Source organism: Vidua macroura, chromosome 11, assembly GCF_024509145.1.
Source record: "Vidua macroura isolate BioBank_ID:100142 chromosome 11, ASM2450914v1, whole genome shotgun sequence".
Taxonomy (NCBI): domain Eukaryota; kingdom Metazoa; phylum Chordata; class Aves; order Passeriformes; family Viduidae; genus Vidua; species Vidua macroura.
In genome coordinates, this window is record NC_071581.1 from 4,839,494 (window position 1) to 4,910,756 (window position 71,263).

At 45.5% G+C, this 71,263-nt stretch overlaps 1 protein-coding gene across 1 annotated transcript; it reads right to left on the reverse strand.

Annotated features, from left to right (window-relative positions):
• Positions 1 to 20,892: 20,892 nt before the first annotated feature.
• On the reverse strand, positions 20,893 to 48,858 carry LOC128813011 (hydrocephalus-inducing protein homolog). The gene is made up of 30 exons (XM_053987754.1): positions 48,347 to 48,858; positions 47,485 to 47,601; positions 46,264 to 46,389; positions 45,892 to 46,011; positions 45,624 to 45,758; positions 45,223 to 45,422; positions 43,274 to 43,398; positions 42,773 to 42,974; positions 42,504 to 42,613; positions 42,163 to 42,380; positions 41,706 to 41,805; positions 41,092 to 41,210; positions 39,832 to 40,055; positions 38,885 to 38,952; positions 37,865 to 38,100; positions 37,021 to 37,121; positions 36,504 to 36,639; positions 35,891 to 36,055; positions 33,509 to 33,661; positions 31,388 to 31,626; positions 30,776 to 31,031; positions 29,661 to 29,798; positions 29,350 to 29,493; positions 28,551 to 28,864; positions 28,261 to 28,369; positions 26,061 to 26,270; positions 24,704 to 24,841; positions 22,350 to 22,527; positions 21,673 to 21,851; positions 20,893 to 21,078 (listed from the first exon to the last, which is right to left on the reverse strand). Exons 2-30 carry the CDS (start codon positions 47,554 to 47,556, stop codon positions 21,076 to 21,078), a joined length of 4,518 nt encoding a protein of 1,505 aa, XP_053843729.1. The 5' UTR covers positions 47,557 to 47,601; positions 48,347 to 48,858; the 3' UTR covers positions 20,893 to 21,075.
• Between the last annotated feature and the right edge of the window lie 22,405 nt (positions 48,859 to 71,263).

Genomic DNA, 71,263 nt, shown 5'->3' on the forward strand with positions numbered 1-71,263 from the left:
TGCCAGGCTGCTCCCAGCCCCAGTGTCCAGCCTGGCCTTGGGCACTGCCAGGGATCCAGGGGCAGCCCCAGCTGCTCTGGGCACCCTGGGCCAGGGCCTGCCCACCCTCACAGGGAACAATTCCTCATTGCCAAGATCCCATCTAAATGTAGTTTGAGGCCATCACTCCTGGTCCTGGCACTGCAGTTCCTGAGGAATTGTCCCTCTCTGGTTTCCCTGCAGCCCCTTCAGACCCTGGAAGGTGCTGTGAGGTCTCTACACAACTTCTCCTCTCCAGGCTGAGCTGTCCCAGCTCTCTCACCAACCCCAGCAGAAGGCCACTACATAAAGTAGCATGAAAAAGTGAGTCATTTGCCTTTTTCTCCTAATGAGATGAATCATGAGGAAAAAGCCAGGTTAATGTTCCAAGGAGCTTAATTAGAATCAGGTGAGAGCTTGAAAAGGCAACTAAGGTGCTTTCAGGCAGTGCTTATGGGAAAAGGCTTAATTAAGAAGACTGATGGCCTTTTACTTAAGTCTCTTCAAGAGTGTAGAGAGTCTTGTTTAACTCCTCCAGATCCAGCAGCAAACCAGATTTGAAATGGCAGCATTTTTCTTACTAAGTAAAACAAAACTGCATCTTTGTGGCTGCAGTGGGCTGTGCTGCAGTCTCCTTTCTCTGGGGCACTAACAGGAGTGCAGTGTCATGAGGGGCACAGTACAGTTAAATAGGAATTAAATAAAAAGTTTACTGGTAATTGAAGCATTCATAAAATTGCAAATATTTCAGTACAACAGCAGTGCAAACAATCGAGTGGTAGATTACAGAAGTATTTTATAGCTAAGACTGATGTGATTTTTTTTTATTTGCTCTCAACACGCAAATCTCACACGGAATTCATTTAGTCATCCTAAAATCCACACAAGCTTTAAATTTATCACTTTAGTCAAGGGGTTTTTTCCTTCCTTTTTTTTTTTTACCCTGCAAGAACAATAAGGTACATGAGGTATTTTAGCTGCAGGGTGCATATTTGGAGAAAGTGCTTCCTGCAGAGTTCCTCTGCCTTTCTTGTAAATTAGCTGCAGAAACCCCGGGCATGTTACAGTATGACATTTAGTTTTCTAATCTGTTTAATGCCATGGTTTGCACATGATGTGTTCTGATGTGCTTTTATGTTTTTGATAGTAAAAAAACACATTAGAGTTGCAGTAGGGATTCTTTCCACAGACAATATAACTTGTAACAAATATAAATATACAATTTTTACAATATAAATTGTAACAAATTGCATATTTCAGAAGAATTATAACAAAAGGCCTAACCTTTTATTATGTTCATTATACTAGAAATACAGACCACATCTGATTTCTCTGTTTCTTGGCATAATTTACAAGAACCATGCTGGACACATATCAATGCTGCACCCATATCAGTTCCATTCATGCATATTTCAGTAACTTCAGACTGATAAAATCCCAAACCTAGCATTTGGCTGGGCTCAAGTAGTCACTTGACATACTTTGTAATCAATGATTACATGCATTTGTGTACCTGTGAGTTTATACACAAACACACGTTGCAACTCTTCTTTTCCAGGGTGGAAGAATTGTCTTGTTATTTCAGCTGTACTGAGATACAAGCTAATCATCATCTTTCTGAAGTTATTCATGCCAAAGAGTTTGTAAAAGGAAAATAATGACTTGTTGTACTCATTCAAGCCTTCACGCTGCTCTTAGTCCAGTTTGGTTGAAGCTGCACCAGCTTTGCATAACCAGTATGTCAGAATAGTGCTAAAGGTTATTTTTCCAAAGGAAATAGGCATTTTTCCTGCCAAGATTGTTATCTTCTTTCCCCTTACTTAGCAGAATTTCAAAATATAAATATATGTAATGGGAAAGAGTCTGGGGTTAAGAGGGGGAGCAAGATAGGAGAACAGAAAGATTTGAAATTATTCAGTACAAAAGCTTAAGGCTTTTTCTTTTAATGTGACCTTGACCTTCTCTCTTCTCTCCCTCCCCCCCACTTTTGGTTTCAATCTATTTCTGTAATCACAGCCTTGAATCTAATCTCTTCAACTTTAGTGAGTCCTGTAAGCACAAGGAAAAAAATAATCCAGATGAATGTGCAGGAGGATCCAATCCCAGCAATTTGTAGGGCAAATGAGCTACAAGGGTACTGTCATCATCTAATGAGTTATTCACTGAAGAATACTCAGCTGAAAGTTCTACTTTTGTGTTCCTATCCAGAACAAAAGATTTCAGATGGTTATCCCAGTTCCCAAAATTTCCATGCACAACAAACCACCATCATCTTGACAGCTACTAATTTCTCTGCACAACAGTTGCACCTAATTGCATGTTCACCAATAGATGATGAAGAGCTCTACCTAAATTCCAAGGTTTGTTTGTCTACTTGAGGCTCTGTAAATTAAAATGTTCTGCGTGAGGTGGATGGGTTTTTTCAAAAAGCTGCAGGAAGCTACAGATATGCGCTGTTCATTTTTATATCCTGTGTTGAGCAAAATAGACAGTGGGAAGAGACTCCTACAGATCAGTGTTAGAAAAACCTCTGATTTCTAAGGGAAGAATGCTGAGGAAGAATTGTTTTCCTTAGCTTGCAAGAGTCTATCATGTCTGAAAGGTTTTGGCATTTGGAAAAGGTGCCTAATGACTGGAAAATTGCAAACATGCTAGGCAAGGATGAGGATGTGGGAAATACAGGCTGGGCAGACTGGAAATATAACCTAGAGAGGAATGCAAAGCCTTGAGACAGAATGAGCCCAGGTGTAGGCACGCAGTTGGTGGTGATTGGGAGTGGGGCTGGCCCAGCCTCATCCCCAGTGGGCACAGCTGTGAGAAGCAGGTGAGCAGCACTGACAGCAGTGAGCCGTGGAGTGCCCAGGTGCACTGAGCAATCCCAAAGGGAACAGTGGGCACACAGGTGCCCTGCATGAACATGAGGGGATAAAAGGTTGGGCTGAAGAAGCAGAAGGGCAGCTGCTTGCAGCCTTCTGGAGTGCCTTGGTGTTGCTCTGCATGGGCAGATGCTTGAAGCCTTCTGATGAGGTAAGGTGTTCCTGTGAATGCTTGAAGCCTTCTGGAATGCTCTGTGTATTGTGGCAGTCTCAACCGTGCCATGTGCTGAGACACCCAGGGAACTGAGCTGCTCCTGCCTGGCAAGGGGGTCACCATCCATAGAGATTAATGTGGGGTGAAGGGTCAGTAGTGAAGGCTTCCCTCTGCCAGGCACTTCATGGACAGGAGCCCTAGAGAAAAGGAGGTTGTTCTGTTCCTATCAGTTTTGGGGAACCCTCTTGAGTTCTAGTTTTGGGGTCACGTGAGTATGAGCAACCCCCAAGGTGTGGAGGGGCTGAGAGATGAAGGGAGCTGTGTTTGTGCAGCTGGGAGAAGGGGATGCTGAGAGGAAGAGACTCTCATTGCAGTATTCCAGGTCAACAGACACACAAGGGACGTGTTTATTCAATTACTTTTACTATTGTTATATGAAGTGGTTTGGGATTTATTTGTTACATAAATACTGTGTTATCTTTACAGTCTAAGCTCTATACTGATATTCTCTTTACATTGTAAGTTTAGGATTGAAACCAAAAAACTTCTAGGTTTTCTTAATGCTTTGTCTACTGCACATTCTCTCCAGCCCTGCCAATTGCTCTTCATGTGCCTGGAGTATTCAAGGTAAATTCTCTGTTGTCTTTGTAATCTACCTTCTTGAGATAAAAATAGTATCTCCTTAATATATAACTTCCACAACTGTAATTGGAGTCAGTATGGGACAATTCCAAGAGAGAAGCTTAAATTAGAAGCAGTGGACTAACTTTAGAGGTGTTAGGCAGCAGAAAGCCTGGTTTAAGGGAAAGTGCAGCCCTGGGTACATACCTGAGGTGCTGAGCCCTGCACAGACTCACTCAGGCACTGCTGGGTCGCAGAGTCCTTTCCCAGGGCCTCTGGCAGATCACCCAGGTGTCAAGAGCACCTTCACAGCATTTCCTCTGGAAGTTTCTGTATGTTCATTTGTCCTATGGTGTTTCAAAGACATGCAGAAAATGTAGCACTTGGAGAGCATTGGGGAAAGAAAAAATCTTTTTCTGATGCTGTTTTTCTGTTATGATAAAAAATTGTGTAAGCAGAATAGACAATAGAAATGGGATCAACAAAATCCAAACTGTTGGGGGAAAGCGCTGTGTGTGCAAGCTCTCCCAAAATTCCTGACAGGAAAAACAATTTCAATCCAGCAGTTCCTAGTGGGATGCACAGACCCCTTCTAATGAGCAAAGCTGCAACATGAAGAGCCCTGACACTAAAAGCAAAAAGCATCTTGAGGCAGCTAATGTTCAACTTGATTATTATTTACTGAGCTAAGTATGACTGACTGTGTAGGACAATGTGGATTAAAGCCAGAACTATGTGAAATGGTCACTTCGCAGTTTTTTTTTCCTACGTGTAAAGAGTTTTCCATAATGTTTCAGTTCCTAAATCACTACTCAGCAAAACTCTTTCTCCATCAGCCCCTCTAAATCAAGGTAAATATTGGGACAGCTCTCACTTAATGTAAAAACCCTATTCCATTGGTGCCTTTGAAATTTGTCGTGGCTGTGTCTTACCTTGGCACTGCCCTTTTCCAAGGGGTTGGCCAAAGTGCTGTTTGTGCCAGAGGCACAGCCTTATCCAGACTAATTCTGGATAACTGAAAGGTCAGAGCCACAAAGAAGCAGCAGGTGCAATTACTGCCACGATAGAAGGGTGCAGCAAATACAGAGTTTACTATTGTGTCTTGCACTGGTGTACACAGAGTCCTGGTCTTGGGAACAGAATGGAAAAGAATAATTAAGGTCTTTAATTTATCCCTGAGATGTTAAAAGAAGTCTGACAGAGTAAACATCAGTTGTGACAAAAAGAGCAGGAGTCGTGTGTTTATGGAAAAGATGGAGCTTTACAGGGAATTATTCTTTCACTGCTGGGCAGAAGTCCCGTTGATAACTCCAAGGGATATTATTATTTCCTGCCTTTTTGTCTTAGACTTGTGGGAGAAATAAACACACATTCTTTGGGTGACTGATTCTGGTAATTAGCAGAGAACCTGAGTCTGCTAATAAAGCATTAGCAGAATGTGATATTTTTTCCAGCAGTTTCATTTTTAATTCTCTATGAAGAGACATAACTGGCTGTACTAATTTAATTCAGACAGCTTTTTTTTTTTCTTTTCCTGGCCTGCCATATCACATAGGGTGTAAAAATGTGCCCAAAGAAAGTGTAATGCTGGGTTGCAGCACAAGGTTTTTCTTCAAACATAAAGTTTCAAAACCTCAGAAGTGGAAAAATTTATGCTTGTAGCATTAATATCTTTTTTTCAAAATACCCCATCACCATCTTGTTAGAGTAAAAATAATCTCCTTTACCAGCTGAATTCAGAGAATATTTCAGTTGAGGAGAAGCTTTTGAAGTTTTGCCATTGTTTCTTTTTCCATGTAATAATAAGCCTTTGGATTGTTTTTGCAAAAACAAAATTGCCAAATGGTCAGTGTTCTGCTTAAAGCCTGGTATTTGATTTGAGAAGATTTGTCTCATTTGCAAATGGTGACAGTAGGACACAACATGTCCTTTCTAAAACTTGGGCTGGTTGTGAGTAATTGCTCATCTATGGAAAGCTGAAGAATTGGATCCAGGTTTTTCCATCTGTTCCAGTGGGACATTCCTGCCTTTTGCACAGAACTTCCTCTGGGATGTTCATTCTGCATTCTGTTGACTTGGTTCACCTTCCTAAAGGATAAATCAGATTCCTTAATTTCTTTACACGTTAAGCACAATGACACTGAGAAAGTCAATTATCTCTTGTTATGTGTTTCCTTAACAGGGTTTGCTCTTGTCTCCTTGATCAGGACAGGCTGCAGCTTTGTCCTGTGTCTGGGGGTTTTGGGTTAATTTTGGCTGGCCCCCAGCTCAGCATTGCACAGATCAGCATGGGGGACACTCCCTGCTCAGGGGGTCCCAGGGCAGTGGCTCAGGATGGGACTTCTGTGACCTTTTCACTCCTGGAAAAGACCTGGAGGGGCTTGAGCTGGGGAAGGGGCTGGAGCCCCAGGAGGGGCTGAGGGAGCTGGGAAGGGGCTCAGCCTGGAGAAAAAGAGGCTCAGGGGGGCCCTTCTGGCTCTGCACAGCTCCTGCCAGGAGGGGACAGCCGGGGGGGTCGGGCTGTGCTCCCAGGGAACAGGGACAGGAGGAGAGGGAACGGCCTCAGGCTGGGCCAGGGCAGGCTCAGGGTGGACAGCAGCAGGAATTTCTGCATGGAAAGGGTGCTCAGGCCTTGGCAGGGGCTGCCCAGGGAGCTTTGGAGTGCCCATCCCTGGAGGTGTCCCAGGAAGGGCTGGAGGTGGCACTCAGTGCTCTGGGCTGGGGACAGGGTGGGCATCGGGCACAGCTGGGACTCCGTGGGCTGGGAGGGCTTTTCCAACCCCAGTGGTTCTGTGATATTAATACTGTTATAGTCAGTGCCATCTTAAAGTCTTCCTTAGAAAACAGAACATCCTTATGAGTGCTATAAGGAACCAAAGGAAAATCCAAGGAAAGATGAACTTTTAAAACAAAAACTCACAGCTTTTTGTTGTTTTTCGTTCCAAGTGTGCAGTGTTTCCTTAATATATAAAAATATGAGGAAAAGCAATTTAAAATTTTTAGCAATGTTGGTGTTTTTTTTTGTTGCCAAGGTGCATGACTGGAAAATTACTATAACAATTTATGATTTTTTCTTTCCTTCACCTCAGAGTAAGAGGGAAGAAGGAGCTGAATGAAACCTTTGAAGATTAGGTTTTTGTTGTTTAAAATTTAAAGAGCAAACAAAAAATGATTAGAACTACTCCTTGACAAATCCTGTTAAAATAAATGGTATTTGGATCTCTTAATGTTGAAGTTTTTTGTTCTAATTGGCTTACCAAAAAAAAAAAAAAAACCAAACCAAAAAAACAGTACCCCCCCCAAAAAAAACCAAAACACCTTTCCATTATAAACTTCAGAAAAAGAAAAAATTTTACCTCCACTTGTCTATAGCAACTTGGTTGATATGACAGAATAATTGGAATTAATTAGTTTAAACTGATGTAACAAACAATATATAATCCCTAATTGTGAGATAAAAGTCACTACTTGTGACACTTAATGTATCCCGGGCACCTAAAGTGGAGCTATAATGGTTCTTTTTAATGTTGCAGTGTTTTCACTATGCTGGATATGTCACTTTATAGCTTCCTTGCAGCTTTTAGACAGTAAGAGCCCCAGTGTTAATGTAGCCAGCAGCCCCTGCAGACTAGTAAAGCTCAATATGCAATTGTTGGTCTTAATGTGGCCCAAGAGAAGGTGCCTATTGAGATCTGCCCCAGCTGCAGTGCCAGCCAAAGGAAAACACTACAGTTTACAGATTTTGCATACCTGCACCTTCCAAACTTGGTACAGTGGCTTTCCTAGGTAGAAAATAACAAAATACTGCAAGTTAAAGCATTGTTTAGAAATCAGGTCACTAAAAATGGAATGTAAACCAGCTGGGAGATTGGTGCAGTCTCTGAACTCCTGCCCTGTGGGATGGATTCCACTGCCAGCAGTGTATTTGTTAATTGCTGCTGTTGTGATCCAAGAAGCTTGACACTAATATGAACATCTAAATTAAATTCCCTCTTGATGATGCAAAGGTACTTCAGGACAGCTTTCTGCATTACCTCATGGAAATTTTCCATTCCAGAGGTCTGCAGCAAATTTTCTCCTCCTGCCATTAATCTCTCTGTGCTGTCTATCCAACTAGCAATAATATTTTGCTAAGTATCAAAGTGCTTTCCAAATTAATTTCTGTCATTATTAGAACATGGTGGTTTATAAATTTGTCAGTTAGTATAGAGTAAGTCAATTTTTATTCACTTAAAAAATAGCAAGTTGAATGTTAAGATATATTTTGGATATCAATAAGTTAACTTACAGCCAGGGTTTTATTTCAGCCAAATGAGATAATATTTTCCTTTAATATTTTATTGTGAAATAAAATAGGAAAACTCACTAGGTCTCTCTGGACATTGCTTAATAAAGCACACAAGTCTGAGAGTAATGAATTACAAACATGACCCAGCTGAAGCTGCTTGGAGTCACAGCACCTACTTCTCCCTCTTGTGTTAATGTGTGTTTATTATGGTGTTTAAGGCCATGAGGTGAAGGTAAAACATCTAGAGAAGGGTCCAGATTGAATTTCTGCCAGATAGATAAGCTTTACAACCGAGAGAAATCTGCCTTTTCTATTCTACCTCTGTCTGCAGGGTGTTGAGCAGGGTCAGCTTCAGCTGACAGAAGTCGAGTTCGATGTCACTCCATGCCCGGAGAGGAAACACCTGGAGCTGGTGTCATCCAGACTTTGTAGGAACACCCTAAACTTGAGTTACAGTGTTGTATGCCTCAAGTACAAATGAGGTGTGCTGGTAGAGTTTATAAGAAATGTCTCTCAGACATTTTTGGGAGCTCCAGATGTCATGCCACATGGGCACGTGGCAATGGCTCACATTTGTTCACACAAAAGGCAGCACAAATCCAAGCTTTCATCCTGGCGTTGCTGGATTTGCCTCAAACCATTCACCAGTATGGTTTTAGATTTTAGGAAGAAAATCTTTATTTAGGAGGAAATTCCTGGCTGTGAGAGTGGTGAGAAGCTGTGGTTGCCCCTCAGCTCAGAGGAGTGAGGGGAGCACTGGGATCAGCTGTGCTCCCCCAGCGAGGGTTTTACAGCTTTTCCTCACGCAGCCTCCCTTTTCCCAGAGGTCCAATCCAAGATTAGGAGCAGCACGGCACCAGAGCTGCTTCTGGAGACAGGCAGTGAGAAGTCTCCTGGGGGAGAAGGTACTGCAGAATCCCCACACCTCGTTTAAAGCCCTGACAGCAATGGCTGTGCACTCTAATGAGGATTCAGTTGTAATTAGTATCATCTGATCAGAACATTTTTTATGTAATTGAGATTACTGGCTTCAGGTGTAGTCATTTCCAAGCTTTTATGAGACAGGCTATCACCTTGTCTGGCAGAAGGTAGTTTCCTGCTTTTCAAAGATGAAAAAATTCATTCCTTAAAAGTTAGTTTAACCTTTTAATTTCAAACTACTGCTTTTGAAGTAATGAATGCTAGGAATCTTGTGAGGACGCAGTGTCTATTGCTCAATAATAAACGCAATTAGTTTAAGATTTTTCAATTGTTAGATTAAATGTGATTTTTTTTTCCCAGAGAACTGAAGTTTGCTGCTATAAAAGACTTTCACAAAAAAAAAACCAGTATCTGGTGGGCTCCTGTACCCATCAAACTGAAGGAGTTCCTCCAACATGGCTTATGGGGGAGGAAGTACATTTTTTTTATCCTATTCTTTCTTTATTTATATACCTACTTTTCCTCTTTATGTCGGGTTTTCCATTTAGATCAGAGTAGTAGACAAGTATTTAACTACATCTTACTTGTGTTATGATTCTCAACTTTCACCATACCAAGTAAATTTATTATTTATGTAAATTATTTAAATGTGTGACTAGACTTTGTCATCATGAATCAGTGCTCATGTGAGAACTGAAATTCCTTATTTTCTGAACATCATGAGTTTTAAAATTTGCTTCCATCTCTGGCTTAGTCCCACTTCTGAGCATTCATTTAAGAGAGCACTGAAACTAGACTTAGGACAGTCTTCAGATAGGCAGGAGTGGTACTGAGAAAAAGAATTATCTTATCCATCAAATTTATGTGGGAAATTTATGTTGCTTTCCATTATTTTCACTGTCATTCCAAATGCCAAATTTTCTGTGAAATTTGGAGATTACTTTCTTGAACAAGTCACAGAGAACTCCAACATCACAAGTCAAATAAATAGGAAAATCAATTCTTATAACTGAGGAAATGCTAGGAACAAGTAATTGTAATAGCATTTTTTCTTGCAGCCTCACATCAACATATTGTACACTGACATAAAAATAGATGACAGTTATCTCTGAAATTAAAAATGGATCTGTAGATCTGCATTTCCCAAGACATTCTCATATTGTACAGTATTTGATCAGTTCTCACCCTCTTTTATAACTATTGATGGTACAACAAATTATTCAGAAATAACTGATCAGTGTTGGAATCTGTTCCCAGACTTCTTATTGTATCCATATATTATTTTCTGATTGATTGTGTTTTCTTATTTATTGTTTGAAAGCATAGATATTTATATCTCAAACTCATCAAGAAGTTCTGTAGACACAATTATTCTGTAAAACCCTGCAGTGAACTTATGTCAACAGGTTATTTTTACTGAAATGCAACTGAGTGCTTTGGTAGAGAATTTGTAGAGCACAGCTCTGTTGGAAAACATTCTGTGTCATCTTTAAAAGTATGCCCTGGTGGAGGTTTGTGCTTCTCAAAAAGTTAGTTTTGCTCTTTTTAAATAAACAAAAATTCTTTTTCTCATTGTACCACAGATGTTTTTTGTGGGCTTAATAAACTTTACCGAAGAATATCAGTAATTGCTAGATGGACCTAAATCAGCTAGTTTAAGCTTCTGCTAACTGGTCTGGGGAGCAAAATAGGCAAGATATTGGCCATTATTCCAATCACTGAGATGTGTTCAGAACAGCAGATGTCTTTTGACCAATCTGCTCTACCATGAGTTTTTGCGGTATAGAAAATATTTGCAATTTTGAGTTCTTCAGGCTGGGCTACATCAATACTGCCTCTAAATTTCTGTTACTACCCTCAAACAGTTTCCAGGCTGATGAATTTACATGCATTAAGTCCTAGTTAAAATTCTGGCTTGGTGTTCATCTTCATGTAGATTCACTTGCCTGATTTTTGATAGTCCTGCAACAGTTTAAATCCAGAATATTTATGAAAGCAACAATCACTGTTGAACAGAAAACTCTATCTATCTTAGGAAAAGTTCAGCTGGGATTTAAATTTTATTTAAAATAATATAAGTATTATTTTATAAATTTAAATTTATTATGTCAGTTTATGAGGCCAGACCAAGTGGCAAGGCCATAATGAAATTGGTCCAAAAGAAAAAAAAAAAAAATAAATAGAATAATAAAGGAAATAGGTGATGAAAGAACCACAAAGCAGAGCAGAAAAATTAGGCATGAAACAAAGTCTTTGTGATCAGAAAATATCACTACAAGTGTTATATTACCAGTCAGAGAGTGGGATAAAATTTACTTAGACATTCAGGACCTCCTGCATTGAAAATGTCAGAGTAACTAATTCTGTGCTTTACAGGAAGCTTCCTGAGGCACTGACAAGGATGTCTCTGAACAGTACAGCAGAAAGAATAGGAGCAGATGAAAAACTGGAATACAGATGGCTCTTTCTAGCAAGAGCAGAAAAATCACAGTAATCCATATTAAGATAGCATAATGCACGTGCTGCACAGGGCTGGAAAGCTCTGGGGAAATTGGATTCAACTCCTTTTTGCTTCAGTAGAGAAACAATGGTGATTCATTCTATTAATTCTAATGACAGGTGTAGGAAGTGAGATTCAGTATCTGCAGGAAGTGCCAGGAGGGTTGTTGGGTTGCCTGCTCTGTCTGGGATGGTGGATGCCAGGCACTGATCACACCTCCCAGCGGGTGCACGAGCATTTCTTCTGAGCCGGAGGCTTCAGGGGCTCTTGGAGTACAGAGAACAAACAACATTTAACCACAGGAGTACAAGGAAATACAACTTTACATGGGAATTGCAAGTATTACAGACAGACATGCCAAGCTCATGAAGTGATCAAGAAGCAAAGCATCATTACCACGGCTTATTACCAAATATTTAGAGGCAAATACATTCATTCGTACAAATTTTAAATTGGGCAGGACTGTCAGCTTTAAATGACACAATGATTTCAGAAATAGAGCAGTCAGTTGCTTACACAAGCGCTTTGGAAGACAAGGCTGAGCTTTTTAATTATCTTCAGAGACATTTTCTATTGTGCTTATTAACATTTTAATCTATACCTTGCTAAATCATCATATTAATTGGTTTAAATAATTATGAGTACATGATATTTATTTAGAGTCCACAAAAATGTTACAGTTATACCTATGATTATTTTTTAACCGTGTTGTTTTAAAAGAGGACATTAAAGATTACTTACTTGAAACTTTGAGATCCTTTTGCCACACTGTCATGCTTAGCCTCATAGAAGGTTTTCTAGCAAAAAAAAATGCAAAAGCATCATTGGTGATCTCAAGTCACCATTCACAGTTGAGGCTTGTCTTGGATAGAAACCATCTCTTTGTTCTTTTAAGTAATTCTCAGCTCTGGTTTGTGATCCTCTGGTTTTAGCTCTGTGGCAGGCAGAAGAACTTTTCTGTCACAGGGAGGAAAGATAAACCTTGCCAAGACCTTTCACTGATCTACATTGACAAGGTGATTCTACCGCTTGAACTGTGCTCAGATTGTTTTCCTAACTCAGCAGCAGAGCTCTGGCTGATTTTGCCTACCATGTCTCAGAACTTTTGGAAATGCAGCAGTGAGTGGAGCATCATAAATGTTAAAGGATATTGTTCATAAACATTTATGCATTTCCAAGTGGAGTTTAATTCAAACCAGATTGTTAATGTCATTAATGTTTTCCTTGGATTTATACTAAAGAAAATCCATTCATTTGAATATTGACCAAAACAGGCTTTTGCTGTAATTACAGCAGAGTCATGGAAAAAAAAAAATGCTTTGGGCATCATAAAAATGATTTGGGTTCAATTTTTAAAGCTAATAAGTAATTTATTAAGTCCCACGATAAAAGAATGCAGTGTGACTCTGTTGCTTATACAGCTCCCTTTGAATTGTTAATATTCTCAGTGAAGAAATTTGAGTCAGCTGGGAAGGAAGTTATGTCTACAAAAGATTCCTCACATGACAAACAAAATCCTTCAGTGAAGACCTGGAATATGTCTACAGACAGAACTCTAAAAGGCATCCTCTGCTGAATGCACTTTTCCCATCAGTATTTAGTCCATATCGGCCTGTAAGCAGCTTGAGTTGATATATTCCAATGAAGTCATTAGTCTATAGGGGTAGGAGTTATCTTTACCCGCCAAATTTGGATATTCTGCACTGAAATCCATTTGACCCAGGCTTGTAAGTGCCTCATATTTTGTATTATTTTCTGCTGTCTTAGTTACACGGTGAGAGAGAAGAGCAAAAGGACAAATAAACATGCCAAGAAAAGGAGACAAGTGCGCTATTATCCATCCTTTGACTGTTTACACTGAATAAAATGGGAATTAGTATTCCAGGCTTGTGGCTCTACCTCTTGTCTCTTAGACTTTTAAATGCAGTTGCTAATAATCCTCATGCATTCCTGCTGCTGACAGATACGCCACAATACTTTAATCAGTACTGGCTACAAGGCTAAAAAAGGTCACTAATAAAAGAAAATTCTGTAGGGGCTTCCTCTTTACAGGCAATATCAAGCCCTATGAACTTTTAATGCCTCCTCTCTCCATTTAGATAGTCATGGCTCAAAGCCCATATTAAAAATAGCAAGGAATGCTTATTCTGAAGTGTTTGAAAATATTGCAAATTGCACTTAGGATTGGCTTACTCCAAACTAATCTTATCCCTTACTGACCTCTGCAGAAACACTTCTCTTTCATTTGGCAGCTTCATTTCCCTCCTTCCCTTCTGTCTTACTACCCTGTCCTTTTATCTGTGGTTTATTTAGTCATCAGGCACTGGGGAGATGGGGCTGCTGATTTTAACTATGTAGCTGATAGGTTTGTTGAGCTCACCCAGAAGCAAATTCCTATTTCTCATTCCATTTCCATTGCAGCTTCATTTTCATCTCAATATTGTGTTCCACAGCAGCCACACAATACATTTCTTCTGAGGAAAGCAATGAATGTATTTACTCTTTTCTTTGCCTCTGAATGGGGTACTGTGGATTTATCCATCCTTTATATTCCTGTTCATTTTATTTAAAAAAAATTAAATTCATCAGGAAGCTAAAAAATGCAATAGAAATGAACATTTGGAATAAAGGTCTTGTTTTTAGCATTATTTATTTTAAAAAAGGGTAGAATACTATACAAAAAGTGCTAAAATTAATAAGCCCAGTGGAAAGCTAAGATCTTCTTACAATGAAAAATGGATAGATCTTGTACTTTTTCAGATCACCAAGCTTCTATCAGGTCTAATTCTACCCTGATAGTTGATATAATTTTCCAGACTTCATAGTGGAAATTGGATCTTATTACAGTCATGAAGGAAAAATTGAAGCTGGAGTGGTCTTGACAGAATGAGTACATTTAACTATGGAGCCCTTATTTCATTTCCAACCACACAAAGTAAAATACCCAGACACTGATCTGCACCACGGAGTTGTTTCAGTTCAGAGTCTCTGCTCACAGCACTGGGAGATGTTGGATTTTTGTTTCCAGGCTCCATCCTCATCCAGCAGTCAATGGGCTTCCCATAAATCACAAATCCCACAAATCTGTGGCAAAAGCAGTCTGGCACTGACCTGCCCATCACAGGCACTGCTGTTGAGGTGGCCTGGGAGTTTATGGATCATCAGTAGTGGCATAATCATTGTGTTCTGAACGTGAGACATTGCATGTGTGCCACAGCCATTGGCAGCACACACAGTTTTTCCCAGTGCTCTTCAACAGGAATCTCCTAATCCTGTAGTGTTGGAACCCCGGTTACTGAGAATTTGAGGCTTTCTGTGCTGACCAGGCACTGACCCCCAGGAGAACACTGCACTTGACCTGAGGCTGTCATTCCAAAATTGAATGACAGAACTGGGATTGTGGGTGAGGAGTTTGAATAGAAGTGTGTAATATCACCTGGTGGAAAACTTAGAGTTTAGAATATAGTAATAGATATAAAGCAAGATGGAGGTTTTAGGGTGCAGGCTGGTCCTTCTTCTTTACCTTCTTCTTTTTCACCTTCTTCTCCATGGGTTTGGGTGGTTTTGTGTAATTGGGTAGAAAAGTCCCCATTGTGGGCATGGGTGATTGGTTATTGTGTTAAAAGTAAAAATAATGTAGGTGTCATTTCTTAATTGGACAGTTTATCCTTAAAAGGCCTTGTGGGGAGAGAGCTGGGGCTCCATTTTTAGTTTGTTAGAGTGAAGTGCTGCAGAACTCACAGCTTGTGAGACTGTAATAGAGATAAGAACTAAGAAACATCTGAGTCCCAACCAGAAATGCCATCTCATGCATTTAACCCCGAGCCTGGCAGAAAAGAAGCAAAGAATCCATAACTGTAGCACATCATTCCTTTGTGCTCCAGACACAGGAGTCCAGTCCCTAGGGATGAGCTCTCCATGCTGGCAGAGTCCTGGCTGTATTGACCACCAGTGGGTTTTGGGAGCTCCTCCTTTGCCTGGACTGTGCTCAGCAATGTGGTTTAGGGGGCTGAGGCTCACTGATGATCTCATCTATACCCACAGCTTGCCTGGATCACCCTCCATCCTCAAGGAGAACATTCAAGGTGCCTGGGAATGGAGTTCCCAAGTGGCTCTGTGGCACAGGGACCCTCAGGAGTTGGGGGGGATCCATAAAGAGATGATTGATCTGTTTCTGCTCATGAGCTGAGGATGGAGAGGGACCCAGAGTCAGCCCAGGAGCACAGAACCAAGGAAGGGCACTCCTGCTTCCTTTTCAGGAGCCCATAGGTCTCAGGTAAGGTTTTAGACCTTGCTCTTCTTCACTCAGGCTCAGGGGCAGGGAGGATTCTGTACCCACCTGAAATGTCTGACAAAGCCTCTTCTCTTTCTGATGAGCTCTCTCTTCCCCCACGTGACACAAAGTACAGTGCAGGGGAGTGCTGCTCCACTGCAGCCTTCTTCAGACTTTCTCAGATCCTGAGCTTCCCCCTTGGCATTTCAGCCAGGGCTTTCTCAAGATGTGCCAGAGATGCTCTGGGGCTCAGGGAGCCCAGAGCACCCCGGGCTGACCATCCTGCAGGGCTGACATCCTGCCCTGGCAGCCAGAGGGACCTGTGCCTTTGTGATGCTGACAAGGAGCAAACAGTTCCAGGAGTGTCAGCAGCACAAGCTGAAAGACTAGACATTATAAAAAGAAAAAACCAACCAACCAACCAAAACCCTAAACAAAATAGCAGCAAACAATACAAATCAAGTCTTAATTTGTTATGAATTTGGGATCTGCTTCTTGCTCTTACTACATGGATCTTAATTTTCACTGCTTCAGCCACTGTGCTTTCCTATGGGCCAGAGGAAATGGATGATCACATCTAAGCAATACATCTCAAAATTCTAAAGCCAAAACAAGACTAACAAGCCACACACCAAATACTTATGTGAAGTATGTCATCAAGATGCTTTAAAGTTTAAATCTATGCTCTAGTCAAAGATTTCTGAGAGAAAAACAAGACCAAATTTCTTGATTACAGTATTTGTTCAGACTTTGTGTAAGTTAAGAACTGATTCTCTTCCTTTCATTTAAGATTAAGAAAAAAAAAATTGGATTAAATGATTTTTTTGTGAGGAGGACCAGCAAAGTGACTATTCTGCTTATGTCCTATTTTCAGGGCTAAATAAGGAATAAAATAATGTTTAAGTTTCTTGTGAAATTTATTAGCAGAGATATGAGGGTTTTTTTTTTTTTTTGCAGAATAGGACAATTTAAAAAAAGTTATTTCCATGTCCATGCATTACTGATGTTTAAAGATGTTTCTAGGAGGACTATTTGCAAAAACAAGGTTATATCCTTTTTTTCCTTTCTGGCTGTTTTTAAAATGCTTCTTTTTTTTTTTTTTTTTTTTTTTTTTTTTTTTTTTCCCTAATAGCTTTTACGCTCTGTTCATAAAAGAAAAGTCACATACAATCAGTTAGCTGTACAGAGAAAGCCTTATGTTTTGTAATAATATACCAAATTTCCTGTACTATTTTTGTAATCCTGCCAGTGTTTTAGACTTCACTATTCATCACAAAGTCAAAGCCAATTTTTTCACTGCTTGATTTCTTCACTAGTACTACAATTAGCATGTCCTCAGTCCTGTTCTTCCTTTTTACCAACTGGCAAGCCTGCAGCATTTGTGGTACTCCAATGCTGCAAACATTTACAGCAAAGGATTTTAGGCACATCCAGGTGAAAATTCTGGATGCAGAAATAGAACAATTCCTCCTTTCTGCAACACTGTCCTTTTCTTCTTGCTTGACTTCAACACAGGTCTTGCCACTGAGGAATCTTGTTTGGAATTCCTGCTTTCCCATCTGCTGGTGCAAAACTGATGAGCAGTGCAAGAGTTCTGCTTGGGCCTCTTGTGAAGTGGCCTGTGAGGTTTGCAGCATCAATATAAAAGTAGATTCTATCAGTCCTGGAATGCAATATTTGCTGGATAACAAAGCTAGCATTTTTCCTTGTTTGTATTCTAAAAAGTAGCATTTTCAGCATCTAGTTCCCAATGATTTTCTATTCTGGATCCAATGGCATCATTCTCAACAAGCTTTATGACTAAAATTTGGTCACAGTTCAACCACAACTGCACCTTCTCTCTGAGAAGGACAACGTTGATGTGTGGACTGACCTATAGATCCTACTTTTCCATTTAGGTCATGTCTGTGGCCCATCAGCTCCAGAGCCCCGTGTGAATACAGGCTTGGGATTTGCACTGAATTTACCTGGAACTCTCTGCCACTGAATACCCTGTGGCATGGGGGTTGTGTGCTGTTTCTAAAATAGTCTTGAATCTTCTTTTTTATGGTCTCCAGGTACTAGTGAGCTACAAGTCAGCAACAAAAACAAAGCAGTTACAGTTCTAGGTCTACAAAAAAAAACGGCCATTTTTTAGCTGTCAGGAAGCTCCTGGGCACTTTCTGTGCAGCAGCTGTGTGGTTGCTCAAACACTAAACAATCCATGTTTTGCATATTTCCAAAAGTTAATATAGTTCCAAAGTCATGGATGATCCTACTCATGTAAGTTATTCATCAAGAAAAGTCTTCAAGTCCTTGACTGTTAACAAGTATTTAGTAATTTATTTCTCCTCTTTTATTCCCTCAGTGTTCATTGCTTGAAGATTAATGCAATGTAACAGTATCCCTTTTATCACAACCCTTTGACTTGTTCTATACTTTTACTCCTGCTTTCAGATTTTCTTTCCCTTTTTGATGCACAGCAGTAGCCACATGTTTTCTATAGCTACAATATCAAGTACTGTGACACAAAACCACTTCTGCAAAGCCCAATGGGTGGTGCTAAGAGCTTACCCACATTAGGGGAATTTCAAGGCTTATTTCAGACCAGTTTTCATTTGGTCCCTTGGACTGAATATTCATTACTGGTTGCATCCATTGCAGTGCAGTGATGCCTCAGGTCTACTTCTACATTCTTCAGAATCTGAACTGCTCTAGTGTGTGGGTCTGGGCTTCATATTAGGGGATGGTGAGCTCTCTCCACAAAGTAGGCAGACAAAACAATTCCTTCTCTAGCTGGGGACCAAGGACAACCGATCCAGATCTCAGGCCAAGAGCATAAACAACGTGGACTGAAGAGAGAAAAACAAGAAGGGTGGGACTTCATGGGCTAAAGCTGGAATTGGACAATTAACTCCAATATGCAGATGGGCCAGAACTGATCAAAGCGAGAGACCTTGTGAGCGGCCGTCCATTCTGTGACCCTTTTGGCTCACCTTGGCTGTAGCCCTGGCCGGGCTCTTGTGCTGCCCAAGGTGGATCCAGTGAGGCCTTTTAGCAAATCCCTACTTTATTCTGTAACTCTGTCCAGCCTCTGTTCTAGGTCAGTAACCTCAACAACTTTCTAACAAGGAACCCTGCTTTTTTGTCTCTTCTCTTCCTTGGTGCTTTGTGTTTTGAGGGAGGTATTGGAAGTTATTCCTTTAGGAAGAAACATGACATTCCTTTTGAAGTGAAGGCAATTAGAACTCGGCTGTGACCTAAGCACTGACTTAGAGCTGCCAGCTGCTCCACAGCTCTGGGCCGAGTGAAGCTACGTGCATCACCAAAACCTGCCGATCTCAAGACAGCCTCAGGCTGGCTGTCTTATTTGATTGCCCTAGTTCTTTGTATAAAAACACATTTTATGGGCAAGCAGATCTATGTGTCTTTATCTACCAACTCTCCTTTAATTAGAGCAGAGCTAGCACACAATTCCTGAAAGGTGACCTCAAGTGGAGAATGGGGAAGAGTGGGAGGAAGAGGAAGGTGACAATGGCTTGATCTGCATTTCTGCACTGCCAGAATCAGCTACACACATGCCAGATCCCAGCTGAGAGTGAGCAGTACTGCCCTGTACCTCATCTTTCCTGGCTGGGAGGGGAGGAGAGGCAGAGAGCTGAGGGGCAGAGTCATTGGCACGTATGGTCTGATCTGTGTGCAAGTAAAGGTGATGCAGAGCACATGAGCTGCAGCTGCTTACAAGTATGTTTGTTTAGTTAATTGAGTTGTCATGACAACTACTTCATCTAAACTGCTGCAGCATAGAAGTTGTCATTGATACCTCATGACTCTACACAAACCATTAAACTTTATGCACAGAAAAAGTCAAACTCTGTTTAGTCAACTTGGAGAGTGTCACGTAAATAATGGAGTTTTAAGGGGAGGAGGGGGGGCGAGGGGAAAGTCTTACCTGTTCATAGCAGGTCACCACAGCTCAATTAGTGAGTTCAGCTTCAGGCTGGAAGCACTCTCCTGGCTCACGCAGAAGAGCTGGCATTTCAACCCACCAAATACGGAACAACGCAGAGGGGTTCAGAGCCTACAAAACAAGCCACTGAGGAATCACAAGAGACTGACAATACACAGGAAGAGCCTCTGAGCATTTAAGGACTGAAGGCTCCATGTCACACCCACTGTAACCTCAAGACAAGATACAGCAGTATAAATTTGAGTCACTAAATCAATTACCATGATAGCACAATCTGGCAAGTTTGTGATCACAGCTAGAAATCCTCATTCTCTGGCACAGCTGGCACATGTGCAGTTAGTCGGGAGCCAGAGAGCTGCAAAAACGGGTGCTCGTGGGGATGCTCCTCTTGTTAAACTCAGAAGCAAAGTGGCACAAGTTAGAGCAGTGATTTTCACTGTAGAACACCTTTGCCTTTGGGAGTGCACCTCACAGAGGCTGCTCTTCAGGAGTTTGAAATCCCATTTTGGATGGGAAAGCGTCCCAAAGGTAGAGGAAGAGCTGCAGCACCAAGCCTCGCCTCACAGGGTTCCCTTGCACCTGGCAAGGAGCCAAGTGCTGGAAGGCTCGTGCCACCCTCCCCCTGGGCCACTTGAGCTCCTTGCATGCCCCGGCAGCTTCCTGGTGCCTCTGAGTGCAGATCCAACTAAGATCCAGTCATGTCCAGAGATAAAATCCTGAAGCAGCTCCAGAGGTGCTTTGTTGCTTTGTCGCTGTGAGTTCTGCAGTGCCAAAGACTGGAAACCTCTGGGTTTCCAGACAAACCTGCTCATATTATAGCCCTTTAGACCTGCTTCTATTTTATACTGCATTGACACTATTTAGATACTCTATTAGCAATAACTTTAGTCACAATGATCCACATCATCAGTGTCATCCATCTCACACCTGACCAAGAGTCTTCTCCCTGCGAGTCTGCCACAATCCCCAGCGTTATCTGGGCCACAGTACCACCAGGGCAACGTGTTCGCTACAGAGCGTCATCCATGATCATCCTAAGGGTGTCACTGGCTTCATGATATGGGTTTAGAGTCTTAGCCATCCAATTCCAGTGGCAAGGGACATGGTGGGACTTCAAGTAGTGCTTAAGGCAAGCTATAAATGCTCCAGGTGCTTCACAGAGGTGGACAGAATCCAGTTCTCTGTCCTGAAAAGCTTCATCTGGGAGAAGTGGAAAACTGCACAGGATCTCATGAAATTTGCACCATGCCTGGGCAGAGAGCTCGGCATTCACAGATTTCTTCACACAGGACATTATTCTCCCTGCTTTATTGGTAAACAAGGTGTGCCAATGCCGATCCTCGAGGTTCTTATGGCTCAGTAGGTTCTTCAAAGAGCTTCCCAGTTTCCCTTGAACTTCTCAGGGTTTGTCTTCTGAAGAATATATGGATGCTTCAGTTTCTTTATCCTCAGCTGAAATCGCAAGGTTGGCAGCATCACTGCAGAAGAAACCATGTCATTCCCATCATACGGGTATAGAAATGGGATTTTTTTTTTTTTTTTTTAAACAATATTTTTTCCTGCTTAACCTCTGTATTCCAGAACAGGAGAGAAATGCTTTGTGGAATCATGCACCAATCAAAAAAGTAAACGAGGGCTTGTCATGAATAAGGCCATTTGGAGATCACAAAGTTCATCAGTTCAGTTGCCCTTCTTGCCATTTACACGGCAAGTGAAGATGAGTTTGCTGGTGCTTGGCCCTTCACTGACTCTGAATATTCTGCTCACTTTATAGGTATAAACACTTAAATACAAATATCTCTCTCAGTCACAAAAGAGAAACCACCACAAGCTCTCCAAATTCTGCAAGTGGCCCAGAAATCTTATCATCTGATTATGGCAGTGTCTATCTGAGAGCTCAAAGGATGGAGGGTGGGCTGGCCACAAGCAAAGGCAACTTTGGGAGGGAGCACAGCTGCTACTCCTCCAATTTCCCAAGTGGGAATAAGCCTCCCACCTCTTCCACCAGACCCAGTATGCTGCTGGGGGAGCCCCTCAGCTGAAGAGGCCCTGGGGAGATGTTGGACACTAGCCTGTTGTTCAGCTGTGACAATCAGTGACTCCATCAGTGACTCCATCAGTGACTCCATCAGTGACTCCATCAGTGACTCCATCCGTGACTCCATCCGTGACTCCAGGACCACAGATTCATCCTTCTCCCTTTCTTCCTCCTCCGGGTTTTCTTCTTCCTCTTGCACTACCTCCTCCTCTTCTGAAGGAAAAAAATTCTCCATGAATAGAAGACATGGCACACTGCCAATCCCATTTAAGCTGAGAAGTCCCACTTCCCCAACACTGGCCTCTCCCAGAAACAATGGATGCTGCTGCTCCTCTCAGAATCCTCATGTTCATTCTCACTTAGCTTCCTCCTCCCAGGGGATCATGTCATCCCCTGCAATGTCACACACATCCAAGCCTGCCAAAAGCCCTGCCAGCCCCTCTTACAGCTTTCCCAAGCTTTTCTGCCTGGCCATCATCTTTCCAGCCCTACAACAATGTGCTGGCAAGATCTGCGGGATGGCTCCTGGGCAAAAGCCTAAATGGACTCAACTGCTCAAAAGTCAGGAAGCAACCAGAGAGGCCAAAGTGTTGGTCTGGCAGCCCTGCAACTTCCAGACTCGTGGAGATGGCTGTGAGCTGCTTGATGGGCAATGGTAGGGGGGAAAAACTTCCTGGGAGATCTTCCTGGGAGACGACAGACAGTGCTCACTTTTCAACATGCTGGGTAGGTCCTTGGTAACCCCAGGGGAGGTCCCCTCTCCTTTCAGGAAGATTTCTGCTGGGTCCAGAGAAGCCACTTGCACCTGGACAGTCTTGCAGAAGACTCCTAGCTTTCCTGGCAGATAATAGACTTCCAGCACTTGCTTCTTGCCAGGTGCAATGGAACCCTGCAGGGACAGGAGAAGAGGGAGGGACTGCATCAAAGGTTTGATGTGGGATGGCTCAGGGGACAGACAGGCTGAGAAGACAGGTTCTCATCTAGAAGAAACCATCAGAGCACCTCACTTTCTAGCTCCCTTGTGCCCAAAAGCTTGTGCCTCCAACCCTGGGGTGCAGTGAGTCCTCCTGAGCTCTCGCAAGGCTGCAGCCCCAGCCCAGCCTGATGTGAGCACAGCTCTGCTGCTCGTGGCATACGCCCTCTGCCAGCAAGGGCCGTGCCCAAAAACTAAATGCTCTTTTGCCAGGCTCTGTGGAAAAGGAGTGAAGTGCCTGCACTCTCAGGAGGGCCAGGAGCTCCTGTCACAGCACATCAGCAATTCCAGGCTGGTGTCCAAGGGCCTGACCCCTTATTAATGATCCCAACAAAAACACCTTCTGCCTCTGCGGTTACACCGTCCTGACTCATGGTTTCTTGCACACATCCATCTCTGGAAATGCAGGAGCGGAGACTAGGATGAGTTCTGGGGATGAGAGTGATGGCAGGAAGGGCCATCCTCCTCTTTGGGCTTTCAGAAATGCTGTCCAAGCCCCAGGCTGGGCTCACAGCAGCGAGGTTGAATGGAAACACGGCTCTGGGTGACAGGGCACAGCTGCAGCTTTCCTTGGCTCACCCCTGCACACCGGGCCGGACCCTCAGCTCCCCATTCCTCTTGCCAGTGCAGGGAGAAGCGGCTGAGCAGGACAAGCCCTGCCCCTGGCTCTCCTGAGTTACTCCAGCACACAGCACGGCTGCAGCCAAAGGGAGCCCGGCCAAGCTGCCAGCGCCAGGATGCTGCTCCAGCAGCTGAGAGCACGGCCCACGCAGAGCTGTGTCCGCAGGTGCCCGCAGGAGGAGGGCACCAGCGCGTCACCCCTTGTACGGGACACACATGGAGTCATGGGAAAGCCCTTTGGCTTCCCCTTTGTTGTGCTGCGTGGTTTTGGTTGTAATTCGGTCCGAGGAGTCAGTTCTATAACCCCCCCCACCCATTTTGTATTGTTATGGCAGAGTTTATTCTCAATGGATTGTTCCTTTCCCCCTGTATTGTTAGTTTTGCCCTAGCTGTGCATCTCCCCAAAGACCTGCCCTTTTGTTCCCTGTTCCTCCTCCCATTGAATGCCAATGCCTTCCCACGCCTGCCCCTTTCTCTAGAAATTCCCTATCAATTCTGTATCCTCTGAGGCCCCATTGGTTGAAGTTGTTCTCCTCCCCTGTAATCCCCTATCGGTTTAAACATTGGATGCCCCACCTTGTGTTCCACCCCCAGTTCCTCCCAGTTGATTCAAGAGTGCACCTGCCCCTACGACCTCCCAATACAGAAGTGGATGGATGGCTTTGTTCCGTGTCTTTGTGTCCCTGACCCTCCTGGGAATAAACACCTTTGGAAAACATACAGAAGACCTCTCCCTGTTCCTTGTCCCTGCCCTGGAGCAGCGCGCCCGTGCCGCAGAGCAGCTGTGCCCTACAGCCGCAGCCCGGATTGAGCGGCTTGCTGGGGGCAGCCGCTCTCGCCGTCGCTGTCGGGAGCCAGTCGGGCTGAAGGAATCCGGCACCAGCACCCCTTCCCATTCCCATTCCAGAGAGGGCCAGAGGCAGGAATACTGCTAAAGCTCCAAGACATCCAGCAGGACTGAGAAGCTAGCGTGGCGGCATGCTGCAGCCTCTTCTCCCTGCTCTTTCAGCCCTGCCCCTCCCTGCTCCCCTCCCTGCCCCACAAAGCTCCCGCAGAGAAGCCAAGCTGCACGAGGGAGGGACCAGCACAGAGGCTGTGCCATTTCTGGCAAAGGAGCTTCAAGCCCAGGCAAGGAATATGGAAATGCTTCTTAGTGCTGGCAGCAGGGAGGCAGGGACGAGGAAGAAAGTGACCCTCAGAAGAGCCAGCAGCACCCACCTCCAGTAGCAGCACAGCCACAGAGCTGAGCACTTGTGCCTCTGGCAAGTGGTACCTTGCCAGCCAAGGCCATGGGGGAGTCTATTAGGTGAGCACTTGCTTGACCTCTCTGCCCCAGCAGCAACTGCTTACAGCCCTGTCTCTCAGGGCTGGGTTTGGGGTTTCCCCCCCACTTTTTTCCCCTCTTTTTTCCCTTGAACTCTCTCCTGGGCCACCTGACACAGGGCCAGAGCTGATGACTTGTGCTACTCACTGTGCGGGGCACGACCACGGGCACACCAGGCAGAGGGTTTGCTGCAGTGTCGGTGCTGGAATTTGGCACCACGTAGGTGAATTCAAGTACCCCGGTGTTCTGCAGGGTGACCTCTGCTTTGAGGACTTTGTTAAACACCTGCAGAGAGGACAGAGAAGTGGGAAGTTATAGATACAGGCCTGATGCTGGCAATCTCCTTCCTCTTCCATGGCGTTGAAAGCACACGGCCACAATGCAACCCCACAAGTACAGAGAAGGGGTAAAACCGTGGAAGGGCCAGTAATAACTGAACCAGGGGACCAGGTCCTCTGCACTCTGAGGGGTCACCAACAGCCAGGAGAAACAGAGGAGGTGGCACTGAGGTGTGTGAGATGAACCCAAAGGTGATGAAGTTCAAGAATGAAAGCTGTTGGTTCTACGTGTTGTTGTTTGGCTTGTTTGGATTTCTTCAGGTTGGTTTGTTGGGTGTTGCTCTGAGCTGGCAGAGGGACGGCGTTGAAGACCTGACCAAAAAGAAGCAGGAGGAGAGGGGAGGGGACAGAAGAGTTGGCATTGGAGAGGCTGGAAGTTCCCGAGTACCCATCCAAAGGGAAAGGGAACAGGGAGCGCCCTGGCCGAGTAGAAAGGGGATAGAAAGATTGCCATTTTGCTGGAGGGTGTGTTTGCTCAGCTCTCGGGGAGGGAGACGCGCCCGGCTCAGCTGAATTGTTACTCGTGAACAGTTTTCTTTTGCTTCGACATCCTTGTCCCCATTGAATTATATCTAAAAGTTAGTGCATTTCCAAGGGAGGCATTCCAGAAGAAAAGGCACCTGCATGCAAATATTGGCAGGAAACCTACAGGTGACAAAAGAGACACACGGGACAACACAGGCAGTGCCAGCAACTGGAAGCATCTGTGGACTTTGAACTGAAAAGAAGACAAGTGGGGATTATTCTGGGACATTGTCTTCAGCTACTGAAGTGACTGAAAGCCCAGCTTCCTCCCTGGTTTATTTGGTGGATCAAGCAAGAGCATTAGACAAGAGCATCTCCTTGGAGCTCAAGCTTTAGGAGCAGGTCAGTGGAGGGATGTCTCAGGGACATGTCCCTCCGGACATCTTCACTGGGACCCTTGTGTTCCCCAGGAGGCAATGTTAGGTGCCTCGAAGAGGATGGTGTCATGTCCCTCGGCCAGGGGTAAGGGAGGGGAGGGGTGCAGATGGCCATTCCAAACCAGCTTGGATGGTGGACATATCTCTCCAAGGTTGTATTCTAAGCCCCAGAGCCAGCAAAGGAGCTGAGAAGAGGAGAGAGCCTGGCATCGAGGTGGCCGTGGTGCCAAGAGAAGGAGCTGTGCCAGGAGGAGCCTGTGGTACCTGCAGCCCCCAGTCGATCTCCTCCACGTCCAGTTGGTAGCTGGGGTATGAAGCCTGCCCGGTCACCAGCACCTCGTAGGTGGGGCCTCCCTCCACGTGGCACAGCGCCTTGACACGGGCCATGATGTTGGCGTGGCCAAAGAAGGTGAAGATGACCAGCTCGCGCTCTCCTGGCTCCAGCACACACCACGACGGCCGGACACTAAAAACCTGGAGAGAGGGGAGGAGAGATCGAGATGCTGAGAGTGGAAATGGATGCAGAAGAGCAGCTGTGTCTTGGAATAAAGTGGAGTCATAGCTGGAGGGGCCTATTCCCCAGACACAGCCAGAATCATCCTAATCTCATCCTGTGTCCATGCCACTGACCAGTGGAGGGACCATGGGGAAAATCTTCTCCCAAAATCACTTATCCATGAGGATACACTACACTGAAGTCAACTGGAATGTCTCCTGGCAGCAAGAAGCTCTCTCTGCTGCAGAACTTGTCTCTGGAAACAGAGACAAACTTGTCTCTTGTCACTGCCTTCAGAAAAACAGGAGACTTGGAGGTGGGAGCCCTTGGAGCTGGGGAAAGGCTCATCTGACTTCTGAGGCTTTTCTCCCTCTCTCTGATTTACGTGCCGTTCTCTCAAGCTGCTACAGCCAAAGTTCCTACAAAAATGTCCTGTCAACCACCTGATGAGGTAAATGGGAGCAATGCCCTCCACAGGTGCTGCATAGGGAGCATCCTGGGGCAGCCCTACAAAACGTCCCACGTGGCCTCTCCAGTGACCACTTGCTTCAGCAGAGCTATGTGATGGGCTTGGAGGGATGTGAGGCCTCTCTGTGGGCAATGCTGAGGGCCACCAGTGGCAGTGGGGCTACAGAACCGCTTCCTGCATTGCAAACACGGACGTGAGACCAATTCCCACTTAGCTCCTGCGTTCCCAGTTTGGGGTGCTCCCCCTCTGAGAACTGACTCAGTCCCCTCCTCCTCACCGGCCTCTGAGACTGCCCAGCAGTGGATGACAGCAGCTGGAAAACAAGCACCACGGGCTGCACTGAGCAGCTGGCTGGTCTGAGCAACATCGCTGTGCTGCAGGCACCGCCACCTCAGCACAGCAGGAGCAGCTGAAAAGGGAGCTGGGCACAAATCAAGTGTGAAAATGTCCAGGCCATCAGTCAAGTGTGGGTCCAAGCCCACCCCCAGATGAGACCTGGGCTCTTCCCTCTGCACTTCCTACATCAAACTTGGGTGAGGGAAGTGGGTGCCCCCAGCACTCAGGCAGGGAGGGCTGGAACTACACAATCTCTGAAAGTCCCTTCCAAGCCAAACCATTCCAGGATTCCAGGACGGCCACTTGAATTTCCCTGGTTTACTTGTGCATACATGGCAACGAGCAGGAAATAAAGATGATTTTGTGCTTCTATCTGAAAACATTCAGCCACACTATCTGTTGCATCTCTAGGGCTTTGTTTCTCCTGATTCAGAAAAAGTGTGCAGTGTTGAAACAACTGCTATTTGTGTGGGAGCAGGTACAACCCTTCTCCTTAATGCCAACACTGGGCCTTTGAGAAACTCTTCTGCTTCCTTACATCTTTTTTTTTATTGCCTCGTGAGCAGCCTCTGTTCCCCCTGATGCAGAACAAGGGGCACTTCCCACTCCAAAGTAATGTTCACCAGGCAGGTTGGCAGATCAAGGGCCTTTTTCCTTGTTTGGAGGAAGAGACAGTGACTTTGCCAAGTCTTGCTTTATAAAAGACAGCTCTGGAGCTGTCACTGCAATACCAGCTTTCGGGTGTAGGCAGAGATGTGAGCGCTCTAGCAGGGTTGGGAAGGGGGTACATGGAGATCAGGACTCTTCATGGATTGACACACATGGGAAGCTGGAAGCCTTCTCATCATGATGCAGATAAAGACCTCATTTACATTGTCAAGAAAATAAGCCAAAAATCCCAAACTCAGCATAGGTCTGTAGGACCTGAGCCAGCTTCTCCGAGCAAAACTTTCCTATTTGTCCCTCCCCAGACACTCCGTGGCCAGCTGCCACTTTAAGGACACAGGACAGAAGGGCAGCAAAAAGGGAGGCTGGCACGAGTGTGACTCTTTGGTGTCAAGTTGAGGAGGCAATGCAAGTGGTAGGTGCACAAGAAAATCCACCTCGGCTTCCAGGGTAGCCTCTGCATTTGCTGGCTGCTGGGCAGGATCCTGCATCCTTACCTGGATTTTGGTTGGCTCCTTCACGCTTTCAATCTTGGAGTATCTCCTTGGGAACACTCCCTCGTTCTTTGATGAGCGGGGTTTGAATTTAGGTGGTGAAGGGATGAACCTGCAAAATAACGTAACTGTGGTCGTGGAGCTGTAGTGGGAGAGAGAGGTGCCTGCAAGAGCAGCTCCTCACCGCGACGCAGCCCCGGGCTGGGTGCTGGTGTGGTGAGCTCAGAACAGCCACTCCAAAACCAGGCTGGAGCAGGTCCATGCTCAGAGCAGCGCAGGGATGATGCACATACCTTATGGGGTTCAGCTGCCTGTCGGTCAGGAATGACCAATGGTAGCGAACGGGAAGAGGGCCGCAGTTGGTCATGCGCATAAAGAGCATTTCCTCTGTGTCATTCATGATGCAGCCAAAGTCCACGGCCTTGGTCTCGAGATGGAGATTCGGGAAGTGGACTTCTCCCCGAACTGTGATCTGCTCCTCATGAGGATGCTCCGTGAAGCGTATCCTGAGAACCCTCTCTGCCACCCGGCTATGCAGACTGTTCTCATAAGCTGGGTTAAACTGGATGCAGAGATGAAGTTCCTCCCCTACATCCAGTGTCATGGGCTGCAAGGACATGAGCAGTAATTAATCACCTGTGGGATGACGTCCCAAGGTCTGACAGCAGGAAACAGTAAACGTTCCAAGTGTGACCCCAGCGTGGGTTTCTCAGTTCACCCTCATTTCTTTACAGTGAGGATCTGTCTGCAGCCAGCACGCTCTGGTCTGAGATTCCCTCGGGCTCACGTTTCTGTGCTCAGCAGCAATACAAGGGGATGGCTGCTGGAGAGCTGGCATGCTTTCCAGGAGACACCTTTACTGCATGGCTTGCCTCCATCTGTTCTCCTGCTCCCCTCTCCTCATTAGAGCCAGCATGGATGTTACCAATTCAGGTAAGATTTTGATTCCTTCAGCAGCTCTCCTGCTGCAGCTCAGGCCAACCCACTGCTGACACTACAGAATAAACTTCTCAACTCGAGCACCTCCCAACACAAGTGCACCCCCACATCCCTCCTCCTCCAAGCCCACGGAACAAGCCCACAGAGGCTCACCTTGGAATCTGCAGGGAGGGGCTGCTGGTCTGCACTGCAGATCAGGAAGGGCTGCTCCAAGTCCAGCACAATGCTGAAGGGCAGGGAGCAGGTGTTTTTTAAAGACAAAGGCTGGTACTGGAGCGTCAGGACATCACTGGGTTTCTACAGAAACAGGAGGCAAGGGAAAGCAACCTCAAGTGGCCATAGACCTCCTTCCCCTTCCCACGCATTGCGCATTTTTCAACCCCAGAAGTGCATCTCTTCCTATTTACTTCCAGCCAATTGAAGAGTTACACCTTTAAATGCCAGGATGCAATCCAGACACTTACCTTTTCCACACGGAAAGTGATTGCTCTGGAAGACATTTGCACAACAGGGCAAATGAACTTGCAGGTGACATCCACTTGCACTATCTGTTCCTTCACGCTGCCCACCCGAGCATGACACAGCAGCCGCTCCTTCACCTCCTGCATGCAAGATTCACTTGTCACCCAGTGCATGCTGGCAGGCCCAACAGCCCACACTGGCTTGCCACCCACCCATGGGCCCTATGCCTGTCCCTTATTTTTAGGGACTGTCATTAGTCTCCGCTCTCCTCAAAAGCTCTCTTTTCTTTCTGTGCTGCCGCCTGTTTATTCTAAATAGGGGTCCTGGAGCCAGGGAATGCATACCAGACTTAGCTGGCAGCTTCTCTGCAGAGTTTCATTTCCCCTGGAAAGAAAGGTCCAGGTAGGAGAACACTCCCAGACTCTGCTAAAATCTCTCCCTCTGAGTTGCTCTCCAAGGGTGCTGCAAAACCTGGCTGCCCCTGGGACACCAGGGCTGGCTGAGAGACTGGGGCAAGCAGTAATAGAAAAGTTGACCAAAGTCAGTTGGTCAGTTCTAATGATTCCTGGGAACACTTTCCTGCCCGGATGGACATCGCACTGATCATTACAGCTGTGTTTTCACACTGTGTTTTCCCCCTCCAGGACTCATAGCTAGACCAGCCCTCTGCCCATGTTTGTCTTCAGAGGAAAAGCAGTGCTGCTCCCAGAACACTCCTGCCATTCACAGGGCTTTTGTTTTACTCCCTGCTTCCCTCGGAAAAACCACTTGACAGTAGTTTAATTTGCTTCCTGCCTGGGCTTCTAGTCTAAGTGCAACTTCTTTTCCCTGCTCTTCCTTTCTGCCTCAGCACATGATGCGAGTAACCCCTGCTTGCCCAAAGGAGCAATACTTCCTTCAGCCTGTATTTTGGGATCAGCAAGTTGGCTTTATGGTAGCTAGGGAAACACAAAAGAGCCTTAGCAACGGATGGTGGCCAGCAAGGAAAGCAACTGGCCTTAAAACAGTTTCTTGAGGTCACTTGCTCCTTTTCCCAGGCAAATGTCAAGGGGCTGCAGAAGAAGCCGCAGTGGAGGGGATCTGACAGGGAAGGCTCAGCCCTTGGCAGGGGCCTCACCTGGGCAGTGCTGGAGCAGCCTTCCAGCACCATCTCCACAGTCTGGCCTGGCCTCAGCTCCACCTGCAGCGGCTGGACCTTGAACACGGGGCTGCCAGGTCTGGGGATCTGGGAAGCAGCTTTCCTTTTGGTGCCACCCAGGGCAGGGGGACGAGTCCTGGGACGGAAGGTGCCAAAACCTTCTGTGCTCCAGTAGAGCCGATGGATGCGTCGTCCTGTGTTTGTCATTTTGAAATGGAAATAGCAGGGAGTGAAGCTAGAAGAGAAGCAGAGATGGAAAATGTCATGGGAGCTGTTCTTTCCCTGGCATCACTCAGCTTCAGCTTCACCCTGATGGCATTCCCTGACTGCACACTCTGCAATAAAACCTCTGCCCAAAAGGCTGCCCAGGCTCAAAGCTTCAGCCCTGACAGGTCTTCCAGCTTTTCCATTTCTGTGCCTTTCCAGGATATCTAGCAACTCTCAGATGACATGTTTCTAAAGGAATTCCTGTGGCCTCAGGGAAACAGAGCTAGCACCTTGAGTACTGAAGAAGATCTAGCCTGAAGGACTACGGGAAAATTGTTCTTTGATGAACGCACAGGGGAAGTGGAAGTTTCTAGAGTCTCCTACCTGAATTGGGACTTCAGGTTGATCCCCGAAGTGAGGGATTCGTCCATGGCAATTGTGGTGCCCTTGCCCACAGCCCGGAGGGAGATGATGGTGGTGGTGCTGTTCTCAATGGACACCTTCACCTCCCCCTGGAATTTCAGCGTGTCACTCAGGTGTGCGATGACACGCACGACCACCTCAGTGTTAGGGGGGACCACTCCTTCACTGGGCTCAAGCCTCCAGCAGGAGCGTTTCCCAGCCTGTAAGACAAGCCAAACACAAACTTAGGTGGAAGCCATGGAGCCCGCTCTGCTGTGAGGTGCAGCAAACAGGAAGGCTAAGGAGATGAGTGTAAAAACCATAAACGTTTAATTTCCCTAAATGTAAGCTATGGTGTCCAGCACAGCAACTCCCCTTATACAACCTCTTAGACAAGCTTATACAACCTCTGTTTTACCTTCCTTGAACAGACTCAGGTCATCAGCCCCGTTTTGCTCAGCCCAAGGGATGCTCCTCCTCAGGAGAAGGCTATTCCCCCTCCCGCTCTCTTTGGAGGGCTTGCCAAGGGAAGCTATTTACTCTCTGCTGGCTCCCCGACAGCGGAGCTGGGTCTGCACAAAGGCTCCAGGCCGGAGGAAGGCAGGACTGCTCAAATCCCAGCCCAGCAGCCACACAGCTGGAGGACACTGCTGAGAGCCGGAAGAATAAATCCACAAAGCCAGCCGGGCAAAACCCCAAAGTCTCCTTTCCCAAGGGGCCATCAGCACTTTTCAACATGCCCTTAAGGCCTGAGGCCCTCGCTTCCCACTGATCATCAGCTGCAGACAGGTGCTCCAGTGCCCTCTGCTTTGGAAAAGACACCTCTACATGGTTAGAGCAGAGCAGGAAAGCAGGAAGCAGGAAAAAAAAACCTGCAAGACATGCACTCTGGGCGTGGCATGGCCTTCCTAAGCGTTCTGGTCCTCTGGTTTCTCATGGACCTCCCTTTACAGATGGGGCAAGAGAGCTGCAGCTGTCCCGGGGAGGGAGGAAAGGCCTTGCACCAGCACAGCTGTACAGACACAGCTCTGCAGGTCTGGCCCTGCTAGGAGCATGTGAAACCCATCCTTTACACACCACCACCACCCAGGCAAGGTGCATTGCTCCCTGCAGAGGCTGCAAGCAGAATTCCACTGTGGACTCAGGCAAAGCTGCCCTGGCAATCCTCCACTTTGGGGTAAGGTTTATCCCCTAAACAGCTGGAAAAGCAGGAAGAGGAAAATTCACCCCACTCCTCCTCAGCCCAGGAGGCTGAGCCTGGACTCTCACACAACACCTGATGCTTTATCCACAAATACAAACAAGTCCACAGTGGCAGGGTTGGCTTTAACCAGCTCCAGAAGTTGAACCCACCCAATATACAGAAGATCAAATCTCTTTTCAAAGCTTTTTTCAAGCCTCTCGCAGATGCCCCATCCAGCAGGGAGCACATCCCACTCAGCCCCAAGCCACGCACCCTTCCTGGCTGCTCCTCCTGCCAGAGGAGCAGCTGCAGCTCCAGCCCTGCCGCTTGTCCCCCTGTGTGACCTCCACGAATGCAACAACCTTCCTCTGCAGGTGGTCTCCAGAGATATTCTGCAATGCTACAGAGACCACAGGCTCTGGGGGTGCACAACCCTCACAGGTGCATTTGTTTGCAACAGCCCTACTGGCTTGACCCACAGGAGTGGTGAAAGTTGCCTTTGCACCAGCACTTTGAGGGCAGATCTCACAGCCTGGTTTCTGCCATGAACACGAGTTTGGCACAAAGCAAATGCAGATGGAATGGGGAGTCCATGGGGAAATCCGTGCCCTCTCAGGAGCAAAGGGCCACAGGCTTCTCTTGATCTCAGAGCTCCAGAAACATCACTTGCACAGCTGAGTATCTTCCACAAAATAATGAGAGAACTGGCCAACGTGATCCAGACTCATTTCTGCTCCAACCTCTCTGCAAACTATTTCACAGGGGCGTGCCTGAGATCCTGGCTCCTCTTGCTTGCACTCGGATGGAATAGCTTGCTTCCACTCACACAGAACAATACAGAAACACTGCATACAAAAAACAAGCCAAGGGCTGCTAGTAGCCAGCACTTTTCCCTGGAAAACAGCCCCACAGACACTTACCATCTTTGCCTGGAAGGTTGCAGGAATGTCACACTGATTGGCGAGGTAGAAAGTTTTGGTACGATCTTTTAAGACTGGGATAACGCCAAAGTTTATCTCCCTCGGATAGACATAGACAACGGGTCCCTGGCCAACGCACTCTAAGTGGATTTCCTGTTCCAGGAAGAAGGTAGGAAAGATTAAAAAAAAAAAAAAAAAACCATGCAACAAAGGCAGTTTTAAAAACATAGCCAGCTCTAAGAGCATTCCTAGCCTGGGGATAATTATGGCCGTTTGAAGCTGTCAGTGAGGCAGACTGAAACAGAAGGCCTGGAGCAAGTGTGGGGTCTGCAGTGATCCCACCTGAAAGCCACAAGCTCCCATTATCATCAGGGGACAAAGAACTGCTGTTTGCCATGCTTGCTTCTTCACACCTCCCCCCACTGCTATTTCCTCTACCTGCTGCCTGCTTTATTCACTGCTCCAACTTGGCCCAAACCACCTTCCTAACTTTTGCTGCTGCACAGCCATCCTTGACACTAAGTTCTTTAAAATTCAAAAAGCTACACTGCTTGGTGAAACCAGCGCAAGTCAGAAGCAAAGCAGGCTCTTCAGAGTAGAGATGAGGCAAGTTAGCTGCCTTCAATTTGTGCTTATGTGTAATCTTCATATAGATGAGTAAGGGGTATTAATTAATAATTGCATCATTCAAGCAGTATTTTTTCCTTCAAAAAAGAAGTGTGAACTGACTGAATAGGAGTCTGAAACGCAAAAGGATTGTTCTTGCAGAGCTGGCACAGACGGTGGGACAAGGAACATGGATCCCTTTGCTAAACTACCTGCTCCCACCAGTGGAAACCAGGACAGTTTATTCAGTCTTGTTGGATTTCACTGGTCCTAAATACCCCAACTCTTACACAGGACTTGAATGCATAAAACTCACACCACCACCAAGATTCACTGGAGGGCTTGGAGTATGATTGGACTAGAGAAGAAACCAGCCTCCATGATGCAAAACCTTTAGTGATGTCTGACTTGAGGGAATGGCATTGACAGCTGCCAGAATGACCTTCAGTCAGAAGGAGCAGCATCCAGAAATGCACATCCCTTTGGGACATCCATGAAGGGGCAAAGAAGAAACAGAAACCATGTAGCGTGGCTGCTACCTCAAGAATAAGGAACTAAAGCCCTGCATGATGATGGATCCTTTATCCCTCTGGGAGAAGGGAGGCCCAGGGGGCTGCAGCCTGGCTGATGCTGCCCAAGGCTCCCTGGAAGAAGAAGCTGGAGGGAGGAGCTGTGCCTCACCAGCTGGCTTTGCTTCCAGGTGACAGTGGGGCAGAAGCAGCAGAGGCTGGGCAGAGCCCTTTGGAGATGAGCAGAATAGCAGCTGGAGGATATCTGGCCCGGCTTCAGTTCGTGTGTGACAATGGCATATATCCTCCCTGAGGAAAAGGCTTATCAAAACACACAAACCCTTCATCTGCAGTATTCTTCAAGGGGACGAGAACAGCCCTGCTCAGCAGCGTTCCAGGCAATGCGACACCCAGGAACGAGAATAAAAGCAACTTTGTCCTCAGGGTTATTGCTACATACACACAGCCACATCCTGCAGCACTGCTGGCTTTGGTGGGGCGCTCCTGTCACAAACCAGACTAGTTAGGGATGAAGAGCATCCGTGCCTGGCAGACTGGGCCTGTACTTTGTAGTCACTTTTGCTGTTATGCTATATGCCTCTTTTAGGAGCTCTTGTAGAATCTTCTTTAGCATCCTTAGAATCTTCTTTAGAATCTTCAGAGTCCTCTTTTAGGAGGCTTTAGTTCAGGAATTGCTTGCCTTATCCATTTCCAAACTTGGTGGAAAAAAACAAGCAAAGTCTGTGCTCCAGATGCAAGTTGTGTGTGGGGACATTCCTATAGTTTTGGCTGGCCTGTGGTTGAGGAGATATGATGGGTGTTTCTCAGATCTGAGGGACCTGGCTTTCAGAGAAGCCTCAGTCCAGCTCTGCACAGAACATTCCTTCAGTGTGGTCTTGTACACAGTGCTTGCTTTAGCAGGATTCAGGGATGTCCCTGTGTGATCCTCAACAGCTGTAACGAAGCAGCACTCGTGCTCATCTGATAACACGGCGCAGTGTGAGACCCAGGGACTGGTCTGGGTTTCAGACTGGGCTTGTTATCCCATCTCCCAGATTTGTAACCATACGCTGGGTCAGGCACTGAGATTGCCGCCTACGAGGCTTCCACTCTTCCTCTTTTCTAGGCATAAAGTGCTGCTTGTGCCACCAGTCCCTTCTGTCCTTGTCCGCAGCAGCCACGGATCACAAGCTCCTGGAAGAATCCCTGTGCAGCTTACAGCCACTGGCATGAGTTGCTCAAGGCACACGTCTCCCCTCGCTCTCACCAGTGGGGATCCTCCTCTCCCAAGCACGGCGAGCTCCGCAGTGACGTCGCACTCTCCCAGCAAGCGGGCCCGGAGGACAATTGGGATCTGCACCGACCCGCGAGCCTCGATAATCCCAGTTGCCATAGAGGTGCAGTACCATGTGGCAGCCTCCTCCTTGTTCTCCTGGAAGGGACACAATCAAAAGCAACTTCAGAACTGAGGAAACTTTAATCTCCTTCACCTCGACCACAAGAGCAACTCCCACACGCTTGTAAAAATTCTCAGGAGAAAGCAAAAAGGCAAAAAACAAGCTGCAAGGTGTAGGTGCTGAGCAGCCGCAGGGGTTCCAAAAGTTGCTGCATCCACACACACCCACTTTGGTGCTGACAGCCTCCTTGCATCACATTTTCACTGCCCTCTGAGCTCTACCACTTGGAAACAAGTCAAGGACTAGAAACTAAACAACATCCTCAAGATGCTAGACTGCTTCCTAAAGTTTGTATTTAGGTTCCTGTTCTCAGAAAACCTTTAGCTTGGAATAGAAACCGGCAAGGTCTTATCCAAACCCTTTTATTCCCCTAATAACCCGCTCAGTAACATTTGAGGGGAAGAGATGGATGCAAGGCCAAACCTGAGGGAGAACACAGTAGCAGCCAGGAAAGTCGCTGTCATTCACAAGGGTCAGCTTCTTCTCATAGGGGACCTCTAGATAGCAGTGCCTGAATGACACGACAGGGTCGAGCACTCGCAGTGGAGGAACGATGCACCTGGGCAAAGAAATGACCCCAAGGCAGTTAGAGAGACTGAGCAATGGTAGCAAACCAAGGCAGCAGGCTGGTCACAAGCCAGCACATGTTCACCGCTTGCAGGAAGAAGGACAGGCAACCCTTGGGAAGTTTGTTCCATCTCAAGCACCAGATCCCAGGGCAACGATTAATGCTATTCCTGCTCCCTTCAGAAGAAGGCCTAGAGCCATGGCTGGCTGTGAGCAGGGGGGCATCTCAGCATGGGCTGCTTTCCCAGCCCTGTTCTCATGTCTAGATGGGCAGGGCCAGCTCATTCAGCAGCACTCCTCCTCTGGAGCTGCAGCCAGGCAGCGTGCTGGATGCACGAGGAAAGACAAGCAGGTGCAGGAAAGGTGTTGGTACCTGGCCGTGAGGGGCAGTGCCAACACCTTCTTGCCAACATCCTCCACGTCCAGCACCAGCTCCCGCTTGTACTCTCCAGCGGTGTTGGAACACAGGGTGACCTGGTAGAAGAGAAAAGAAGTGCAGCAAGTATTTGCCCACTCCCAAAATCTCATCACCCATGTGTGCTCTCCTCCAGTTCTTGTTCCACGGTAGACAAAGTGAGGATTTTGCTTCAATTCTTCTGCTGGTCCATAAGTAGAGCACAGTCTTTGGGAGTAAAAAAAGCCCTCTGGCAAGATCAGATTTGCTAAAGGGACTAATTTTTCACCCGACTACAATGACATAAATGCAGAAGAAGTCTGTTGTCTTGAATGGAACGAGTCCAGCTTTCCAGCAGGAAGCTGAGGGCAAAGTGTGGCCCAGCACATGCTGGGCAGTTCATGACTGCAGAGTATTTTCTGTCCCCACTGAAGATCCCTGCGGTGAATACAACTCATCTGCTGCCCAGGAGATGAGAAACGAGACCAGGAAAAAAAGAAAACTGCTTTCTACAATGATATCTCTCTAACAGCAACCTTCTGTTTTCATCCTTCCTCTGCTCACTTGCAACCAAAGAATCGCTCTCAAAAAGCACAAGAACGGCTTCAGTACTTGACATATGGTATGTGATCTCAGCTGGTGATTTTGGAAACAAAACGGTGCTCCTTGAGGAGCATCCCGAGGAAGCCAGCCAGCAGAGGCCTCTCACCAGTGCAGATCTCTCCCTCACACGATGCTCAAAGTGCTCAAAGCTGGCACCAGAGCTAAAGCCCTCCCACACTCCAGTGAAGCTTCAGCCCCACCGACCGGACTCTTCCCATACCTTGATATCCTCGGATCCCAGGGCACGGACGGTCCCGCTGCAGGGGCTTATGGTAAATTCCCTTGGCCTACTAAGGCCTTGAGCTTCCTTCCTCCAACACTGGCTACTGGGATTGGGTATCTTATCAGAGATGTCGATGCTGGGCCCTCCCAAGCCATCCCCAGGAATGTGGAGGTTGAAGGCCATGTGTACCAGGGAGGTGTTATACAGGCAACACTTCAAGGTGTGAGGAAAACCTAAGAAAATGACACAAATATCCATTTAGCCGTCAATATCTCATGATGCCTGGTGTGAATATCCTGGTAGGAGAAAACTGTGCTTGGATTTTGCTTCTTTGTTGTCTGAAGTACAGCTCATTGCAGTGGATCTATGGCTCGGCCGGTCAGCTCTGTGTGGAGGAGACATCTCCCGCAGCCTGCTCACCAAGAGTCATTTAAACCCAGATGGGGAGGAAAAACCAACTGCAGGCACAGCCCAGGGCTTCTCCATGCCCATCAACAGTGATCACTGCCAGCTCCGGCAGTGACTCCAGCAGGGAGGCAAGAGAGGCACGAAAAGGACAAGCGGCACAAAACAGGCACGAGGGAGGCACAAAAAGGATGTCACAATCTCAAATGCCACCGAGGTGACCACATGCAGACAACATTCAGCAGCACAGTTAAAAGAAACAAAGCTAAAACAGCTGCCCCCAGCTGAAGAAACCTTAGGAATGAAATCAGCTTAAGCAGGACGAATCTGCTATTACAGAGCCATATTCCTGCCTGGTGCCTTTCTTTATTGTGCCGCTTATTCAAAGGGAGACAAGAAGTGGCCAAACAGTGATGCTGCCTTTTTATTCCTTTGGTCCCGTTTGCTCTCACGAGGGCAAAAGGGTACCTGAGGCACCAGCAGCCCTGGAAGTAACACCCTGCAGAGGCTGCGGTGGAGGAACACGAGTGCTGAACGCTCTTATGTTCAAGTGCTCCGTTTCAGCACCACACCAACCTCTGACACTGCGCTGCGAGCCCAGGGCACACTCACCAAAGGAGACGTCACCGAAGTGCAGGGCGGGCACATCAAAATGGAAAGTCGGTCCCGTCACGGAGCCCCTGCGAGGACAAAGGCAGGGAGGCAGTGCCTCTGTTAAAGGGAATCACAAAGGCTTCGGGTGGCCTTAGGGAGGGGGTGGATAACAGCTGCTCTCAGAGCCACCCTGGGTTTCAAATCAACCCAGCAGCCTGCGCTCAGCACAGCACCCATGTGGCCAGGAGGCAGCCAAAGCAAAGTGGTCACAGCAGCTGACAGACTGTCTGGGACAGGCCTTGGAGCTGAAGTGAGTTTTACTTCTCCTATCATCACTTTTCTTCTTTTTTTTTCCCACCTCTAGCCTTTGCTGAGTGAGGATTTTATCCTTTGCCATGGCACCAGCCCATGGGATGACACCCCTGTGCTTGGGGCAGTTCCTGCTGCACAGTTCCCTGTCTCCCACATCAGCCCTTGCCTGGCTGTGGAAAGGAGCTACCAGGGCACTCTCTGCACAGGAGTTGAGAGCACGGCTTGTCCCCCACGGCATGGCTGTGAGAGGTGAGGTGAGGCAGCTGCTGCCCATCTGGGATGGATTATTAACAGAAGTTTTTACAAACACTGCTGCTGGTGCAGAATCACCCAGGCTGGCCAACCTCCAGAGCCCTGGGGGCCTTGCTGGCTCTTCAGAGGGGACATCCCAGAGCAGCCACTGCCCAAAGCTGATCCATCCCACTGCCTGCCACAGCCTAAGCAGCAGACACCCCTGCAGGGAGTAGTCCCTCCATCTCCCGGCTACCCACCCAGGGCAGCAGGCAACCCCGCACTGAAGGGATGCCAGAGCCAAGACTAAGACCTCAGGTAACACCTTCTTTCTTTGCTCCACCACAAAATGAAGTAGATGGAAGATGATTACCAGGACACAGCTACAGATGTGCCCAGCAAGCTCCCAAAGCCCTCCTCACCTGATAGTCAAGGTCACAGGCTTAGGGGATTCAGTCACACGGAAGCAGAACTCTTCCTCAAACTCCCCCAGCATGGTGGGACAGAAGGAGATCCGGATGAGCTGGAACCCGTGCGGTGCCACGATGCCCTCCTGGGGCAGGAAGGTGAAGCAGGAGCCCATGGCTGTGCTTGGAGGGATGAGGCTGAAGGGAGCCCCAATGGGCCCTTTGTTCAACAGGGCCGCCTGCAGCAGCAGAAAAGCAAAGTGGAAATACATGAGGAATCTTCCTTTCTTACCAAAGTCTGAGTCACTTTCAAATTAAACTGTTAACACCTGTAAAAGGCAGAAGATGCCCTGTGCTGCTGTATGGCAGAAGCCAAAAAATACAGCTTTGAAATACGACTTTGTGTGGCTTTGGGGTTTTCATGCAAAGCAGCGATAACTTCACATAACCAGAGTCACTCTGGGGTTTCCCCACTGGCACGGACAGTCCACTCTGACCTGCAGCACAGAGTGCTCAGCATCACCGAGTTCATTCACAGCTGGCCCTAAGAGCAGCACTGGGCATGGCAGCATTACCAGTGACATCAGCACAGAGCTGCTGCTGCTGCTGCTCCAAGTGTGCCCAGCCCCACCATGGGCAGGGCACGTTCAGCTTCCATGGCAGCCCAACCTGTTTACTGCATGTGGGAGAAAGCAGAAGCAAAGATGTAGAAAGTTCCTTTGCTTCCTTCCCAGAAACACTTTGCTCTTTCTAGAGCCAGAGCTACACCATGCCTGAAGTGTGGTGAGGGACTGCTCAGCAAGGGAAAGCACTGCCCAGCACTTTGACCAGTGCTGAGCCAGGAGGCTGGATTCGTGACTCCCACAAATAGGCAGGAGGGACATGACTGAAAGCTGCTTGCAATGCACTTGAACTCAAATGCAGCCAGTTTGTTCCAGCTGCTTTTGGACAGCCTGGGCACAAAGGTGATTTGTGGCTGGGACTGGAACATGCCTCTGAACGTGCAGCTTTTTGACCCAGTGCTGCTTTCATGTGTCAGGCGGTTTTGCAGGAAGCCTCCCAGCTGACCTCCAAGGAAGACTGCCCAAAAGAAGGGATTGGGCTTTCACGAACAACAGACACACCTTTCTGACCACATCCAAAAGATCGAGATTCCGGGAAACCCCCCACATTTGACTAGCATCACAACTACCCAAGTTGCTAGGAATTCACAGGTCCACAAGGCTCACTGCTACCCCAGGAGCCACTAGGATCCTCCCCAAGCCTGCTGCTCACCTTATATCTGTGGGTTACTCTGAGAGAAACCTCCCCAATGTTCAGTTCCTCAAAGTAGGAGTGGAGCCGGGGCCCGAGGCCTTCCCCTGTGAGGAGCAGGGGCAGCCTGTTCTGACGGCCTGGGGAGAGATTGCTATTTCAGTACAGTAATTCCTTCTGCTATCCTGCATTTTCCAGGCTGCCTCAGTGCCAGTCCCTGACTCTGAGCTGCATGGGACCAGCTCCTGACGTCCCAGGAGAAGATCCGGACCCTTCTCTTCCCTCAGGAGATATGCTACATCCATAGAGACCATCCTTTCTTCTACCCCTATGTTGAGAGTGGAACTTTAGGAAATGCCAGAAATTTTCTTCTTCCTCCTTCTGGGTGCACCTCAGAGAGTGTTTTTCCCAAGGGAGGAGGGGCACACCTAAATACAGGCAGCATTCAGAACAGCTGAGAGGGAAAAAATCAAACTAGAGGAGATGCCCTGGAAGCTGCAGGGACAGTGGGATGTGCCAGCACTGCCCTGCTGACCACGGACCCTTGCCAGCAATGACACAGGAGCCCAGTGATCTGGGGGAGAATTTGCACCTCGCCTTCGCTGCGGTGAGAGAGGCAGGGGAAGGAGCCGTACCCGAGATGTCGCAGTAAACCGCTCGCTCGTAGACCCGGGCTTCCTGGGGCTTGAAGGACACGCTGATCTCAGCCGAACAATTCGGCCCGATCTCGCCCTCCTAGAGCAGAAGGAGACAGCAAAACATTTCTCTTCAGACATCACATTTCTTGGGTTCAACCACAGTCCCGTAAGCCGTTCTTCAGAGCATCAGTGACAGGCAAGGAGTGAGTAACACTCATCAGTAACACTGAGAACAGAGTTTGGAAGCTTTAGTCAGGCTCCTGCTGCCAGCCAGGAGCTCACAGGGCAGAAATGCTTTTTGCAACCAGCTCTCTTGACCTCACCAGAATGCAGATTACTTCTCTCTCGGCACACAAAGCCAGCTGAGGCAGGGATCAGTCAAGTGACCTTATTCAGGGATGAGGAGGAAGAGGAGGAAGAGAAGCAGGAAGGGAGGTTCTCAGCCATCAGTTACCTTTGGCTCAAGGGAGAAAATGTCATCAGAGAACAGCATGGGATCTCCTCTGACCTTTGCCATCTCACTCTGGAGGCTGCGGGTGAGAAGAGCAAAGCGTTCTTGGTGAGTGCTGTCCACTCCCCACTCCTTCAGAAAATTATACAACTTCTCCTTTTGCTGCTGATACATCCTGTGATACTGCCTGCAGCCACAGGAAAGACAAACCCAGCAAGTTGCTTAGCAAGCCACGTCTTTGCAGACAGAAGCGGAAGCGCCACAAGCAGCTCCTCAGCAAAGGGCTGACCCTGAGCCATGGGGTCCCAAATGGATCAGAGGGTCACTTCTTGTTCAGTCCACACTTGCAGGCTCAGGAGAGGTTCCAAAGGCAGCAGCCCTCAAGAGAACCTCCTGGCTCAAAGCCTCTGCCACAGCTGAGGCAGAATCCACCAGCCACCTCAGGCAGCTTTTCCTGACACAGAACTGCTTGGGGGAGGCAGCTAGAGATGGGATGGTTTACTTACCCTAAGCCATTCAAAAGCAGCCTGAATCCTCCCGAAATCTCCTGAAGCTGTATGTTACTTTTACCCTTGGGCAAGGGATGTCACTGAAATGGATCATTCAAACCTACCGCAGCTCCAGCTGATCCTCCTCTTCCCCAGCATCAACAGCCTTCCACTGGAAGCGGGCTGTGATATTACTGCGGTTGTGGATGAGCACAGCTGTGCGGTTTGACACGGTGATGTACGTCTTGTCAAAGGTCACGGTATTCCTGTCCAGCCTGATTGGGGCATCCACAGCTCTTCCATGAAGGCTTGTGTGGGTGTCTTCACCTGGAACAAAGCAAAGGGGAGTCTTTGCTCAGCTCACTGGCTGATGGAAGCACAAGGAACACAGCAAACCACAGGTAACAGAAGAAAGTGTCACAGCTTTTAGCTGAATGGCATTTCTATGGAGCTTTACAAGGTCAAGATGACAAACTACATGACTACAAACTAGATGACTACAAAATGAACACCATGAAAACGATCATCATCTCCCTCTTTAAACCCACGGCCACAGCAGCCTTTCTGCTTAGAAAGGGCTCTGCTCTGCGGGATGCAGAGTGCCCTCGGCAGCGCCCAGCTCTCACCTGTGTCGTAGTGCACGACAAGGGACGCGGAACAGTCACCAGTCTTCAGTGGCTGAAATCCCACTGTCACCTCCATGGTGTCACCAACGCCCAGAACTCCCATGGCCGGAAGGACAGAGAAAGGGCTGCAACACAGACACAGCAGGACTCTTGGGGGAGCTTTGGGGATGTTATCCCTTTTGCAGTCCACTTCACTTCTGCTCACTTGTGCAAGCAAAGAGCAAACCAACCACAGTCAGCACAAGACAGAACACACAGGGTCAGAAACAGCCACTGACTCTAGTGGGAGGAGATCCAGCCCTCACAGGATCCTGTGGGATGAAATGACCTTATCTCCCCCATCCTCTGCATCCAGCTCTCTGCAATGAGGCTCAAGGGTCATTTGCATCTTGCTTCCTTTCATCGAGCATCAGCTCCCCTTACTGACAGAGCTGGGCAAAAGTTATGGCCATGAGGATACCAAGGACCAAGTTCTCCTGCCATAATTTAGAGCTGACAAGTGAGCAAAGCTGGCAATTTTGGGACCAAGGCTCTCAAAGCACCGTTCAGCTGCACTTTTGCTAAATGCTGTGTGCAAGGAGGCTGCAATCTACTTCAAGTCCCATGCTACAATTATCTGCTCTAGCCAGACAGTCTTTTGTCCACTGGTGCCTTAACTGCCATGATTAAATGATTTGATTTTGGGAGAATTGATCTCAATAAAAGCTGCCTCCCACCCCAAGGAAGACAGAAAAATTATGGCTAATTGAGTTGCCTCATCTGCCCACTAACACCTATTGCAGGAAGAAACCCAAATATCGTCTCATCTTAACATATATTCCTTTTAAGTGATGGTGTTACAGCTGACATCAAACAGCATTAACTATTCTAATAAATCCAGTCTCTTAGGTTAAAGCAGCTCCATCTCTGTGCTGAAAAATACAGTCAGCAGATCACAAGCTCCATCTTTCCCTCTGTCACTGCACCCAGGTTCTATTTCATCTACGTCAATATTTCATTCCTCGAGTTCAGAAACTCTTTCAATCCCTACCAAGCAGGATCCAACATGCTCTGTAGCGCTCAACAGAACAGCTGGCAAGCACATTGTCAAAGGATACCAGACCTTATTGGGTATTTATTTTGGTGGTGACAACACAAACTCTGGAAATCCCAGAGAAAAACTGTGCACGGATTTACAAGTTCCTGCCTACATATTTGCAGAGTCGAAAGCAGCAGCCTGTTTGAACAGCATCCCAGGAGCCTGCTTAAATAGCTTTGGCAGGCTTTGGTGGAACATCCTCTCACGTTTCACAGCAGAAAAGTCAATTTGCCTTTTGACCTCTGTTTTGCCAGGGGGAAAAAAAAAATCAAAGCCACTTATCTGCCTCAGGTTAGACAGCAGGTCTGTGCTGCATTCCTGACCTCAGCTCCTACAGCAAGACCTCTGGGATCACATAACCCTCAACTCACCACCAGCCTACTGAACTGGTTTCCTTACAGACACGGTGTCAAAAATGCATTACCCTCTCCAGTTCAGCCAACAGGAGAAACACTGATTGATTGTCTTCTGAGACTGACAGCAACAGCACAGGCTGTCCACAGCACAGCTCACATGAGGCATCTCATGAGAGGACCACTGGAAAGCCACGTGCCTGTGGCCTCCCAGAGAATGGCTCTATTTGGCTGACAGTGCTGAGTAAGCATTTCAGAAGCTGTTTGTGCTCAGGAGGGTGCAAGCCAGCTACTAAGATGTTCCAGCACCCTCCAGGAAATCTGGGACAGAGAAAGCTCAAAGGCTGCATCCTGCTTAAAACATGAGAATCAACAGCAAACCCCACAGGTCCTGCCCATTTCCAGCCAGGGCTGCAGGGCAGCAGCTGCCATGCTCCCCTTCCTTTTGCTGCTCTTTCCCAGCCCTGTTATCACCCAAGGGTGATATCCTTTGCCCAAGGATAGATGAGCTGCCTCACCTCTGGGTGCTCAGCTGGTAATGAGCTGCCCGGTTCCCGACATTACGGACCACCAGAGTCTTCTGGCTGCTGTACTTGACCGGACACTTGGAAAAGTCCAGCTGGTCAGGGAAGTCCAGGATGGCTCGGGCACCAATGGCCCGAATTGGCACAATGAACCCTTCCCTTTCAGTGGTGCAGAGGAGCTGGTGGAAGTAATCCTGCAGGAAAAGAAACTCTCTCAGCACAGGGCATTTACCCCCATGTTCAGCATGGACAAAGAGTATCTCCCAGTTCTAGATCCCGTGCAACTCCACGGAAACCAGCACAGGTCCTCAAAACCCAGGCCAGATGCCCTGAATCCAGCCTTGCAGGTTCACTTTCCACTGAAGACACCAATCTCTCGGGACCTCCAGACTCACCTTGTTCTGCCAAGGGCTGAAGAGGACGTGGACAGTCGTGGAGAGTCCCGGCGGCACCTTGCGGCACACGTCATTGGGGCCCACCAGCTGGAAATAAGGTGAGCTCTCCAAGGTGACCTTCATCAAGTGAGGAACCTGCAGGAGAGACATGGAATGATGGTTTTGCCACTCGCAGAGACAGGTGGACATGCCCTGGTGCCATCCTTAACCAGCCTTCTCCGCTCTCCTCTTCCACCACAGCGTTAAACCTCCGTGTCCCAGCACTTACCTTGTCCCTGTTCCTCAGAACCACGGGCACTTCATAGACCTCACCAGGAGTGTAGTTCTGAAACACCACCTCTGGTGGGCAAGGCTGAAATGAGCTCTTCTCTGGGTCAGCTGCTGACAACTGCAAGGAGAGCCCAGAGAGAGCAGGGAGAGGTTCAGCTGCTGGGAGGAAGATTCTGCTCTGATCCCCAGTCAAGTACAGACTCTGGCTGAGTACATCTGCCCAAGCCACACCGGGCAAACAGTGGCTCTCCCACCTCTGCCCTGGGCTGAGCAAAAGCTCCTGGAGCACACTGAGCAGGCTCAAGCCAAGCTGCTCTTTTGGCATCCTCCTCAATGATCACATCAAACAGCAAGGGCAGGGAAAGGCTACCTTCTGGTGGGAGCTCTCACGCTTGTCTTGAGGCTGGACAATCTGAGGCAGACTCAGCTTCTTAGCTCTGGCCAGCCTCTGCTTGCTGCTGAGAGACATCTCCTCCTGGAAGGCAGAGGGAGTCAGCTGAAAGGCAAAAAAACAGCAAGAGTCTCAGAAATGCCCTTGTTCATAGAAGCTTTTCTTGTTCACTTACTACCGATGAATAATTTGTGATCACGAGGCACTAGGACAGCTCTGGAAGCCCTGGAAGTTACCTGCTGAAATACTTAGCACCAATAAATTAATAATACAGAGTGCAATACACATACTCCAACCACATGGCTGTGTCCCATTAGTCTCTCCGTGATTTGATGTGACATGTTTGGGGATTTCTGCTCTTTGGGCATTTGTTTCCTCATTGGATTGAGGCAGTGACCTTTTCAGAGAGTGGGGAGGAGCTCTCAGAACTCCCCTAACTCCGTCCCTGCACAACACTCAAAGCTCACAGCGAGGAGATAGCACTGCTGGGTGAGTCCAAGAGAAGCAAGAAAGCAAAGTTGTACCAAGAGTGAGTTGTACCAGGACCGTAACTCTAAGTTTTTGTTCTCTCTGTTCATTAGCATTTGTTTTCTCTCTCTGGGCTCACAGGCCCCTCCACAGAAGAAAACAGAGGGATCTTCTGGAGAGAGCCTCAGCAGTGGGGCATCTTCAGTCAAGTGAGCTCCAGACGGCCAAGGAACCTTTGTGGCCCTGGCTCCAGTGCTGCCTGCAGGGCTGGATCTGCGCCCACACAGGAGATGAGAGAGAACAGCTGGCTGGGAAGCTCTTCCAGCTGGGACCAGCCGTGTCTCTCAAGGCTTTGGGCAGAGTTGGAGCTTTCCCCCGCCACGTGCCCGGGTGCCCAAGGGCAGGTTGGTCAGAGCAGCACAGGTGAGTGCCCAGCCTGGCAGAAGGAATTGCTGTGGCAAAGGGAAAGGGACAGAACACATGCTCAGGGCTTCAGCTGCACATTGGTTTCACTTGGCTCCGGTGGCACAGCCAGGCAGGACGCTGGACTGTCCCTGAAACATCACACAGCGTTCCCTACTGCACCAGGACAGCCCCCACCAAGGGCCAGGAGCACGGCACAAAGAGGTGGGGAGGGGGTCTGCAGCTTCACAGGCTGCTGACAACAGGGGCGGGGAGAGGAGGGACACGAGGGGAGTTTCCAGCCTTAACACAGCCCCAGTGGCTACTCACAGTCTCAGGCTTCAGTCTTTCCCTGAGCAGAAGACGAGGGCTCGGTGTCTTTTTCGGGAATCCAGAAGCCATTTTGGAAGGAGGATGTCGCAGATGAATGACAATGCCTCAACAAAACTGGGAGGAGCAACAATGGAACTCTGAAAATCCACAACCCAATTCATGGCAGACTCCAAGGATATACTGGTGCTCAAGATTTGATATTATTGAAAAGGAGCAAGAGACAGAGTCCAACTTGCCCTGCCCCAGGGAGGTACCTGGGCAGTCCCACCTTGCCCAAATCTGCATTAATCCCCTGGAGTCTTACATTTTGTGAGACCTCACCACAGAGAAGACCAGAAGAGGATTTCGTGGGTTGGGTGGGATCCACGGAATGGTGATATTTTCTACTAAATCTGTCTCTGTCACTCTTTTTCTTCCCCTCTTCCCAGCCCCCTCCCTCCCCCCTCCTTTTTCTAGTTCTTTCTCTCTCTCTCTTCCTCACATTTATTGTTCCATAAAGTCCAGACTATCGACTTTGACATAATGGTCTCATTTTGCACCTTAATTCAGGGGCATCTCCCTAATCATTTTAAGAACCAGATCATAGCAACCCACCAAAACTTGAGCAGAACTCGTTCACCTTTAAGCAGCTGAAGTAAATACTATAGGGGGAAATGGATAGACTAGTATATTTAGGAAATGTTGCATTTCTTCGGTGAGAAAAAAGCACCATCAGTAGACTATATCTTGTTCATCCACTCAGCTGCACATGCCACTGAACTGAAGACTGGCATTATCCCATCCTGTATTTCCCTTTGGCATTGACTTTTAGAGCACAGATGTGACAAAACCAGAAAGTACAGCTTGAGTCAGTCTTTACCTTCCACCAGAATTCAGGAGTCCCTCGCAGAAACCAATGTTCTACAAATTTAGGTGTCCTTGCAGAAGCCAATGTTCTGCGAATTTAGGTGTCCTCGCAGAAACCAATGTTCTGCGAATTTAGGTGTCCTCGCAGAAACCAATGTTCTGCGAATTTAGGTGTCCCTGCAGAAGCCAATGTTCTGCGAATTTAGGTGTCCCTGCAGAAGCCAATGTTCTGCGAATTTAGGTGTCCTCGCAGAAACCAATGTTCTGCGAATTTAGGTGTCCCTGCAGAAGCCAATGTTCTGCGAATTCAGATGTCCTTGCAGAAGCCAATGTTCTGCCAGTTCAGGAGTCCTTGCAGAAGCCAATGCTCCGCGAATTCACAGGACTCGCTTGCAGAGACCAATTCTCTGCGAATCCACAGGACTCGCTCGCAGAGACCAATGCTCCACGAACAATTCGCGTGGCGAATCTCCGAGTGCGGCCGCCTGAACGCGCCGGGGCTGCGAACAACCAGCCGGGAGCGAGCTCTGGGCAGCTGAGGCCGCAGCGCCGTCACAGACGGCGGCTCGCGGTTACCCGACAACCGCGGCACCCGATTGTGAGGCCGGGCCGGGGCCGGGACGCTGCGGCCGGGCGGGGCCGGGGCGGGGGCGCCGGGCGGGCCTCGGTCCCCGCTCCATCCCGCCTCGGTCCCCGCTCCATCCCGCCTCGGTGCCGCCTCGGTGCCCCCTCGAGCCGCCCTCGGTCTGCCCGAGTCCCCGTTCCAGCCCTGGTGCCCCCGCGGCCCCCGGGCACAGCGGCAGCAATTCGCTCCCGGGCCCGGAAGGGGACGGCCCCGGCGGCAGCGCTCGATATCGCCGGAGCCTCGGCCCCAGCTCCGGGCTGCTCCACATCGGGAAAAGCCCGGCTCTGAACAGATCCTGTTCAGCGCATCGCCCCATGGCAGTCTGCCAGCTGCAGCTCCCGGGCACTAACATTTAGCTTCTCGTTCTTCTTAGGGACACACAAGTAGCAGAAGTCATTTCCTGGTGTCATGGTTTATCACCTAATCTGCAGCCAGGAATTAGTGCTCCAGAAGACTGACGTTATTACATCCTGTATTTTTCTTTGGCATTCTCTTACACAATACAGATGTGCTAAAAGAAAAAAAAAATACAGTATTTATCAACCTCTATCTTCCAATGAAATGCAAGCCTGTTTTTCAGTTGTATTCCCAGCACTTTAATAAAAACAGACTAGAACCATAATTGTTGCAAGTTTCCTGCTTACATTAAACTTGAGATTTTAATATTCTTTCCAAGTTTATCTGTAATCTATATGATGCCTTAGGTTTTAGCTTTTCTATTTTTCAGATTCTGTACTGCTTTAATGTGTAGTTCTGACCTTCATATTAGGGGATGGTGAGCTCTCTTCACAGAGCAGGCAGACAAAACAATTCCTTCTCTAGCTGGGGACCAAGGACAACCGATCCAGATCTCAGGCCCAAGAGCATAAACAACGTGGACTGAGGAGAGAAAAACAAGAAGGGTGGGACTTCATGGGCTAAAGCTGGAATTGGACAATTAATTCCAATATGCAGATGGGCCAGAACTGATCAAAGTGAGAGACCTTGTGAGCGGTCGTCCATTCTGTGACCCTTTTGGCTCACCTTGGCTGTAGCCCCGGCTGGGCTCTTGTGCTGCCCAAGGTGGATCCAGTGAGGCCTTTTAGCAAATCCCTACTTTATTCTGTAACTCTGTCCAGCCTCTGTTCTAGGGCAGCTTTCTCAAGGCGTCAGCAGGAGTACAGCTGCAAGGACTCCAGTGTGTGCTCTCCTGTGGTGGGTGGCAGAGGCAGAGCTGGGTTTGGCAGTGCTGCTGCGATTGAAAGCAGAGCAGTGGGGAAGTTACACAAAGCACTGAGCACACGAGGTCGTGCTTGGGGTTGCTGGGCAGGCTTGGAATGCAGTTAAATCTGAGCTTTGTGTGCCTCTACAAAGTTACCCCTTTGCACTCTAAGGCACTGAGAGGAACCAGTTCTCCAGCCAGGCTGAAGAGCCACAGGCCCTGGGGTAGCAGAAGAGCACCCAGGAGTGTTGGAAGAGAAGGAACAGGTCCCTAGATGGTTTTTCTTCCATTCCCCTGAGCAGATGCTGCCAAATCCATGCCTTCACTGCTCCCCTCAGCCTGGCAGGGAGGCTGATTGGGCTCTAACAGGATGGGCTGTGTCAGACTGCCCGTACCAGGGCAGGGGCTCCAAGCTGGGTCTCGTGCAGAGAAGCTCAGAAGAGGCAGAAGAAAAGGCAGCAGCAATCATGTCAGCCTGTCAGAGCCCAGCCTCACACAAAACAACAGGATCCAAGATGGTCAAAGCCGAGTAACCCAAAAAACCTCTGCCTGAAATTGTTGTACAGAGCCTGACAGTTATGGACAAGGCCTGCTTTAATGGAATGAAGCCACTACAGAGGGGAGAATGAAATGAAGAGAAAAGTACCATGTGAAGAACTTCTATCTGATTCTGACACTTTCTTTTCCCATGTAATTATTAATGTGTTTCTTAAAGTCTATCAAAATTCCATTCAGATGAACTATAAGAACAGGAATAAGGGTAATGCATTGAAAGATCCTGTGTTGACAATCTGTTTTAGGCAGTAACCTTAATCAAGGTTAATGCCATTTCAGTGCCTCATCTTGGGTCCTCATTTTGTGTCTTAGGCAAGCCTGGCATTTTTGGTTTTTTTTTTTTCCCCCAGGTAATCTGTTTATTTGTGATATATGCTCCAGACTAATTATTTGGGCTTATCCAATGTTTAAATAACTTCTCTGGTGAAACTTCATAAAATATTTATTGATAAATATAAAGTACCCAAGATTTAAAAATATTTTTGCATGGTTTTATTTCAAAGCAACAGCTCTTTATGTGGGCCTTCATACCAAGTTCTTGGTAATTTAAGTACTTGATTGTTTTCTTCTTGCTGTAGAAAAATCTATGAAAAGTTAATGCTATTTCTGGGAATCACAACAATTGTTAATTTTTTTTAATATCTACAAGATTCCATTATGCTGTGCATGTGTACATTACCCTGTATTAATTCTGGCTCGTTAAATGGGGTTTATTACCGCATGGTTTCTACCACAAGCCCCCTGATTCAGCTGAATAATACATCCTACTTAGATAATCTATTTGCCTGCATCACTGCTGTGCCCTCCTGACATTATTTAGCCTCATATCTTTAGTACTTTTAGCTGGCCACTGATACAAATGCAGACATAACCCCAATATTTGTGATTTAATCTTGTGGAGGAGGAGGAAGGAGAGGGTGAATGGGAGAGTTCTCAGAGTTGTCGAAGATCAGGGTGTGAAATCTGCAGAGTCCTTCCTTTTCTGGCAAAAATTCAAATCCTGCCATCAAAATGCTGATCTGACAAACTTTGTTAGATGATTCATCCCAATTAGGTAAGTGACCTCACTGGCTGTGTTACATTGCTTAGCAATTTAAGGAAAGATTAAAAGATTTGGTCATTAGGAGGGGGGATAAAAATTGCTGCACTTAATGGAAAATGCAGGGATCACCAGAATGACAGAACGGTGTAGCTTTTGTATCTAAAGCAGACTCTGAAAAAATTGATGTGTTATTCACCATATCTTCTATGAGTAAACTTGTGGATTTCATATAGTTGTATTCACAATGTTGTTTGTATTTTGGTAACAGCACCATCAATTAGATGGAAAGACAGAGTTAGGTCACTTTTAACTCCAGTTTCAGAGCTAGACAAAATAAAAGAAACAGTTGTCTTTGCTTTAATTATTCTCTGCCAGAAGGAAAACCAATAAATCTTCTGTGCCAATACAATTTACTTTAATATATATATATAATTAGCATTATGCTTCCATCTCACTCTGAATTGTACAGCAATTTCTCAGATTCTGTGTTGGATAGGAAGGCCTGGGGACTAGCCAGGTTGTATCAGCTGTGTTGGACCTGGTTAGAGCAGTGAGTTACAGGGGGACTGTCAGGGAACTGTAGGAAAGTGTCCCCTGGTGCAAAAGGAGATTTGCCAAGGTGATGTGCTGTGGGTGAAAGGCACCTTCCATCTCCCTCTAGTAATTCCTTTTTTGACTGGCTATTAATACTGATCAACCTCCTTGGAGCTGCATGTTCTGTGGGATGGAAGCCACCCCTCCAGGCTGACATGGGATGTGTTCCTAGGCAAATATGTTGGGAATGAGGTTTCTGGGGGACCTCAAGCCAGTGTGGGAGTGATGTGTGAGGCAAAAATATACAGATGGTCATAATCTCCTGTATCTGCGGCGTGGGTTTTCGCTCTGCCCGGCTGCACGCGGCTCTTGGGAGCCCGGCTGTGGCGTAGCTTCCACGTGCTGCCGGGGTTTGCTGCCGCGGGTTCCCGGACACGGCTCCGTGTCTCGGGCGCGTGGGCTGGCCAGCCTCTGTTGCCGTGCGCTAGGGACCTGGCGAAGAGGTAAGGAATTTGTCCATTTACTCCGTGCTTGGCAGGAACGGTTTATTGGTCACGTATGGCGCGGATCGATGGAAAGACGCGACCGCTCCCGGCACTCGCATGGGAGAAAATGGCGTCTGACTGCCGGCGGGATAGGGCTTTATGGAGGGGCGGGGCGAGAGGATCCACGGCCTGCCGACCAATAGGGGCGGCTGCCGTGGCGGTGACGCCAGCAACCGCGACCAACCAGAGAACCCCGCAGGGGCGGGCGCCGAGCCGCGGGCTGAGCGGGATCGTGTGGCCAGCACGGGGTTTCCCGGGGCCGGACGGCAGGGTGGTTACAGGAGCAGAACAGGGGTAAGAGTCGGCAGCAGGCAGCATGGGGGCAGAAACCGCGGGGGGGAACAGCACGGGGGAAACGCGGGATTACAGAACTTGACTTATTTTAACATAAATTAGAAACCCCAATCTAAACCCAAACTCCGGGATGCAACATATATCCACCTGATTTATTATTTTTTTAATCACAGTACATTCTGATTATAGCTTTGACTTTGCTCTGCCTTTGCTACTGTTTTCCAATGCATATCAAAAAAAACCTTTTGTCTGTCCTAAAAAATATTAAGCAATGGTCTAAGCTGCTCATCTGCTAAAAGCCACCTCTGTTGTTTACTGTCATTAATAGCAATTGCATTTCACAACCTGACCTTGAAATGACAGTTTATGTGCATAAATTCTCTCTCCCTCTAACACACATAAACACATAGTATTCATGAACACAAACATTACATCAAAAATCTCTAATTTCATACTAGAAAAATGCAAGTGTGAAGAAAGAATGCCTAACAGTATTTGAAACATTAATATAAAAATACTTTTCATTAAATATATACTTTTAATTTTATTTTTTTCAAAATAATATCTGCATCCTTTCACTCCTCCCCAGCAGAAAATACATCAAAAGCAACTGAACAGTTGGAACAGAGGTTGTGGTGCTGTTCCAGAAGAGAATAATAACATAAACACCAGGAATTCTGCTTTCTAATAAAAGTGAATATGCAGTTGGCTACTGTAAGGAATTATTTGATATACCTATAGGAAGTATCTGGAGACTATTTGATGCAAAACTGCTGTGCCTGCCACTTGATAGTTAATTTTAGGAATATGTTCTCTGTGTTCAGCTGAGAACCTGCTTCTGTTTGCCTTCTCCCCTGTGAGCATGGAGAGAGACTCACAGCCCTGAGAATGGAAAAAGGATTCTTTGTCCATTCTGCAGGCAGCTATGACTTTTGGGATGAGTGACCGTTGCCCAGGGACACTTCATTAAAACACCTAGAAATCCTTCAAGGGAAAAGGCACCATAGATTAACTGCTGTTAGAATTCTGTCCCACACCTAAGTGTTCGTTTTCTGAGGAGGATTGATAGTGTTTCTCATTACAGTAATCACATTAGATCTCCTAGCCTTATATTCAGGCACTGATGGAAAGGAAACACAGCTTAGAAGTGCTTAGAACCTCTTTTGGCAGCTCTCTCTAGGGGGACATGTATTTTCCTTACCATAATGAGGACCATAAAGAATTAAAATGGTGTGGCCTGGTATAGATAGGGAGTCACATTACAGTAACTTTTCACCAGAATTACAGTAGTTAGAGACTACTGTATTACAGCAGTGCTTGGTAACTCTTCTACTCTTGAAGCCAACTGTCAACATTTCTGTTATAAACCCCTTTTTTTCAGGAGTTTATAATTCCTCTGGAAATTCCACTCATGGTGAAGCTTACTTTAGTAAGACTAAGTAAAGGATGATCCTTTGAAAATGAAATAGAAGGGAAAATGAAACCTGAAACCCATGCATTTCCCATTCTGTTTCCTTTACCTTAGTACAGTTGCTTTGGGTTTAGTATAAGGGACTTACAAATAGAGTTTTCAAAAGCAGTTCAGTGCTGATACGGAAGTTATTACTGTACAGTCAGAATCCAGCCTCACATCCAATGAACAGCTTCCAAAGAGTCTCTAAATGTGTGCAGAAAGGGCTGACTCCTCTGGGACAGTCTGGTAACAAGAGAAAAACAAAATACAACCAAAGCAGTGCAAAATGAGATGATGGATTGTTCCCTGTGAGGGTGGGCAGGCCCTGGCACAGGGTGCTCAGAGCAGCTGGGGCTGCCCCTGGATCCCTGGCAGTGCCCAAGGCCAGGCTGGACACTGGGGCTGGGAGCAGCCTGGGACAGTGGGAGGTGTCCCTGCCATGGCTGGGGTTGGAATAAGATGATCTTTCAGGTCCCTTCAAACCCAAAGCAGTCTTTTGTGATTCAGTGACTTTTAAGTGTGATTCAGCGATTTTTAAGTCTGATTCAGTGATCTTTAAGTCTGAAGAGAGTCTCACCCTGGCATTAGAGGGTAATGAAGGTGCTGTTTTTCCAACAGGATGTTAAACTGGTAACCTCCTTTAGGCACTAGAGTTTTGTTGAACTCTTCCAAGGCCCTGACAGTTGCCTCAGTGCCACAGCCAAATACCCCAAATTGTTAGTATGTAGAGAGAGTGAACAGTGCAAAAATAAAGCTGTGAGTTTTCGTCCAAATTTCCAAGCAAATTTATGGTTGTTTTTCATGACCTTTTTGAATACATCTCTAGAATCATCCTTCTATTCAAACTTTATTAGAATGCCCCTTAAATATCAAACTTCAATGTTTTGCAAGATTTCATTTCTACTTGCAGTAGCCGGGTGGGGGTCAGGCTCTTCTCCCAAATAACAAGTGTGATAGGACAAGAGAAAACGGTCTCAGGCTGGCCAGGAGGTTTAGTTTGGATATCTGGAAAAATTCCTTCACCGATAGGTTTGCCAATTTGCAGAATCTCAGAATGGTTTGGGTTGGAAAGGACCTTAAGCATCATCTAGTTTCAACCCTCTGCCATGGGCAGTGAAAACGATCCATTATTTATGGTGACTCCATGATCTTAGAGGTCTTTTCCAACCTTAATGGTTCCATGGTTCTGTGATTCAAGGGTGTTGTGATGCAGTATAACACATTTAAGTAATCAGCAGGAAAATTATAAAAGAAATATAGAAATAAAGAAATGTAGGGAAAAAGCCTACATATTTAATTCATATGCAAAGTTAAAATGATGGGAAAGGTATCTCCAAACTGTTTGGCTCTCTTGTGCTGTTGAGCATTCCTGATCCATTGCTTTTGCATTTTGGATTTCTGTCTTCTAAGCAGTAACAGCTATTTATTACCAGCAGTGTTGGTGAATATTGGGATCATGTGTGGTTCACTGAATCAAGCTGCTGGTGCCTTTTCAGTGAGGCTGAAATGGCTGATTGGATTTTGTGTCTGTGCATCTGACTCCTGCAAATCAGAACTTCCAGCAGAGGACGATAAAAGTCCCTGACAGGAGGTGGTAGCCAGGTGGGGGTCAGGCTTTTCTCCCAATAACAAGTGTGATAGGACAAGAGGGAATGGTTTCAGGCTGGCCAGGAGGTTTAGTTTGGATATCTGGAAAAATTCCTTCACCAAAGGGGTTGTCAAGGACTGGCCCAGGTTGCCCAGGGAAGTGTTGGAGTCCCTGGAGGGATTCAAAGACATGTAGGTGTGCCACTTGGGAGCGTGGGGCAGAGATGGGGAACAGCTGGACTTGACCTCAGAGGTCTTCTCCGACTTGAAGGATTCTGTAATTCTTTGATGTTACATTTTGATGTTTTTTTTTATATATATATATATATATATATATTTGTATATGTACACACATTACACACTCACACACACACTCACCAAGAATAGTGTGGTCTCATAGAAGATTTCCAGTTCTTCTATAGTCTTCCATCTTCTGGAACAGGATGATAGCGGCAGTGCGTTACTTTTCCTGGCCCCGGTTGGCTCCCGAGCGCCCGGCTTGGGCGCCTCGGCTTCTTGTTGGGGTCAGTGTTCGCCTCTACTTCCGGGCACTTCTGCGGCTGCGCCCCGGGGTGGGCTGGCCATGCGTTGCCGTCGGCGTGAGGGAGGAAACGAAGAGGCAGGGAATTCGTCCAAATCCGTCCGCGTGGCGGCTGGATGCTTTATTGGCCGTGAGAACCGCGATGGAGAAGCCGTGGTTGCTCCCAGCCTTGCGTGGACGAATCTGGCCCCAAGGCTGGGGAGCTGCGGAAGGATATAGGGGTGGGACAGGGGAGGACGGGAACCCTCCGCCCAATCAATACAGATGCCGTGGCGGTGACATGGCCACAGCGACCAACAGGAACACGGCGGGGGCGGACACGGGGCTTCAGGGCCAGTGGGATCGTGGGAACGGGGTGACGAGCACGGAATTCTCAAGAGTTGGCAGGGAGTGGTTACAGGAGTGACAGGGGGAAACTCCAATGGCAGGCAGCCTGGAGCTAGGGGGGAAGACACGGGATGCACGAGGATACACGAGGATACACAGAACCGGCAAACTAACAAAGATCAGAACCCCTAATCTGAGCCCAGACCCAGGATGCAACAGATGATGTTCCTGCAGCCTGGTTTCCCACAATCTCTGCCTCATGGCAGACATTTTCTTGTGGGTCCATCTGTTTCTCTCAGTGTGTAAAACCTATACCTACAACACCTGCCTTTTGCAGCCATTTCACTGCCGTACCTGTAGCTGAACTTTCCTCATTCCACTGTATCAAGCAGAAAATTTTTCTGCATTTTATATTTAATTAAATTACAGGGAAAATTAATGAAAGGTAAAAAAGAACATGCACCAACAAGAAGAACAATAATTCTCCTTGTGCACTTTTACTCATATTTTATATTGTTGCCTGGCACGCATTGATTGTGCCTTGAGTTAAGAAACAGATGAATCTTCATCTGACATTTTTCCTCTCCTTAGTTTTTATGATTCTCTGTTCTTTCCAGGACAGTAAGTAGGAATAATTAATTGCTCCATTTCTTTGCTGGATATTCAAATAATTACTCACTATATATGTGGCAGAACAAATATCTCATCATTAGTACACTTTTTAAATTTGTTTTTGGGGTGTGTGTGCTCATTGTCAAGATAGACAAGAAAGGTGAAAGGGTTTATTTTATTTTATTTTTTACCCCCATCTTGACTTTCATGCAAAAAAAAAAAAAAAGATTGTGAAACACAGGGGCAGATTATTTTCTCTGAAAGTTAGAGAGCTAATGACATTTTATGATTTTCAAAACCAAATTTTCTTGCTCCCATGGTGTTATGGCAACACAAGATAATTGTGACTTGTTATTCAAGGGCCAGAATGTACTTACAGTCTCTTCCCTGGGTTTCCTCCATAAACTAAAACTCTTCTGAAACAGTCACTTCAAAATTTTGATTATTGCTGATACCTTACCAACTGAACCAGAATAAAAATCAAAATTGCCATTAGTACAGTAATTTCAGCCTCTTTTACAATAAGCATTTTTAGTGCTCCAGTTCTGACAAATAAAAACAGCAGTGCAGGTGGATAAAAGCTTTTGATGCAACTCTTCTCACAAAGGGAGATGTTTTTGAACACACTTTTAATCAAATCAGAATCAACAATAATTTTTTTAATGACTTTGTGGTTTGAGTGATATATCAAAGTATGTAAAACAATACTAATCTCTGACATGAATAATAACAATCACTTTAGGGAGGATAATTTACATTCTTTTGGGGAATGTGTAAATCCAGGTGGAAAAATCTACAGAAAAATTAACCAAACAGGTTGTTCTAACATGTCAGATAGTCTGTGTGAATGAAGTGCTTGCTTTCAAAGATAATTGTGTCTATAAAGAAAAAAAAATCCCTTTTTTTAGGATTTATAATAGAATTATAGTCCTTATTGAATGCTAAAAGCAGACTTACGTTTGTGAGAATATGTTTAAATATATACTACAGTTCTAGGCTGAAACCTTATATTTTTCTGTTGGGAGCCTGAGAGACTGGCAAACAAAAGGATTGAAATAAGTTTTATTTTCCTATTTCTGCTGCTCCTGAACGGGGTAATGCTGTCAGCAGAGATAATAACACCTTTAAATGAGGTGGAATTTATTTGGTTCACAAAACCATATGGGAAGATTGACAGCATCTCAAACAGCAGCAGTCAGGGAGGATGTGGCTGCAGTATTGACAGAAGTGATTTTTCAGGTAATGACTTCTGTGATTAAGTTCCCTGAAGCACACCCTGCCTGCCGTGGGCATTTACTGGATATTGTCACCCTTCTGTGGCACACAAGAGATTCCCTTTTTCCAGAAGCAGGATCAATAGGGTTAGGGGATTTGTGCTCCAAGCTTGCCTGTGGCTCCCTGTTAAGCAGGTCGTGTGCTTTATTGCTGCCTTTGACTGGCTTCCTGCACTGTGCCATGGTATTAATCACCTAAATAATATTCCTCCAGCCTGCTGGCTTGGGCAGGGTTTTTAGTAGTAAAAAAATATTGTATTTAAACAAGAGTCAGAAGTCAGACTCTGAAACTCTTGTTTAGAATTTTAAATAGCCTGCTCCTCAGGATTTCTGAGTCCTCTTCATCTTTCCTAGAAGCTGGAGATACTCACAATTACTTGTTTTCTTGTGAGAAAGAAATTGAGTTCTGTCAGAGTTCTGTGGAGGAGCCGCTGCCTCTGTGTGTCAGTCAGGGTGGGTGTGCACAGCCAGAGGGGTGACCCAGCCAAGCAGAGCCCTCCAGGAATGCTCTTGGCAGCTCCTCCAGCACCCATCCCACCCAACACTCCTTGGGCAAGCCAGGTCTGCTTTGCAAGACACGATTTGTATGAGCTGGTAAAGCCTGACTTGTGTGCTCCAGTTTAATGGGCTTCCACTGAAGTGTGGTGGTTGGATTTTTATCCCTGCTCGTTGTTCTTGCTGGTCCCCTGGGCTGGGATAAAACCACAACAAAAAAAGGTGATTATGAAGGGGGCTGAGGAATCAAGTCCTTTGCAGAGCCCTACACGAGGCACGCAAAATGCCAGCTTTGAATGACGGCACATAACGTTTCACTGCCCCATTCAACAGCTAGCAAAGAATACTGCTGTTTATCCTCCCTACTTGAATCTAATTTATAACTCTTGTTCCATGTGTGCCCTTGTTTGGAGGGAGAGACACACAGCTCCATCATCCTGCACATGGAGGGGCTTGTGAAAGGGCAGGGGGGTCAGCTAAACCTGGATCTGGACGTACCGGGACACCCCCATCCCTACAGAAAGGAAAAGAGGGGGGAAAGGTAATTTTTTTACTTGTGAGGTAAATTTTTCAAAGGTTTCCTGCTGAGGAGTTTAAAAAAATAAAAAAAGAAAAAAGCAGCTTACAATTGTAGCTTTGCAATTGAGTAGTTCATTACAGAGCTAATTAGATTAAGTGCTTGATCAGTGATGGGTAAAATATGTCAGAACTTATCTGAGCACTGGTTTAAGAAAAGGCTTATCCTTCTCCTCCAATGGAACAGAAATAGACTCCAAAGCAGAACGAGCTGTTTCTCAGGAGAATTTGGCTTCAGAAGTTCACTATTAGGGAAAGAAATTTAACTCAAGTTTATTGTTTTGGAGCTGCATTAGTGGGCATGAATTAAGCTTTGCCATGCTACCCATGGAAAGGAAAAAGCACAAAAAGGAGCCCAGGAGGACAAGGACTGCATAGGACAGTTTTGTTGAAACTCAGTGTGTGTAGATTTGAATAGTTGGGACTTGAGCAGAGACAGGTAATAGTGGCTGAAATTGCAATAGGAATGGACATTGGTGCTAGCTCAGTGAAAATAAATGTACTGGAAAAACCGGGCACGAGAAAAATCCTGGGTATATATACATCCTCAGCTATTTTATAGAGGACAAAAGGACAGAGGAGCCATTGAGGGGAGTGAGTTATCTGTCTGCTAAAGGATTAAAGTTTCCCTGATGTTCCTTGTCTAGCAAACTGCAATGACTTTTGCAATGATACTGTTCAACTGCAAAAATGGTCAGCTAAAGAGAGGAAAAACATTTTTCCTAAAATTTTCATTGAGATACTTAATGAGAATCTTTAAGGTTACTTTTTAAAGGACACAATCAACAATTTCGGAAATGAGAGACCATTTTGGAAAAAACATTAAAGAATTTTATATTCACAATTGAGTACAGATATTCATCCAGGGAATTACACAGAATAGATTACAGGTTGCAAATACTTTTCTAATTAATTCTCTGTTAATTACCTGATGCCCAAGTTGAATGGATGATTTCATTTGTGCTACAACACCAGCAGTGATGGTCAAATTAAAATTTAGCACCATGAAATAAGTAATATTGATTGGAAGGTGTAAACAGGAAGTAACACTGATAATAATCAGGTATTTTTAAAGTGATTATTATCTTTGATTGGGAAAAAATTGCTATAAATATTGGGAGAAAAAACAGAACTTGTGGAGCACATGTATGGCTTGACCTGATTCAAAATCTATTCCTAGATCCAGATGTGAATAAATAGAGATATAAAATTTCACTGCATAAATTAGGAGGAAAGATAAGGAGAATATTCATTTTTTATATATGAGTACTAGCTAAGAAAGTTTAAGCTTGGATGCAGCAAAGAAAGTTTGAGTTTGGATACAAAAAGTCATAGCCACGTTTATCAGCTATTATAGTGAGAAAATCTGTGGAACTTATTATTTAATTATGGATCATCTGGACCCATTTATCAAAGAGAAAGCACTGCAAAATATTTTATAAGTTCTTCTTTTGAAGAGCATTAAGTGGGAAATCCCTCACTGAAATTTACCAGAGCATTTACGAAATCACTTTATATATACAACGAAAATATTCCAAAGATTACTGTAATTCAACCCAAAAATACAAAGGACAAATCAGTCAGTTGTAAATTGTGAGCAGCTCTGGATCCCAGTGACAGAGGACAAATATGAGCAGGAAGATTTTGGGAATTAGAGGTCTAAATGCAGGTGCAGGGAAGATCAGGTTCCCTGATTTCCATTAGAAACTATTTGAAAGCAGAAATGTGTTGTAAGGCAAAGAAATACGGTCAGGAAACAAGTCCCAGGCAGGGTGGTCAATGCAAGGAGCAGGACAGAACAACAATCTGCCAGAGAGGAGGTTGTGTCCCACTTTATTCATGAATAATGTTGAAAAAGTTGATGTTTTAGTTGAGAGAAGCCTGGAAAAGTTCAGGTGATAGGGCAAAAAGGAACCTAAATATAAATGTCTGCAAAACTTCTTTGGAAATGTAAAAAGACAAACCTTCCTGTGAATTTAATGGGCGCTTTTATTTTCTGCCATAAAGGGTTTTTTAGCTCAAAATCAGAAAATAACTCTTCTTTTTGAAAGATAGTATCCATCTAAAATAGGGAAATGTTTGAAGGGTGTGACTCAAACCCAGAGATTTTTATTCTTTAAACTTGAAAACTCGTTCTCTGAGTTATGCTTGTTGCTTTACAGTATAAGTAACAAAACTAATTCAGAAAAGAAAAATAGATCTCATCTGAGTATAGATTTTTGCCTATCATTAATCTTTATTTAATTTATTAATATATTTTTACAGAAATAAACATCATTACACTTCTGATAAATACTATTTATGTTATTGTGGGAAGAGAGTTAAAAGTAATAAATCGAAAGAAGATAAAGTAAAAATGAAAAATTCTTCTCAAAGTGAAGGCAAAATGTAGTAGCACCAACATTTTTACTCTTAGATTTTTTTCTGTGAGGTGAAGTCACTGATCATTACACACAAGTAACAAAAGGGAGAGATGTGGTTCAAATACCTATTTGGAGCCAATAATTTACAGATGTATTCAGTGCCACTTTCTTGGTAAATCCAAGCACAAAGAGCACGAAGGAAGGTTATTTTTGATTTGCCATTCATTGTTCTCAGATTAACTTCCTCTCTCTTTCCTTGGACGGTCCCATTCCTGTGAAGTTTGCTTTTTTTTGACTGGAATTTTTCCCCATAGTGTCCTGACAGAGGTGTAAGAGAGCAAAAAAGAAATTTAATCTGAGACACTTCTGTCTCCTGTGTTGAGGAGCAGAAATACAACCCTGAATAGTTTTTTCCCCATTGCTGGACCATTAATTGAAAAATTTTGATACATAAACAGAGAGATAACAAAAAGAAAAGAAACTCTGTGATTAATCTTCTTAGAGTAATAATCTTCTGCGTTTCCAGGTCTTTTCTATTTAACATTTGATCAGGGACACTCCAAACTGCTTTTTTGGTTACTTCTCTACATTTCATATTTTTTTTCCATAGCTGTCACCATTTTTTCCACTAATTCTGCTACAGTCTCACATGTGTTATGCTTGTGTCCATGGAAATGACTGTAAATTATTAGACAAAAGGTGGTTTTCTCCTAACAAAAAAAGATGATATTTTTTCTTAAAAGAATATTGTGTCTCTGTCAATTTCATTTACTTATCTTAGTGACTCCAGAATGTTCTAAAAGCTCAAGCACCATTTCACATTGCAAAAGAAATTTGTGTTCCTAAGAGACAATCCTGAAGGAACATGCGGAATGGAAAACAACCAATTTAAACATTAATTCAGTTCCTTCAAAATCCAGTCTTGAAATTCCAGATCTTTTTCTCCATCCCTTCATTAGCAGAGAGGTCACACAGCAGTTGAGTAGGCAGCTTTTGCCTATAGACATTTTACAGCTTTAAATGTGCATGTTACTAAAAGCTCCTTAAATTAATTAATATATGAATGAATTAATTAATAGGATGTTCAAGCTAGATTTCAGTACCCAAGTAATTTAAGAACCTTTTCATCCACTTAACACTTAAATGTTTTAAAATCCAGGACTTGTCAGCTTTGTCCCCAGTCATTTTACTGAAGCTGTTTATCTAAATCTTATTATTCATATTTCTGCAGGGTTGTTTCCTGTCATCCTAAATACATTTTGTCTCCATAGTCATCACTTTTTGCAGCATTCCTGGGACAGACCTTAAGCACTGGGGATGTACCTCTGTGAAGGTTTTGCTCACATTTTCACTAGAAATTGTGCTCAACATCAAACAGAAAAAAAATTTCTCTAATTACCAAGGAGAAGTTGTAGGTACTTTGCTTATAAATTGCAATTCCATGCTTTTAAGGACTTCTGGTTCTAGGTGAGGACGTGAGCCTTAGAAGTTTTAAAATCATAATTATACTAGAAATTCTGTAAGTAACTTCTGTTTGATAAGACACCTTTATATTGGATTTGACGTGCTTTTTGTGAAGATTAGTACTAAAATATGCAAACAAACAAGCAATATCTCCTACCCTTTCATTTAATTTTGTAATTATTTTTGGAGTAGCAAATAACAGGCCTTTTTTTTTCCCCTCACAAAAAATCATAGCATTAATCATGGTGTAGAAATTCCTACAAGGTGTGGCACCTGTGAGGAAGATGGGAAATGCTGCAGCAGCTGTGCACAAACCCCCAAAGCCTGTAGAAATTATGCTCTGTTATAAAATACATAAATCTATGAGTACACAAACACCATTTTTTCTCAGAAAAAAGCGTTTCAGTGATCCTGCATTTCCCATAGACCTGAGTTTCAGGTGAAAGTAGCAGTGGAAGAGGAGAAATAAATCACCACAACAACCTTTTGCTGAGACAATTAGCAGGCTGGGCATGACTCATTGAATAGTGTGAGATAATTAATTTTTATTAGAGGCAGGGGATTTCATACAAAATAAGAATAACATTGCAGCTGAATGGTTGGACTCAGCGTGTTTCTGTAACTTGTACAAAAGGGTATCCAGTGATTTTTAAATAGTTTTTTTAATGTATATAAGGAAAAGGATCACAGGCAGAGGGAAGAACTGTTGTAAAGTCATGGAATGGTCTGGGTTGGAATGAACCTCTTTGATCACACCCTTCCAGTCCCCTGTTGTGGGCAGGGACAGCTTTCCCTGGATCAGGTTGCTCAGAGCTTCATTCAACCTGCCCTTGAACCCTTCCAGGAGTCCATGGTACTCCTTCATTTTATACACATCTAAACACATACGTGTATATATATATATACACACATACAGACACATACATAGATATACATACATATACATATAGACACACACACACACACACACATATATATATACACACATACACAAAAGCATTAACAGATACACATGGAGTGAAAAATCACAGGGCTCATGGCCTCACTGACCCCCAGGCAGAAATCCCCTGAGGTTTTTTTGAGCGACAGGATTTCACTCCAGCAATATAATTCTTCCAAATTGCATTTGATTTTTACTCTTGTGCTTTGCCTCCTTACTGAACGCTGTAAAAGTGCAACAGCAAAGATGAAACACCAGAAATCACCTTTTGCTCTAACATCAGAGTCAGATTTTGTTCAGATGTGTCACAAATACCAATTTCCATCCCCTCCCAGGTCTCAGAAATGGCTCTGGAAGAGCACACAAAGTGTCTTGGAGCCTTCCCACACTTTCCAAGCTGGGCTGGCCCTGGTAAAATACACAGCATTTTAGTAGAACTTAAAAGAATTTTAGTTTGAACTAGACTCCATTAATGTTACCTACCTGTTTGAAATATATGCTTTTAGTCTTATCATCAAGAGCTGTACCCAACTGTTTTTGTATTTCTACCAGGGAAAATGTGATTGTCATAGTAATTATGGCATAAAACCTTTAAAATTTATGTACTTTTACAACTTTTGTAATCATCTAAAAGGGCATTTTCTGCAAGCCAAAGCAGAGTCAAATCTTACCATGTGAATATTCTGGGATACACCTTTATGTTCCAGGGTTTTTTTTTTTTTTCTTTGTGTTTTTTGTTTTTTTTTTTTTTTTTTTTTTTAATTTAACGTAGTTACTTTAATATGTTACTTTAATAATCCCACCCACACATTCAGCAGAAGCTCTAAACAAATTAGATTAACATTTATAAAATAATACTTTAAAAGCCCTACTGGAATCTAACACAGTTATAGAATAATTCATGGGAAAGGGAGTAGTTACCAGGCTCTTATGCATTTGAGCAGCTAATTATGAGTTATCTGTAAAACTGGGAAACACTTTTTTTTATTTGAAGTTATTTAACTTTATGAAGTTATGTTCTTAAATAACATCAAAAGTAGAACTTGTCCAATTTTTGTCATCAGTATTTAATATCTGCAAATCTGTGCAGTGGTCAGAGCTACAGATAAGACTTTCCTGTAGGGATTTAATGTAGTTTCACTAACAGACATTTATCTCTACCATATGTTAGACAAATAGGAAAATGCTGCTATATTTCCATTTCTTTCCCAAGGGTAGCCATTTTAAAGATTTATTCTCCACCACCTACCTCTTTTATTGTGTTCATGCTGAAAAAAAATCTTATTCCTTCTTCTGACTGTGTTCAACCCAATCAGTGTCAGTACACCCATCCCATAAGATCTCAAAAACTGTATAGGATGGACAGAATATCAATTATATCTTAGTTAAGATAATAAAAAAATGAAAATATTCAAATGTTAATATCAAGCCTTAATTATTTAGAGGGAGAAGTTAGGAACAGTACCTCTTTACTTCCATCTAAATACTCCCCTTGAAGAAGACAAAGGATTCTGAAAGCTTTATAAATAACAACAAAGGAAATGGAATATACAGGACTTGTGCATGGTTTCCTCACAGTAATTGCTACAGCTAATTAATCAAATCACATTAGTAGAGCCGTTGCTGATTTCCTCCTAAGGTGGTGGTGAGTGTTCCCCTGGCTCCATGAGTGCATTTGGCATGGCACGCAGCAGCCAGGGAATGGTGCTCTTGTGTCACAGCTTATCCCTCCTTTGATGCTGTGCTGGGTGACCTGGGGAAGCTGCTCTGAATTCCCTCAAGGAGAAGAGGGAAACATCCCCCAGCAAAGCTAAAGCCAGAGAGATCCCTGACCATTACCTTCACAGGCCAAGCAGCCTCATGGACAATTCATTTATTATTAATGAAAGAAGATGTAGGTGGTAAGAAGCAGAGGCAAACCCAAAAATAGTTTTCCCCACCTCCTTTTCCCAGGCTCTATTTCAGTCCTTCATTCCCAGCTCCTGGAGTGCCTCCAGGCCATTGCCTCAGAGGGGCTGTGGTCTCTCCAGGGCTGCTGCTGCTTCCTCCTGCACCTTCCCCAGCTCCAGCACAGATCCTTCTGCATGCTGCAGTTCCTCCAGGACAAACCTGCTCTGATTTGGGACTGCAGCTCCTCCAGGACACATCCACTTCCCTGGGATGCAGTGTGGGTGTCTCTCCAGTGACTCTTTTCACATGCAGCAGGTAAATGTTGTGCCACAACAATCCTGTGCCCAGGCTGCAGGAAAATCCACTCCAGCACAGGGAACATTCTCTCCTGCACCTTATTCCCACCTCAGTGCCCACAGGATTGTTTATTTCCTTGCTTTTCAAGTGCTTTTTCACTTTTCTTAGCTGGATTTTCCCAGAGACATCACTGCCTTTGTTACTGTCCCAGCTGTGACACCTCAATGGTGTCATCAGATGGATGTCATGGATGGTGCTATTTCTCCTGGAAATGCTGGGGTGGTTTAAACATTTTGGGGAAGCTTAAAATTCCTCTGGTACATCAGCTCAAATAGTCTAGAGCTTCAAGGTTTTTGAAGGCTGTAACTTGTGGTTTAAAAAGGTAAAAATTATCTTTGATTCTTGTGTAATTGTAGTGATTTGAGTCTGTGTTGGTAGCTGGTCTTTCCTGCTGTAGATTTGATTAACAGGAAGAAGTAGGGTTTATTTTATAAGTGGTACTTCATGATTTTATCAATTCACATCTTTTCAATTTCAAAAGGCTTGAAAGCAACATTGTATTGTAGCATCTTATTAAATTGTAGTCCCTTAGCAATGCTTTTATATGAATGCTGATTCCACCTAATAGCTAAAGGCAAGACTGGTAGCCAGGAACCAGCAGTGAGTAGATTCAGATGTGGGAAAGCTTTGTTAGAGAATTTCTCACCTGAGGAGGGGCCTGGGCTGTCAGACAACATCATAGTTGAAGCATTTGCTTATCTGCTTTTAGGAGAGAATATACTTTGTTGGGACCAAAATGACTTTTTTTATTACTATTTTTATTCTTACCATTGGCTGTTTCAGTAATAATGCTGTTTTCCACGTAACATTTGCCTTGTTATTCTTTCCCCCCCTCACAAAATTTCCCAGCAGTGTCCCTAATTGCCTCCTGACTTTCCTGGTGTGGCCCTTCACACACTCCTATAGACAGCATGGCTCATGGAGCTTAATGAGACTAAGTTCATTAAATGAATCCTAGTAATTAACAAACTTGCTGCTTAGTTCTCAGTTGTCTAATTTGTGACACTCTTGGTAATTGGTTTCCACTGGAAGCAGAATTGCATCCAAAAAACCTATGAAAGTGAAAAATAAATTCATCTTCGTTACAATTATAGTATTGAATTTAAAGGCTTTTGCTGATGCCTCTTGACTTAGAAATGTGGGGGGGTTTCCCCCAAGGAAAAGAAACCAATAAGGAGAGAGTTCACTACAGGAGCTTTGCTTCCTATACACCTGTGTCTGGAATAGCTTTTGGATATACTACAATTCCCTGAGTCCTTCTGCTCCATTAGAATATCCCTTTGGGCTCTATGGGAAGACCAAGTGGAGAGGATGGGAGGCAGTCCATAACTCCATCAGCAACTTGATCAGTTCTGAAGGTAGCAGTGAAACTCAATCCTGTCACATCTGGAGCTGAGACTAAACTCGTACCAGACTGGCAGCTTTCTCCTCAAAGTAAATGCTGGGAAAACACCTGGGGAAAAAAAAAAAAACAAAACAAAACACCATATTCTTTCTCTTCTCACACCGTACATGTAATATTGCAGTGGTGGGGCTGGCTGTTGCTAAAGCAAATTTCTTGCTGCTGAACTGCAGCTCCTGACCCTGAAGTATCCAAATGTTTGTTCTGTGAGCTGTGGATCTCACCTGGGGTGCCCTGACCAGCTGCTTCTGAAAACCTGGGACTGTGCAGCAGGGATAAATTCATGGAATAGGAAAGCAGTGGGGACCAGGAGTGCACTGCTGAAGGAGCTGATGATGCAGAGACAGGATGGCCTGTCCAGGGCACCAGGCAGGATGAGCAGTTGTGATAACTGCACTTTGTATGGACACCTGACACTAAAAAAAACCAAAAATCGAAAAAAAATCCCCAGCCCACTATGTTGTCAAATGAAGTTCAGCTTAAAATAACTTCTCTAAAGTTTAGGTTGCTAAGTGTAAGGTGGTTTTGTCCAATGTCCTGCTCCCAAAATAAAACATAGCTTTAACTGCAGAATAAGGAAGGGTAAGGAGATTTGTCTGATTATACAATGGCAGAGAAGTTAGGGTGATATCTTCTCCTGCAGATGTGAATTTAGTTTTAACTTTCCTATTGGGTGAGCGATATAACCATTTTGTCTGTCCCAGCATTATTGCAATTAGTATTTGTCCACTGAAGAGATTCATGGTGCTTTTAAGCAGGTGGTCTAAATCACCTGATCTAAAATCTTTAGAAGTGGCCATTTCTGCCTGGATTTTCAGCTTTACGGGTTTGCAAATCAGTGGTCTGCATGTGAAACAGAGTGGTTTTGGGGTTTTTTTGAACCTGATTTAATTCAGCTTTCCCAAGGGGATTCTGCTAATGATGATCTAATTCATACTAGGATGCCTGGCTCTAAGGCAGGCTGTTTTTCTGCTTAAAAGCCAACAGGAGGGAATGCTCTATGTGAGGCAGAGAGTGGCTGAAAGCAGCATATATCAAACTAAAAAGAGAAAACTTCTAGAAAGAAACACTTCTTCCTGAAAAATTGTAATTAATCACAGAATCATTTGGGTTGAAGAGACCTCCAAGGTCATCCAGCCCAATGCCCACCTTGTCCCCAGCCCAGAGCACTGAGTGCCACCTCCAGCCCTTCCTGGGACACCTCCAGGGATGGGCACTCCAAACCTCCCTGGGCAGCCCCTGCCAAGGCCTGAGCACCCTTTCAATAGAGAAATTTTTCTTGAAATTAAAAAACCCAAAACAACAACAAAGTAAAAAACAACAAAAAACCCCAAACAACTGAGACATGTAACCAACTGCCTCTTTTTTTCTCAAAGTTTGTAAATCCCCACAGCCTGACTTGTTTGTGCTGCCTGGAGCTGCTGGTCTGTGAGAACTCAAACTGTGGTTCACACTGTTGTGTTATGAGCTCTTCTGCTTCCATCTGGTTTTTATGGCTTTTGATTTCACTAGTTGAGAGGCATCACACCTTTCCAATTTCCTTGATTAGCTGCAGTTAGAAAGTTCTGAATGTGTGTCTATTTGTAATCTTCAATGATTGACTTCAGGCAAAATGTTTATTTTTATTGTGTGAGTAACTGAGATCAAAATTATTCTTCCATTGTTTGCACTCATCCAGGTGCTTTCTTTCATTTAAAAAAATGAAGTGGTTAAAAAAAAAAAAAAAACGAACTCAAACCCTTTGTGTGTGAACATGTGCTGCATTTCTGATTTCCTACTTTAGAAAAATCCAGAAGCAATCCTCACATTTAAAGACTTGGAAACCCTTGTTGCAATTTTGCAGCTAAGATTTACCTCAGTGGTTTTGAGAATGTTCCTAGGCATTAAAATTTGCAAATTTGCAATTTCTAAGATTCACGTGGGTTATTTTTGTTTGTTTGCTTGTTTGGTTGTTTTTTTGTGTTTATTTTTTTTTTTCTTTTTTAAATTTCTAAGTGCTGAAGAAAGGCAGTAAGTACAGTGGTAAATGTAAGGGGAATTGAGATGCGACGGTAATGGAAGCATTTCAGACCCAACTTCAGTTATTCCAGTAGTAGAAATTAAAAAGTTTTGTGTAAGTTTTCTAGGCAACTTTGCAATGAAGAGTTGTAAATTAAATGGTCTGGATCTGCTTGGTATAAACTCTGTTTATGAATCAAAATTCAGATTTTGTATGCAAAGTAAAGAAATCACTGCAGGGACAATAGAAAACTTAGTACTTAATGGTACTTGCTGAAACGTGGTATCAGCTTTGAGTGATATTGGGGAGCAAATAAACAAAAATAAAATTACAAATAAAGGAAATTGTAATATCCTTGGAAAACTGTGGAGTAGCTACTCCAGGTGGATAACTGCCTTTCTGAAGGGGTGGCTGGATGGACACACCAGGAGTGGGAAGTGCAGTCTCTGTGCTCTCGTAGAGAGCCTGGTTTGCAGTCCAGGGACTGGGATCCGCTCTGCACAATGGGAATGCAAATCCATGCTGACAACAACACAGCCAGGGAAAAGTATGAGCTTGAAATGCTTTTAATTAGAATGCAAGAATTAATTTGCCAGTAGAGGGACCTGTGGAATTTTGCTGTGATCATTGTGCAAGAAAGAAAGAACTGCTGAGGGAGGCTCCTGTTTAGGGAAGCAGAGCAATGTTGTATCTGCTCTGAAAAATGAAATGTCTGTGTTTCCTTTTACCCTATTTTTGTGGCTATTATGTTTTGATTGAACTGAAATCTTAATAACTGATGAATAAACTGGTAAATAGAAGAGTGAAATTAGCATCAGCCTTTTAATCTGGATGATTGGTTTAAGATTAAGTCA

What these genes read in the sequence shown, in the direction of transcription:
- LOC128813011 (XM_053987754.1), bottom strand. Translation starts at nt 47,556, where the DNA reads ATGGCTTCTGGATTCCCGAAAAAGACACCGAGCCCTCGTCTTCTGCTC. An exon ending in TACCAGCTGAGCACCCAGAG is followed by an intron (nt 43,399 to 45,222) that starts GTGAGGCAGCTC and finishes TCTGTGTTGCAG; the next exon opens with CCCTTTCTCTGTCCTTCCGG. An exon ending in AGGCAGCTGAACCCCATAAG is followed by an intron (nt 28,370 to 28,550) that starts GTATGTGCATCA and finishes GTTATTTTGCAG; the next exon opens with GTTCATCCCTTCACCACCTA.